This window comes from Mytilus trossulus, chromosome 10 (genome assembly GCF_036588685.1).
Source record: "Mytilus trossulus isolate FHL-02 chromosome 10, PNRI_Mtr1.1.1.hap1, whole genome shotgun sequence".
Taxonomy (NCBI): domain Eukaryota; kingdom Metazoa; phylum Mollusca; class Bivalvia; order Mytilida; family Mytilidae; genus Mytilus; species Mytilus trossulus.
The window spans coordinates 73,836,682-73,908,770 of record NC_086382.1 but is presented as its reverse complement, the minus strand read 5'-3'; the positions used below and the strand labels follow the sequence as shown (position 1 = coordinate 73,908,770).

The 72,089-nt window shown below is 31.4% G+C and overlaps 3 protein-coding genes across 10 annotated transcripts; all 3 read left to right on the top strand.

The window, feature by feature from the left end:
• Nucleotides 1-9,890: 9,890 nt before the first annotated feature.
• On the top strand, nucleotides 9,891-25,048 carry LOC134688543 (uncharacterized). 2 transcript variants are annotated; one of them, XM_063549337.1, is made up of 9 exons: nucleotides 9,891-11,778; nucleotides 13,541-13,707; nucleotides 15,704-15,827; nucleotides 17,119-17,282; nucleotides 18,817-18,862; nucleotides 20,183-20,287; nucleotides 21,302-21,391; nucleotides 23,300-23,338; nucleotides 24,787-25,048. In XM_063549337.1, exons 1-9 carry the CDS (start codon nucleotides 9,918-9,920, stop codon nucleotides 24,981-24,983), a joined length of 2,793 nt encoding a protein of 930 aa, XP_063405407.1. In that variant the 5' UTR covers nucleotides 9,891-9,917; the 3' UTR covers nucleotides 24,984-25,048. The 2 variants fall into 2 exon arrangements, with proteins under 2 accessions (XP_063405407.1, XP_063405406.1); XM_063549336.1 differs by having other exon boundaries at nucleotides 20,180-20,287.
• Nucleotides 25,049-29,185: 4,137 nt separating this feature from the next.
• On the top strand, nucleotides 29,186-41,894 carry LOC134688541 (uncharacterized). Of its 7 annotated transcripts, none has more exons than XM_063549332.1 (4): nucleotides 29,186-29,412; nucleotides 31,332-31,363; nucleotides 40,348-40,632; nucleotides 41,485-41,894. In XM_063549332.1, exons 3-4 carry the CDS (start codon nucleotides 40,371-40,373, stop codon nucleotides 41,835-41,837), a joined length of 615 nt encoding a protein of 204 aa, XP_063405402.1. In that variant the 5' UTR covers nucleotides 29,186-29,412; nucleotides 31,332-31,363; nucleotides 40,348-40,370; the 3' UTR covers nucleotides 41,838-41,894. The 7 variants fall into 7 exon arrangements, with proteins under 7 accessions (XP_063405402.1, XP_063405400.1, XP_063405403.1 ...); XM_063549333.1 differs by lacking the exon at nucleotides 29,186-29,412 and adding an exon at nucleotides 29,644-29,914; XM_063549330.1 differs by lacking the exon at nucleotides 31,332-31,363.
• Nucleotides 41,895-47,467: 5,573 nt separating this feature from the next.
• Nucleotides 47,468-66,138, top strand: LOC134688540 (uncharacterized). The gene is made up of 11 exons (XM_063549328.1): nucleotides 47,468-47,604; nucleotides 49,655-49,696; nucleotides 52,144-52,236; nucleotides 53,109-53,234; nucleotides 53,912-54,108; nucleotides 54,848-54,896; nucleotides 55,677-55,785; nucleotides 56,052-56,232; nucleotides 56,978-57,172; nucleotides 63,057-63,161; nucleotides 64,115-66,138. Exons 1-11 carry the CDS (start codon nucleotides 47,562-47,564, stop codon nucleotides 64,388-64,390), a joined length of 1,416 nt encoding a protein of 471 aa, XP_063405398.1. The 5' UTR covers nucleotides 47,468-47,561; the 3' UTR covers nucleotides 64,391-66,138.
• The last annotated feature ends 5,951 nt before the right edge of the window (nucleotides 66,139-72,089 follow it).

The following is a 72,089-nucleotide window of genomic DNA, read 5'->3' as shown; positions in this document are numbered from 1 at the left end:
GGGCAGAAATTAACAAAAATTGTTTTAACTTTCTTTTTTACTTTAAAACACTGATATAGATTTACGTTGTACACAAAATATAATAAAATAGTTTATGTCCCAGCTTTAATAGATAAAAAAAAATGAAGGAATGAGAAACCTTTCTTTTTCCTATTTTGAAACTACGATGTTTGTACGAAGTTTATCTTTGTCGTAATTTCAAGGCAGATGGCAGATTCGGGGGTGGGGGGCGAACAGGTCGTTAACCCTTGGATTTGACAAAGTATCGTGTTTTAGCTTCAAAACGTCAATATTGTCTCTAGTCTCGCTACACTCGTGGATTTTTTTTTAATTTGATAGAATAACGCCCCTTTCAAAATCAAAGAACCGCCCCTAAAGGTAAAAATAGATTTGAACTGTGCAGTTATCTGAGGTAGTTAATGCACACCTTAGCTGTGCATTATCCAGATTATACCACAGTAAGAACAAAGAGATTTTACTCTTGCCATGTGTTAATTTACTGATTTTGTGTTGTGGGTTTTTTTTCAGTCTTTTACTTGGTGTTCATTGCAATTTATTAGTATTTTTAAAACTTGATAGCCTCATTGACTTTATTGGTATTAAGAAGATATGTGCCACATTGCCAATATAAATGTTATTTTAAAAAATGCCACGGCCCATTTTAAAGAAGTAAAACCTGGAAATTATTTTGAAGAAATAAATTCAACGTTTATGTTGTATGAAAAAAAAACGTAATTAGTTATGTAGACAACACTAGTATTAAGTTTTAAATATTTCACGGTTTTACTTCGATTGCCATCAGTAGTGTTTTGCGTCACTTTTAAATTCACGACAGACTCCCGTTTTAGAACAAACACTATGTGTAATATGCTTTATTTAACTCAAATGTTCGGATTTGTGTACCAAATTCCATTGTCAAACTTTAGAAGAAAAAATTAAAAGCAATAAAAAAAACTTCGGCCTTTGGAAAGTTTATTGTTTTTTTTATTTTGTTCTACATGCCTATAGTTTGTATAAAATCAAGCATCGTCACAGCAAATAGGTATTTCGTTTATTTCGGTGAATGATAGAGCTGAGAATATAAATTTATTTGTGAAAATTGCCACTGCGTGAAATTGAGTGCCTACAATTACAGACAGGCACTGTTTCATTGTTCTTTAACTTTTTAGTTGATGATAAAATTAAGAATGGAAAATATGTCAAAGAGACAAGAACCCGACTAAATATGTTAAAGGATGGCTGCTTAACGTCAAGTGGCCAATACATATGCATATATAAAGGATGAAAGGGAAAACATGTCGCAGGAAAAATGGGACACCATATAATATCGACTTGGGATGAGGGATAAATCACTATAAACCCATAAACTTGTCGTTCTAATGCGTGTGGGCCATTTCTGCATTTAATGAGTCGTCCAATATATAAATACTTTATTATATATAAATCTGCAAGTATACAAATTGTAAACCAAGTTTACAATTATGTTCCAATAAATATGAACAATATATATACTGAAATATTTGCATGCAACGGAGTTTTATTCTGACCTTAACTTATATACCAAAATGCGGCTTTCAAGCCATACTGAATTCTATATATGAAATACTAAAATAACTTTACTTTAATTGAAACATTTAAAACATTGCTAAAACAATAAATAAATTTACAAGTACCTGCAGCGTAGACATTAGTCTGACGCCTCCCTGATTGTAATAATGACCAGTGACTAACTTTAAAAGTGTAATTGTATTAATATATATATGGTTAGTATTGCCGCGCTTAGAGCTCATGCATAACTCATGCTATTTAAATATAAATATATATCATTTAAATAATAATAGGAATCGCTTTAACTTTCTATTGAACTAATTTAAATATTGAGTACGTAAAGCAAAGCATAGCGTATAAAGCTATAGTCTATTTCAAAATATGCAGCGCAAAACTATTGTCGTCAATCGTCAAGAAACATGATGATATGAAATATGAATATGATATGAATGGAAAACATATAACACGGAAAACACAATTAATATGAAATGCATAATCATGAACCAAAATGGATAAATATATCCGGTGACAAACAGAACAAGTCTCTCGGCAATTATAGAAGTGTGTTATGCATTTCTTGTTTCTGCGCCTCTCCTTTTTCCATCCCCCACACACACTAACACATACACATTGCAGTCCTTTTCTACGCCACTGCTCATACCTCCTTTAATTTTTATGCGTATAACAAAGATATGAAATATTAGGAATGAAGGTTTTAAAATAACGGGAGAAGATGCTCCACTTTTAGCAATTTTAAATCAGAAAAATCGATGTAAGTTTCTTAAGGTAATAAAATTCAATAAGTATCCGTATATATTTCTTTACATACATTAGGTTTAAAAATACCGTTGAATGATCATATTTGTAAGATCAGTTCATTTTGTACCCTATGTAAATGTACTTTGTGATAATGATGCTAAACTATGACTGTCGCAAAATGTCTGTCTATGAATATGGACAACAACATTTTGTATTCTCGTGTGCTCTTTACAGGTCATGAACTTTACTTGAAATAATCAAGTCGGTGGTACAAAATGTATGTCCTTTAAAAAGTAAAACGCTTTTTGCAGAGAAAAATAGATTTCAAAACGTCGGTTTTTTATATTAAAGATACTAAGTATATGCAAAAACTAGTCATAGATTTTGATTAACTCAATACGTATACTACAAAACTATTCTAAAATAAGAATTTTAGTAATAAAAAATTTTAAAAGTGCATTCGATTAGGAAAATAAGTAGAAACTGTATTATTTTTTCACACATAAATAGACAATTATATCATGTTTGAGGACACGGTGCATTTTCAAAAATCGGTATTATAGTGAACCTATATAACTAAAGGAAGAGACTGGTTTCATTGAACAGCAACTCCTCTACAAAAACAAAGAACGTTAGAAACACTAGTTATATGACGTAAAAAATGAAGTGTTTTATACTCCTTAAATTTGTCTTTTAAATACTCTTTTTTTTCGCCAATTTTTGAGAAAATATTCAAATTTGGAGACTGTTATCGATCCGTGTCTTCTACGCTTTAATTCGTGCTCATGATCAGGGCCTGTGAAATATAAGACACAATTCGTGTTAAATATGATTAATCTAAATTAATCAGCATATCAATGTAAAATTTGATGAATCGTCCCTTATCGTTTATTTTTGTCGAGGTTGGGGTGCGAATGCACGGACGCCAAAGGTTTTTTTTTCATTTTTATTGGACAAAAACTTTATTCTGTTTCAGTTGAAAACAATTACGTCTCAGTCACATACAGGAAAAAAGTATTTTTCATTGAAAACTGAGAGTTGTTAAATTGTTTCCCTAATTTTCAATGAAAACAGAATTCTCTTTTCAATTGAACTTCTAAAATATTTTTTCGAGACATTTGAAATGATTCATTACTACAATACGCATAAGAAATCCAAAAGATATGTTCGTAAAAGCGGTAACACAGGAGAGAAGGAGGGACTGTCAATTGAAAAAAGATATTTTGACTTACAACAGGCCACTTACGGACAACTCAAAGAGGTTTTGAAGTTGCAATCTACTTCTTAAGAGCATGAATCTCCCTTTGGGAGTTGTCGGTTTTGTGTCCATATTTATACATTCGGTCAACACCGTGGACTGAAAGGACAGATTGGTATAGGACCTGCTTATATTTTATAATATGGCACTTATGTATAGTAGAAAAGTCCATGAGCCCGGTAGCAGAACTCTGAACAACGTCTGATTTTCCTTTCAAGTCTGCTTCCTTTGCAGGGCACTGCGAGTCCTCTATGACGTCAAGGAACAACGTCACAGCGGAAAACAACATCGGCTTTGGGCCGATCCTTGGCAGTCAAAGGTACTGTTTCTGCATCGGCCAAATCGGCCCTATGGCAGAAAGAAGGTTAACGTACTGAGATTTTACTATTCAAGCTGTCGCTTTGAATATATAAAAATGATAGAATCTGAAGCGAGATGATATAACAAATACTCTTGCTTTGTACGTTTTAAAGACAAAATATACACATCAAATTCGCCTTAACATACAAAAGTGCACTCGATTTTCTCTTTTCGATACAATTGTTACGCACTTTTTAGAATTTTTTGGAATATTTTCATGAGTCACATAATGGTAGGGCAGACAAGAAAATTACTGAACTAATAGATTGATATGTTCTCCGTCCGTGGTAAAAAACAAATTAAAAATCTGAGGTTATCCATTCTCTACATCCAATTTGACAGATATCCATGTCGTCGACCTGATATATAATTGCTCTGCATTACTTTGTTATGGGTAAATTGAAAACTTATGCAAACTTATGCAAATGGTGTTTTTAAAATAAAACATTTCGTAATTGAGAAGAAAATTGTCGTTTTATTTTTTTCTATAAACTTTAAAAATGTTTGTTGATTGATTAATTTATTCACAGTAAGCTCTTACAACCTTCTCTTACAACGAGTGTCGATTCTTTATTCTAAATCAACTGGGTTTCCGCCTGTTACATGTGTTATCAGACGCATTGTGTATCCTAACATATCAAACATGCTAAAGTTGATTGATTAATCAAACGGTAATATTATACAAGTAATACATACAGCTTTAAGCCCCTGGCGATGAACATTGCATATATTATGTGTTATGCACATAAATACATGTATGCAAAATGCTTGCCGTATGATCGAAATTCAGAAAAAAATATTTGGTTTCCAGAGTTCGAATATACAAGTAGTGTGTAAGTTGATGATTTGTGAGATCACCTGCTCTGTCCGACATGTTTATTATATAAATTTTAGATGATACCCTCCACTTGTTTATTCATTTTCCCTTGAATATTATCATATATTTTCTTTAATTTATTTGGTTGTTTTCACAAAATATTTTAAGAGCTTGTTTTATACTAGATCATGTAGATGTGATTGTCTTTCTGCATGTTCTACACATGTTTTGGTTAACTTGTCACCGCTCATACAGATTTTAAATGTTATAGTGCTGAACATTTAAATGTGTCAACTAATGTGTTCCCAAGCAGGAAATTTATAAACAAGATAGATTGAAATTGATTTACACACGACGTATCTTAACTAAAGTTTATATATATATGTTTACTTGAACATGAATCTATATTTAAACACGTTAAATAAGTGTAGCTCATATCAATGGAAATGATCAATGAAATAGGTCTATAATATACTTGATGCTACAGGAAATATATAACTTACAAACTACTTTCGTTATCGACGACATTTGCTTTTAATGAAAAGGTATGTTTATTTTGTATATCTTAATTGCTCGAATGCACGCACAATTAATATTATACAGTATATATGTCAGTTTGTTTTTTAATATATGCAAGAAACTTCCTTCTAGTATGTAAAGCATATGTAAATATGAAATTCCCCGCTTTTTCCTTGACTATAGCACGTTTTTATCTTGTTCCGGAAGCATACTATGCTACACTTACACTCAATAACACGTTTAACAAGTTGAACATTATTTTGTTTCGTTGTCCCATACCAATGATCGCCTTATGTTTTTTTTTCTCTTGATTTGCTATATATATCCTGGATAATAAAAATAAAAATTGTAGTATTTATACCTTGAGACTTTTTTTATTAAAAATTACGGGTCCGTATATCACTATGTTTCACAGATGACGACGGATGTGTTTATTTGTTTGAACCACGGTCCCGGCCTCTCTTTGTCGAGTGCGACCTTCAAAACTAAAATTTTAATCTTAGTGTTTATACTTTCATGAGTAAAAGGACGATTGCTAGCTTTGGATCATGATTTGCTACCCATCCGAAGCACAGGAGATCACCCCGGTTTTTGGTGCGCTCATGTTGCTTAAGTCTCAAGTTTTCTCTGCTGTGTTTTGCATAGTTTTGTTTGTCTTGTTATAAAAAAATGTACCATGCCAATGTCAGTTTAATTTTGTGATGTCATTTGTTAATTTTTGTCATGTCGTTTGTTTTCGACTTAAAGGTATTCCTTTGGTATCTGAAGCATCTCTTTTGAGTATTTATCATGACTTTATATACTCAGTTTTAATACATGGAGATGTAAACGAGATCACAAATAACTCATCATAACGAACAGAAGGTTGCTTATTATAAGAGGTTGAGGGATATATTTTAATCCCAACATACAGACAAAAAAATGCATATATTCAGTCTGTCGAAACTTATTTTAAGTGTACATATATATACGTAAACTTTAAACATTTTATCTGTTTCTACAGGTAGACGGTTTGACATATATACTCATAATACTGTTGCCAATGCTAGTGACCTGAGCCTTTTTTATTTAAAGGTATAAACATAGTCTATTTATATAACAAAGTCAATAAAACGTCATAGTCATATTCAGTTAGGTAATTATATAATATATAGAGATTAATACATGGCCTTTTCCATATCAGCCTGGGTCTCGGGATGATACCCAGGCTGATATGGAAAAGGCCATGTATTAATCGCTTTATCATATACTTCCGACAATAGTTTTATGTATGGCAAATAAACATATGAAACAATTAAAACAGTCAAAAACTTTATAAAGAAGTTAAGTTATTTATCAAATATATTTGTTAGCAAGTACTTTATCCCCACAAAAGTTCACGTAAATTTTGACGTCGTCATGAAAAAATATCTGACGTCACAATGGAAAAATAAACAACCGATACCGGAAACACAGGAAGTAACTTGCACGAGAAGCACTGTTATGGGTTTTTGCACGAGACGCCCCTGATATGGGTTATCAGACCGGGCTGATATGGGTTATCAGCCTGGGTGGGAAATTATGGCTTGTGTACTTCCGCTCGTTACACATATGCAAAAGCTATCATATCAATGCTAAGTATATGATAAATGAAGATATTAAATAATGTGTGCGTTAAGATATATTATAGATGTCAAAGTAACTACAAAAAAGCATTTCACAAAACTATGGCTGTGAATGCTACAAATGTATGCATCAAAACGTAGAAGATGACAAATTACCGAACTCCAAGGAAAATGCAAAATGGAAAGTCCCTTATCAAATGGAAAAATCCAAATCTCAAAAACATTAACCTAAGGAAAAACAACTATAATATTTCTGACTTGGTACAGACATTTCCTTTTATATATGTAGAAATTAATTCATTATACCTGGTTTAATAGCCATAATCAGTTAGCAAGAAGGATTACATCTGAAAAATCATTCCTCACTGATTACAGTACCGAACATTTCCTTTCGTTTCCTTTATATAGACTGGTGAACACTAGTATACAAAATGTTCTTATTTCAAAATATGAAATTAGTAAATGGTATAAACCTGGTCTTTGTGTATAATGTAAAACTCGTATATGACGGACAATGATGCATAATATTAGGGTTTCTTCTCATTTATCCAACTTTTTAAAATAAGACATTCTCATTTAGCCAACTTTTTATTTTTGTTAATTATTGGGTTGTTTTTTTAGTAATAATAAGGTGTCTTTCTAAAATTTGACAGTAAATTTGTTCCTATATGTTTTTATATTATCTAAAAAATATTATATAAAAATAGGCGATAGTAAACTTTTTATAAACAAATTTTAGTATATATTAAAAAATAAATAAATGCTTCATCAATCATACATAAGAAAACCACAAATCAGTAATATTTTTTTTTATATTTACATTTAAAAAACTGATGATGAATCTACTGAAAATTCATTTAGTCAAGGTGTGCTATTGATATTTCTGTAATAAAAATTTTAAACTTGTTGCCTTTTGTTGGCTGTTGTTCATGTGATTCTTTGTCAATTGTGTTCTCCAATTTATTTATATTTCTTGTGGTGTTGTGTTGTCATTTTGATGTTATATTTCACATGGCCATAAAAGTGCAAGGTTTGGCATGCTACAAACCAGATTCAACCCACCATTTTTTCCTTTAAAAATGCCCTGTACCAAGTCAGGAATATGGCCATTGTCATATTATAATAGTTCGTTTCTGCGTATTACATTTTAACGTTGTGTCGTTTGTTTCTCTTATTTTTGAGTGTAAATTCACATTGCGATAAGACGTGTCACGGTACTTGTCTATCCCAAATTCATGTATTTGGTTTTGATGTTATATTTGTTATTCTCGTGGGATTTTCTCTGATGCTCGGTCCGTTTCTGTGTGTGTTACATTTTAGTGTTATGTCGTTGTTCTCCTCTTATATTTAATGCGTGTCCCTCGGTTTTAATTTGCTACCCCGTTTTTGTTTTTGTCCATGGATTTATGAGTTTTGAACAGCGGTATACTACTGTTGCCTTTCTTTATAACCAATGTGCTTGAATTGCTTTTGATTTTGTTTATATATTTACATATATGTACTAGAACACACCTGCGAAATCGTTTAAATCTGCGAAAATAAAGTGTATTTGCTCTTTACTATCAATTCTTAGTTCACTAATCAATCCACGGCCGTCATTGATATATTATATAGATCCTTTCTATTTAATATACTTAGTGAGGGTCACCCGATAAATTTTTGTAAAAGATTTTATGACTGGAGAATTCAGGAAAGGTATCGAAAGTTATAGGTGCTTTTGGACAGGACCATTGTTTTTCAAGCCCAGCTCCTGGTTTGTGTCCCATTAATTTTTTTTATCTATTAATTTCAATAATGTAAGCGTTTATCTGTATATTGCATTTTGAACATTCATTACTAGAAATAAACCTATAATGTTGAGAGTCTTATAACAACAACACTTTTGGTACTGCTGATGAAATTTTATTGAGCAAGTGAAGCTAGCAAAATGGTACGGAACTGTTTGTGATTTTTTAATGAACTTGTAATTTTATATCCAGACGCCTTTATTTTCGTTTTTCTCCACAAATAACACAAACGGAATAATCAAAAGAGATGATGTTAATGCGACTATACGTTTAATAGTATAGATATACATTGTATATTGTTTGAATTTTGTTCTGTTCAGTCTTTGTGTAGTAAAACGTATTCAACTTATATTTTATCCCATTTGGATCATTTGGTCAGAACAGAAAAAAAAACGAATGAAGAGGATCTATTACACAAAAAAAGCTCCATATCATTGACAAATCTCTTCATGAATAAAAGTGCAACTGATATTTTTCTATCCAGTTCACATTTTAATTAACGGATAAAAAACTTAAAAATACTTTCAAATGATTAAAATTACATTCACTTAATGTCAGTTGCACATTTTAACATGGTATGCTAAATAATACTACAGAAATTTTAATCCGGGAATATTTTTCAGTCTTATTATTCACCTGTCATTCAACCAAGACTCTAATTGAAAAACACTTTGTTCTCATCTACTAGTATCCAACTTTTTTTTTTACCTTTACAACCTAAAATTTAAAAAAAGTTGTATAAATGAGAATGAACCAATATTAGCTATCAAACAAACTAGAATTAATTCACCATTTTCGTCTTTGGAAAATGCATGTACCGAGTCATGCTGAATATGACATTTGTTTTCCATTCGTTTGATGTACTTGAGCTTGTGATTTTTCAATTTTATAAAATACTTGCCCTTTTGAACTACCCTTGGAGTTCAGTGTTTTTATCATTTTAAGTTTAAAAAAAATGTTGTTATAGTATAATATTCACATTGAATGCATTTTATATGAATCTCATTGCATAAATATCCCTTTGCATGTATATGTGAAACTGTTGATAATATTAACTATAATTTTTATGTTCACGTGTAATTTTTATTTTTTTAGTGTGGATTTACGATTGTACGTGGTTGATGTCTTCAATGAAATTCAAAATTCTTATGTAATTTTTATATTTCGATCTGCATAAAACCATTATGACAGATAAAAAGACTTTATGTCGTTCGATAAGCCATGGATATGGAGAAGAATATGGTGTTGATGATACTGATCAAGTAATGTCAGAATTTTGTGAAAATTTCTCTAAACTAAATTGTTCGGACTTTTCTAAAAGTAATCTAAAATCAATAGTAAAATCAATTCAAAAGTGCTTGCAGAATGGTAATATCAGCTTTAACTTTGGGTCTACTGAGGAATACCACACTGAAATATACCAGGAAGTGTCAACCCGGCTAAGAAATTTTAAAAACTTTGAAACATTCGGGGAGCTTTGTAATGACATAAATCGTAAAAGGTTACCGGGAACAATTGAAAACAATTGTAAAAATCTTTTGTCTATTATTATGAACGAGATAGAAACTCCATGTAGACAACAACATGTATTACCAAAAATTAGGGTATGGAATACACTTATCAAAATCCAAAGTAACCAGAAAGCCTGCGCTGCTGCTGTCTATCAGCGTTATGATGAACAGGTAGAGAAAGGTTATACAAAACTTCTCAGGCAGAAACAAAGAACAAAACAAAAACAACATAACTTAATGCGCAATTGTGAAACTTCGTTCGTTAGAGTTTCTCAAAAACCTGATCATGCACAACATCCGGATGACATGCACATAATAAAAAGTTTAATGAGTTTAACGGGGTATTCTCTAAAGAAAGTTGTGATAACAAGTATGCCCGTACAAAACAATATATCATTAGACAACCCATCAAGTCGTCTACTAACATTTTCAGATTGGCCAATTAGAACACACGTTTGGCCTCAACAGCTTTCAAATGCTGGATTTTATTATACAAGGGAAGGAACTACAGTCAGATGCGCAACCTGTGGTGTAAATACAGTTGTGGACAACTGGAAGAGATTCGAAAAACCTGAGGTCGTTCATTTTAAACTTAACAGTAACTGTGAATTTGTAAAAGGCAATTTCTCTTACTTACAGAGTGATCAACTATTAAAAGACGTTCCAAAATCCCCACATAGTTCATTAAAAGGGGGTGATGCTTTAGAAGAACATGGGGCAATTTTATCCCCGTATCATGAAACAAATGAAAGGAAAGAAAATATTTCTAAACCAGAGAGACGTTGTAATAACGTAGCCTCTTCTTCAGCAGGTAATTCCAATTTTTGTGCAAGTAACACAACTGTTAAAGGGTTGAAAGTAAACGATAGTTTGATAGGCGACAAAAACTCCTCCGAATGTAATCATCTGAATGAAAATTCGCAATTAATGAACAATGGTACCACACATACTGATATTTGTTCTAGTTCATTGGCCAGCAACCATATAAGCAATACTTCGCTGAACAATGGTGCATCTGGTTTAAGTACCACAAATGTAGACACAAAAACAGGCTCTAATACATCTATGATTATGCTGAACAAAGATCAGTTATATGTGTCGGGAAGTTCACAGGATAACTATACACAGAACTTGCAAAATAACACAGGTTTAGTATCTAACAGCATGTCAATGATGGAGGCTGCCACATCCAATCCACAGACGATATGGAACACACCATTTGAGTCGACCGTAAGACGAAACATCAATAGCCAATCAATAAATATAAACTCTCCTGCGTCCACTAATCAGCTGGAACGACTGACCCCTAATGGACAAGCAATTTTAAGTCCGGTGAATGGCACCGAAGCACCATTTAATCATGTCGCCAATCGACCGACTTCATTAAATTCAAAGTTGCAATTACAATTTAAAAGAAGTGCTTATAATAATTCAATAGACATAGATGTTACCGTTTCCGCAAATCAATCGGAACGCGAACAAACTATATATGAACCAGAATTCGCGCATCCAAACTTCAGACGTTTTCAAGACAGAATGGAATCGTACTATGAGTGGCCGATTACGGCAAAACAGCCACCCAAGGTATTGGCAGAAAGTGGCTGTTTCTACACAGGTATGTAAACATTTTATTGTTTAACGTACATTGTATCTATAGGTAACTGATATTTATTTAGTTTGTCGCAGCACAAACACACACACTATTCATAATGAAATATGTATTTACAAGCCTTTATGCATTTGCAATGCTTTCATGGTTTTTTTAAGAATAAGGAACCTTTCCTTTTGAATATGTCGTAGTTTTCAACGTATATAAACATCAAATTTATTTTTTGTTCAAAATACCATATTAATTGACCGAAGACCAATAGTAATATGATTTAATCCATTTTGAATAGTAAACATATTTTTTTATATGTATTTTTACTTCCTGATTTGAAATTATCAGATTATTACATGGCATTTTTCATATCACATGTATTATCAGCCCTAGGTTTAATATCAGCCCAAGAGCCGCATGGCTCGAGAGCTGATATTGACCGAGGGCTGATAATACATGCGATAAGAAAAATGACATGTTATGATCTTTTTATCATATGCTTCAACCGTAAAGAAAAATAAGAGATTAATGTATTGATCCTTTTACGTGGTTCCCGAACTTTAAAGAGTAAAAACGTTCACGCACGTCGGACCCAAAAATTTGATACATTCAATATGAGCTTTTTCTATCATATGCCTCAACAGAGAGAGAAAAAAAACAACAGTTTAATATAAACGAATCGACAAAAAAATAATTCAACAATATACATAATTATGAAAATTGTTTGGAAAGTAAATTTTCTACTATTATGTTTCAGAAAGAAAAAAAAATGCATTTATTTTATAATTTGTTTGTTTTTTAATTATTTTTATTATTTTACACGATATACTTTCCATTATTATTGTTTTGTACACTACTTTGTAATGTTTTTTCCACTGAAAACGTAGCATTGAAGTGTATTTTCCGGAATTGGCCGAGTATCACCGGAATGCCATGTGATAACGTTACGGAAAGGCATGTGATAACAATCGAAGCATGTGATTAACTTTTCATATCAGCCCGCTAAGCACCAATTCGAAAAATATAAAATTTACATCAATTTGATGCTATTATCATACGGTAAAATTTATATGTTATTTAGTCTAAGTATATGATAAACGCTCATATTGTATACCTAGACAAAATCTGTTACAAGGTCGATATATATCCGATAAACTTCACATACTTGATCAAACAAGACAACGTTTCGGGCAAGTTGAAACAGTGGCATAAGATGGACTTACTATTATACTGATTGGAGATTTTGGACTAGTGGAAAGCTGTCAAAGTTAAATGATTTTAAATGCTGTACATCCGTTTTCTATTCTGACCTTTTGACCGAGAGGTTGAATTCGTTGAATCTCTATATCATAAGACTATCAAAACTGGGGTTGTGAGTTAAAATTAAGCACATGGCATGTGAGATGGACGCCAATCTTAACTGTCTGGGATTGTCAGTTTTCCTACCGAAGATTGGGTTTTTTACGTTCACTCCGGCTTACTAAAAAATAAAAGCTGACCGTCACGAGTACTAAATAGTGCTGAAAGGGGCGTTAAATATAAAGTCATCAATTAATGTATTTGCTAATTACTTTAAAAACTATTATTGTTTAGCTCATATTACAGACGAAAAAGATTTTTTAGTGTAATATGTAACAGCAACTGTCAAATTGTTTATGAAAGTAGTACATTCTAACACATTGATGATGATCATTTACAAAGGTACTGTCTAATATTGCTCTTGTTGCATATCACAACTGTATAACATTTTGTATTCAGTTATATGATTAATTTGCAGGTAAAACTGACATAGTGCGATGCTTTAGTTGTAATCTTGGATTAGCCGAGTGGGCTGAAACAGACGACCCTTGGATAGAACATGCACGGCACAACCCAAAATGCTGGTTCCTCAGGCGTGAAAAGGGGCAGCCATTCATTGATAAGATCCAAGGAGAATGGCAAAAGGTAAATTCATTATATACAAAGAACAACTTTTAAGAGGAAACAATAACCTTACCATGTGTATAAACAAAGCATTCAGTGTATTTACAAAAAATAAATTTAACATATTGTCTGAACAAAACTGTAGGAAGATTACAATGAGGGAGAATTTGCAATTAAGAAAAGTTTCTTCACGAATAAATATATTTCATAACTCCGCCATCTAAATAATAATGTTGGCTCTTTTTTACAGCTTTATTCGACACACTGCTTTGTGTTGTTTAGACATTCCCTCTATATAGGTAATGAGGAAGTGCATTGAGATGTGCACGAAATCTAACCATCTGACGCACAAATGCTGAGAAAATAAGTTATCAAAGGTACAAGGCTTATAATTGATTACGCCAGATGCGTGTTTCTTCTACATAAGACTCATCAATGACGCTCGGGTCAAAATAGTTAAAGAGCGAACAGGTATAAAGTTGAAGAGCATTGAGAACCCAAAATTCCAAAAGGATGTGCCAGATTCTGCTAAGTTAATCTATGCCTAATATAAGAAAATCGTTAGCATTTTGAATAATTCAAACTTTTGCAAACATTAAAATAGTAGATCCGGTAAGGACCGATTTTGGCCTCAAATTTCAGGTTCATCTAACGAAAGATTTTGACCACTTTTTTAAACACTCAAGTGTCTATTTCATGTATATCAATTAGTTCATGTGAAAGATTTTAACTGATTTTGTCACTAAAAACGACCCGATTCAAGCTCAAATATGAAAAATCTACCAAATATGCCAAAAATGTCACTTTTCAAATAGTTTTCGTCAAAAATGAAAGTGGCCGCATCCGTGTTCATCCTCAATATTTATATATGTTATGCATTATCATAAAACACAACGTACATTTTAATATTAAGGATGAACACGAATACGGCCACTTTCATTTCACCCGAAAACCGTCTAAAATCTAGCTAAAATGCTAGAACTATGAAGATTTTAGTATTTAGCATGACTTAATGGTGCTAGTACTTGATATATGTGCATTATATTGTCAAAACAGCCCATATATATGTAGCAGAAGCATTCTACTATACAATAAATAACTTAAAATTTACATTTTAACAATTTTGTAAAACTGCTATATTTTGGGGCCAAAAAGGGGTCTTACTGGACCTACTCCTTTATAAATAGGACCAAAGTATAACTGATATTCATGTCAAAAGTAAAATCACAAAAATACTGAACTCAGAGGAAAATTCAATCGGAAAGTCCCTAATCAAATGGCAAAATCAAATGACAAAACAAATCAAACAAATGGACAACAACTGTCATATTCCTGACTTAGTACAGGCATTTTTAAATGTAGAAAATGGTGGCTGAACCTGGCTTTATAGCGCTAAATCTCTCACTTGTATGACAGCCGCATCAAATTTCGTTATGTTTACAACGATGCGTAAACGAAACAGACATAATAAATAAAATAGTCAAAATATGGGTACAGCAGTCACACTGTGTTACAATCCCAACAGCACGCACGATTTTAGTCCAAACCATGTGAAGGTGAGGTGTGTCTACTCGCTGACTATATAACCTTTGACAATGTGGGTGCCTGTTTAAATGAATATGCGTCTTTTTTGTTGCATCAATTTGTTCTATTTTATTTCCCTTCTTCGGTCGTATGTTTTAAAACATGCGCATTTGAATGTTTGTCATTCTATATCATTTTACAAGGCCAGGTAGTCCCTAAGTTTACCATCTTGATATTGATGACAATTATGTTTATGTAACCTGCATATGACAACTAAACACATGCAAACAGATCTTGGAAATTATAGTAAGAGAAAAATCTCAGAAAACAATAAGCATTAATAAAGTTATTGAAACCATTTAACACTGTCAAATACTGAAGTCATACATGTCAAAATGATTCATTCATCACCACATTCTCCAATTTAAAAACATGAATTTGAATAGCCTTATTTTTTTACTGCATAAGAATAATTATATGGTTTTTTTTTAAGCGGTACAAACCAAAGAATCCAGCTTTTGATGACGTGCTATCACGGTTAGCGACCTTTGATGGATGGCGAGATGACATAGAACAGACACCTGAAGATCTAGCAGATGCTGGTTTCTTCTCCACAGGTACATACTGTCAGGTTTATTCTTAAGCCGTTTTCGAATTTGAGTGATATCTAGAATTGCTATCAGACTTACTTAAACAAAATTGAGAATAGAAAGAGGAAATGTGTCGCACAGACACCAACCCGACCAAAAGCAAAAGTTTTTTTTTCATTTAATGTTCAATAAGAAATAGATTACTGCAATTGGCTATAGTAACCGGTAGTTTACATCTTCTTGTGATTTGCACTTCCTAACAAAGAAAAAGTAAAATCACAAAAATACTGAACTACAAGGACTATTCAATCGGAAGGTCCCCAATCAAATGACAAAACACATCAAACCAATGGACAAAATCTGTCATATTCCTGACTTGGTACTAATAGGATGACTTTTTCTTAAAATGTCCTGTACCAAGTCAGGAAAATAGCAGTTGTTATTTTATAGTATCTTTCCGTGTGTGTTACATTATCGTTATGTTTGTTGTCGCACTTTAGTATTTATGTTGTTTTGTTGTTTCCCTCTTATATTTAGTTTTAGTTAGTAGCCCGGATTTTGTTTTCTCTCAATCGATTTATGACTTTAGAACAGCGGGATATGTTCATAATAATAAACTTACTGTTAACAAACCTTTGAATTTTCGAAAAACTAAGGGTTTTCTACCTCAGGAATAGGAATACCTGAGCTGTATTTGGCAAAATGTTTAGTAGTTTTTGTTCTTTAAAGCTCTTCAACTTCGTGTTTTTTGGCCTTTTAAACATTTTTGATTCGAGCGATGAGTTTTTTGTTGACGAAACTCGCGTCTGGCGTAAATATGTGTTTTCTTCTGGTATCTATGATGAGTTGATTTACTGTTGCCTTTATTTATGAATTTATTTTACACAAGGGCTATGTGTGATAATGAACCTATATATCCCCCGTTGCATTTGTTATTAGTAGTATGATACTTCTGCAGTGTATGATACTTCTGCATTGTATGGTTCATTTCAATATTTTGCTGAATTGGACTTATCACTAGATTTGTACAAAAATGAACAACATAACTTGTGTCACGTGTGGAGCAGGATCTGCAAGCTCCACCGAGATCACTCCCGAATTTCGGCGGGGTGGGTGTTGATCAGTCTGTAGTGTTCTATATTATATTTTTAAAACTGTAATTTTGTCTTTTGTTTTTTTTTCTCTCTTGCAACGACTTTGTCCGATTATCATCCATTTATGGGTTGTTATGTCCCTTTTGGTGCCATTTGCTTCTCTCTTAAACCTATTGCGATGATAAAAAAATTAATACTACACTTTAACACTATCTTTTCGACAGGGGAAGATGATATAGTTCGTTGCCACTACTGCGATGGAGGACTACGAAACTGGGAATCAGGAGATGTTCCTTGGGAAGAACATGCCCGGTGGTTTCCACACTGTAAATATCTTATCAAAATGAAAGGAATGCAGTACATTGAAAGTATAAAAGAAAAATATCAGGTGAATATTAAAAACAGAAACAAAAGCAGTATAAATCATCCATATAAAAACTTAGATAAATAACAACTGTTACATTTATTCATTAATACAATGTTTACTATATGGGTTGCTAAGAGGCGGAAACGGAATAAGGAACAGAAACAGAAACGGAAACAAAACGAATTAATATCTATTCATTTTTGTCGTTTGTTTTCATAGGCATGTTCTGTATAGTATTTTACGTGTCAGCAAGAAAGAAAAAAACAATTGCAAATGAGTACAAAGGTGTTTATACTCACACATACTAAACATCAATCGAATACTTTATAAACATAACAAGTGATTATATGAAAAATTAGTCATTATAAAGTATTCGTTCGATTACGTTATTTATGTTCTTTATATCATTTGGCTGAGAAACATGTGATAAGTAAACGTGTATTAACCACTCCATAATCGTTTTGAGAGTCTAATTCATAGCAGATCTGTACTTAAATGAAAATAAAAAACAATAAAGGTTGACCTCCGAAGACTGTCGATGGTCACATAATCCGATATAAACATAAATTAGATAGGTTGCGACCTCATGCAATTTCATTTTTGAGGTCTGTTTGATTTAATGTCTTACATTGAAAAAATAAGTTATGAAGTGTAATCATCGTTTTCATTTGTATAAAATACAAAATCCGCAAAATGGTCAACCGTTGCTTCACTTTTAATATTGATGTTCTTTACTTTTTAATGGTTAAACACGACGTGTACATGCACAACCAATATCTAGATAAAGGGTTGAATTGAAGGTCACACGAAGCAACAGTAGTATACCGCTTTTTCGAAGGTGATTAATCGATTGAGAGAAACAACTCCGGGTTATAAACTAAAATTGAGGGAAACACATCAAATATAAGAGGAAAACAACAAAACAACAGAAACACTAAAGTGCAACGAAAAAGCAAACGACAATGCAACACACACAGAAACGAACTACTAGTATTAGATAACAATTTCCATTTTCCTGACTTGGTACAGGACATTTTAAGAAAAAAATTGTGGGTTGAACCTGGTGTTGTGGCTAGCCAAACCTCCCGCTTTTATGGCAATGTTAAAAATAACAACTTTATATGACAGGACTACAATACAAATAAATGGAAGAAAAGTCAGGACCGAGAAATACACAAATAACAATAACATAGAAAATTCCTACATGCTAAAATTATTTAAGGTACATGGCTTATAATACATATTCAATGACTTCGAATTATTTACTTACAAGTGAATAATTGATCAGCAATGTTTCTTGTCTTTGTTAAACAAAATTGAACTAAAGTGGCTGCTAAAAGCGAATTATTGTTTCATTATTTCACTTTAGAATACATGTTTGGATAAGATACAAACATTTTAATTTTGTTTATATCTTGTAGCTAATGCTCCATTAAAAACAACCAACTATACGATATCTACATGTTTCTTTTTATTAAAATATAACTTATTCTTAATTATTATAACTCATTCGAAATTCTATCTACATTTTTTTTTAATTTTTAAATAATTTCAGCGTCATGAGGCTTCTGTCAATACCACAAACACAACAGAAGAGCAAGGTAATACTGTTATACAAAGCTACTTTTGCATAGGTACTGTTTCTGTACCAAAAATCTGTAGTACTGGAAATCTACTTTTAACATTCGGTACTATTTTGTTACCTTAAAATTATTGTGATATTTAGTTACCTGTATTTTATAGTACTTGATTTGCACTTGAAATTTAAGTACTGTAGATTTTTTGCTACATGGTTACATTTGCAGCATTTTGAAAGTTTGTCTTTTTCAAATAACATAAAGTTATGATGTTCAGACATGAAATACTGTGATCATTATTGGTATTATTTCTGTACCAATATTTTAGGTACAAATCAAGTACTAGAAAACACAAGTACCTAAATAGTGCATTAATTTTAAAGTAAAGTAATAGTACCAAATATTAAAAGTAAATTTTCAGTACTACAGATTTAATTCACAAATAGTACCTATGCAAACGTAGCTGTGTACGACGATCTGATTAACGCTTTTTTGTAGAGGAATGTTGTAAGCCTTTAGTTTAATTTCAAAGTTGCACATGCATTTCGTGCAATATCATGGGGATAAAATAGTTTACAAATCACACACGTTTATTTGTTACCCTTGTCTGCCCATACGTGCATACGCCCCAAAATTTTAGTTATCTTTGAGTTTGCCTCAACCAATTGTTGTGAAATTTATACAGAACACTTATTACAACACAACACAGGTTACGTTTGAATTTTGGTGGAGTCACTTTTACAATTCTATGTTGCTTTCTAACGTATTTGCAAACGGGTGTATCATATGTGTCTCATGGATAAATAAGCAACATAGTTTTACTTAATAAAAGTTGTAAATTAACTTAAGTACGTAAGATGGCTCATTTTGTCTGAAATACAAATTGATTGAGAAATAGACATTTTTATGGTTTTTGCATACTTAAATGTCTTTCAACCAGAAAATGCCACACTGAGATCGTTCAGAATGTGTTCCTTTCTGTTATCTTAATTCAGCATTACTCTCTGCATATATCAATGACATGTTGGTAACATTCTCAGTTTATTTTTCTTTCTCATTCTTATTTGAATATTCTGCATTGCATATTACATATATTTTGAATACTTTCCACACGTTCATTTTAATTGCACAACGTCTATATAGCTCAAATTCTTAACGATATGCATGTTACTCATTTGTTTAGGAAGTATCTTAAGCATTAGTTTTTGTTGACATCATTGTGCTATTATATTTGACGTAATTTTGTAAAATTGCATTCACCGCGTTCACACCTTATGAAAGGTAAATTATATCCTCAACAATTATTATGAAAAAGCATAATAAAATCACGTCTTATTTTAGAAGATAACAACCAACTGTTAGCTACTGAAAATGCGAGAACAGTACTGCGAATGGGATTTACCGTTAACACTGTCAAGTCTGCTATTAACAGTTTAATCAGAACTCGAGGTAAGTCAGCAGATTCAGAAAAAAATAGTAATCAAAATACCACACTCCATCTTTGGTGAATTCAAAAAGGTAACACTTTATAAACCTGACAAAGTCGAACCAACTGATCAACCAAGATAGGTTGAATGGAAAAATGGAAAATTGCCAAAAAAGATGAAAACGACTGTTATATTCCTCACTTGATTCATATTGTTGAAGTTATCGCATAACTAAATTAGTGAAATCTGGTAGAAAATTAAGTGGCAAATTCACAAATAAAACCAATTTGTATATGTCATGATATTGATATATAATTGTAATTAAACCAAATCCATTATTCTTTTCAGAATGCCGAAGTTTCTGTAAAGTCGAAAAGTATTGCTCTATTTATTTAACATAGTGAGTCGAGGTTTGATTTGCCAATGACTTAACTTTTGATTAGAGTACAAATGACATGGGTTCAAGCAGCTATATGTCTCAGTTCGTGAATAAATAATGAGCATCACCCATACTGTATTCCTCTACAAAAGACAACAACAGAACATATATAATAACGGTACCAATTTGTTCTAAATACGAAACAATTCAAACAGATAAAAACACCAACGGCTTCATTTGTGACAAACCAATAAAAGAAAACTGATTATCGAGACTTAAGACGGGCATTTACAAAAGGTAGCAGTTAAACATAGGTTTATATGACAGTTTTTATCCATTCGTTTGCTGTGTTTGAGCTTTTGATTTTGCCTTTTGATTTGGGACTTTCCGTTTTGAGTTTTCCTCGGAGTTCAGTATTTTCATGATTTCACTTTTTAAAACGCAACGTTTGGCGGTAAACAAGAATTTTTGATACTCAAATGTATTGTTAATTTAACCTTTAGCTGTATAAAGGTATCCAACGTCTGTCAGTTATAATTGATGAGAGAGTTAATATTGATGAAAGTGGTGTAACAAACCAACAATAAATCAATATATAAATGAGGGATGTATACCAGAAACTTTCTACTTTTTAAATCTATCTTCATCAATTTTCAGGGCATAGTAATTTCAGTACTGAAGATTTATTAGAGTTTATATTAAACCCAGTAGAATCTTCCCAAACATCAAAGAGGACATCAAATGAAGGTAATTTATTGTCACTGTAACCTGCCTACATACAGGGTATATATCTCCCAATTGATACGATATTCCCGTGCTTGCATTTCCTATCATTATTTTCGTGATAGAGGGTTGCTGCTCACAAGCTATTAAACCAAGAGTTCCAAATGGTGAAGTTGAAATCATCCCTTCGTAAATTTTACGGACGCCATCACGAGTTGGTTGACCGTTATGGAATAACCGTTTCACAAATGATGTCGGATTTGTTCCTTACGTCGTAACTACAATCCCCTTTCCTTTCATAAATGCGACCTACCGAGTTAGATTTTTTACCGGATGTGTAATCTCAAATGCTTCCCCTCCGGAGCACCTGAGATCACCATAAGTGTTTGGTGGGGTTCGTGTTGTTTATTCTTTAGTTTTCTATGTTGTCTCATGTGTACTATTGTTTTTCTGTTTGTCTTTTTCATTTTTAGCCATGACGTTGTCCGTTTGTTTTAGATTTATGAGTTTGACTGTCCCTTTGGTATCTTTCGTCCCTCTTTTAAAAGTCTATATACATTTACACAATACAACCGATGTAGGAATACTTTAAACATATTAGTATAAAACACATATCCAAAAAAAAATCCTTGAGGTGGGTTTTAGGCAACTATAGCATATATAGGTCAAGGCTTGTTTTTGAAACACTTGTTACGGCAGATAATCAGTGATATATGAACAGACTAATATGTATTCTCTGATAACAACTAAGAGATTAAAAACAGTTCAAGTACTGCACACTTTATAAAATGAATTATTATATTAAACTCGAGGATTAACCAAAAAGCTATATCTTGACAAATTTGTGCATTTGTTAATTCTACTCATTATTGGGTTTTAAAGTCATGATTTTAAGATACCCAACAGATGAAATGTTATAAAAGTACATGTATATGCTATATCACAATGATTAAGGTTATCAATAAAAAAAAACAGTGAAGATCATATTGATTTAGCATGCATCAGCTGTCAAACATTCAGATCCTCGCCAATTGTTGTTGTTTGCGTAATTTTTGTTTTATTCTATTAGCTCATTGTATTTTTTTAACAGTCTCTGTCTAATTTAAATACACTTTTCGGGTCGATTAAGAGTAGTATTAGTATGGTGAAGATAGGTGTTTTCTGTTGAATAAAATTAATAATAAAATGGGGGAATTTATCAAAGAGACTACAACCCGAAAAGAGAGCAGATACCAGCCCAAACTGCCAATAATTGGTCTTCAACACAGCTAGATAATCCCATCCTCTTTATGCGGGCTTCAACTGGCACCAAAACAAATAGGAGTACTTGTGCAGAGAAAATGGACGAAAAACTGAACTCCGAAACATATAAATGAACCTAAAAACAAACAAAAAACACATATAAGACAAACATAGGCCAGATGCTCCTGGTTTGAGGATATATAAGAATTAGCCGAGGGTTTGACACAATCAAATAACCCAAACTACTCAACCTACTGATATAATACTCATGCTGAACGACAGTATTCTTTTTTATGGTTACATTATACAGTTTGAAGGATACTACTCTTGATGAATATTCCAACTAGATATATAGTAACGTACTAGTATTCATATAGACCCATTGGTTGCCTTCGGCTGTTGTTTGCTCTATGGTCGGGTGGTTGTCGCTTTGACATATTCACCATTTCCTTTCTCAATTTTATATATGAGATGGAATCAAAAAAGTTCCTAGCTTTACTATAACGATCTATACAGGGTGTTTTAAGCCTACATGACATACAATGTAGAGATGCTATTTTGTTTACAGGAAATTATACTGTATACTAAATATTTCCTAAATTAATCTACGGCAACTCTTAAAATATTACTCCATATTAATGTTAATGCACAGTTCTTATTCAACTAATTTAATGTATACTAATTTTACAGCATCTGGTCAAGCGACAAGACCATTTCCAGGAGAGAGAGGTAATAATATGTGTTTTATTTTACAATAAAACCGTAACAACAATTTTAAAATGATATTTTTTTTCAACTTACACATGTTTTATTTTCTTATGAGATCAGTAGTGGCATAGTTACACATTTTAGTCAAGAATGTTATTTTGGTTTGAATACTGATTATTATTTTATAAAAATTGATGTACTTCATGTGAATATAAATGAGAGGAATGCCCTTAAGGTCCAGGAACAGTAAATGGGCTATGTCGCAGATTTTGCTAAAAATTTGCATACAACCTTGGCTCGTTGAACTACAACTGAAAATCGAAAAAAATAATACATTTACCTCTTTTATTATCTGAAAAATTGCAGATTGATTTCTTTTAATATGGGTGAATATTTGTATAGAAAGCACATAAAATCGGCAAAAAACCTTCTAAAATTTTTCTTAAAATCGCCAAATCTGTAATTCTACTCCGTAGAATTTTTTTTAAAAACTATATATTTATTGTTGACACATAAATTTCTGTTTTGATGATATCAACTAATCATAGGGTCACCGACTTCGTTTTTTGTCTAATAGTCAATTTGTTACCTTGTTGGTAGTGAAAAACGTCAAAAATCTACGTTTTACGGCCTGCAACGCGATAACGTTACGATTATTTCGACGTTTTGTTGGATTTTTCACAAAGAACGCAACTTTGAATGACGTATACCGTAAAAACGAAGTCGGTGACCCTATCTTTATTTTGCATCATTATAACGGAAATTTATGTATCAACAACATATAGTTTTTTAAGAAAAATCTATTGAGTAGAATTAGAGATTTGGCGATTTTAAGACAAATTTTAGAAAGTTTTTCGCCGATTTCATGTGCTTTTTATACAAATGTTCACCCAATTGGTAAGAATTCAATCGATAATATTTCAAATGATAATTGAGATAAAAGCACTATTTTTTCGATTTTCAGTTGAAGTTCATCGAGCCAGAGTTTTATGCCAAATTTTACTGAAATCTGTGACATAGCCCATTTACTGTAACTTGACCTTAATGTGAATTAAGATGAATAAAATGACGCAGCCAACTATGATATATTGAAAAGACGTAGCGCCTGCAAAGCAGTATTATTCACTCTTGTTAAACGTCAAAATTGAAACTGTTTTTGTTTGTTTTCACTTTTTGTTTTAACTAAGACTGATTAACCAATTAATCTGCACAATTGATATTTACGGAACCTTTAACATTTATCGTATTTATGCTTTTGCAAAACACTTTCATTGTGTCAGGTATATCAAAATGTAAACATGGTATAAGAACCAATGAGAAAACTCTCCTTCCAAGTCACAATGTACAAAATGAAACAAAATACAGGTCAAATTACGTGTACCTGATTAATTTTGTACCTGGATTACATGAACAATATATTGTTGTTGAAGTTTAGCTGACATGTTTGATAAATACGATTTTTGTTTCAGATCCAGCGAAGCTGAAAGTTATTAACACAGAACTAAAAAACAACCTGTTATGCGTCATTTGTAGAAAAAATGAACGTTGCATGCTATTCGCAAATTGTGGACATAGAGTCACATGTGAACAGTGCTGTAGATCAATAGACTTTTGTCCACATTGTGACAAACGAATCAAGAAAACTGTCAAAACGTATATGTCATAAGTGTGGAAATTGATTTGTTCTGTGTTATGTTGTAATTTATACAGGGGAATTAAAAATATTATATTGTATTGTCATATTTTAAGTGTTAAATAATAGTAGTATACCGCTGTACAAAACTCATAAATCCATGGACAAAAACAAAATCGGGGTAACAAACTAAAACTGAGGGAAACGCATTAAATATAAGAGGAGAACAACGACAGAACACTAAAATGTAACACACACAGAAACGGACCGAGCATCAGACAAAATCCCACGAGAATAACAAATATAACATGAAAATCAAATACATGAATTTGGGATAGACAAGTACCGTGACACGTCTTATCGAAATGTGAATATACACTCAAAAATAAGAGAAAACAAACGACGCAACGTTAAAATGTAACACACACACACAGAAATGAACTATAATATAACAATTGCCATATTTCTGACTAAGTACAGGTCATTTTTAAAGGAAAATATGGTGGGTTGACCCTGGTTTTGTGGCATTACATTATTTTGCAGTTTTACAATTTTCTAATGTTTTCGATGAATGTGTATGAATTTCTTCTGAGTATATAATTAGATACACTTTTAGCCCCTTAAATGAAAAAATCTTAAAGTATAATAAATCTACAATAAGCAAATTACATTCTATCAAGTTATCAAATCAGATATATATAATAGTATCAGGTTTTGAATTAAATAATTTGCATTTATTTAATCCATTTAACTTCAGATTAATACTGTGTTGCCTTTGTCAATAAAAAATTGAATAACAACACTTGATTAATTACCTGCGTTCACAGCAATTTTCTAGATTTTTCTTGATTTTTATTTGAAACACCCAACGCCAATATTTGGAAAAATCAAATTATTATCAAACAAAAACTTAAATTTTGTCTTAGTAAATTATCAACCTTTACTGTTAGGACCATTTTTTGGTAATATCCTTTTAACGTGGCTCGATATTTTTGCATCCCATCAATGTTTTGTTCTGTTGTGTTCAAATTTTGTATTCTCGTATTTTATATTTGCTTATGTGCTTTTACTGTAAGCCGTTTTGATTTTCTTTGTTGAAATATTTATTTGTTTTATAGTTATTGAAATAATCATACAATATTACTTATTAACACATTGTTGTCAATATAATGGAATTTTATGCGACTGGCATACAAGTGAGCAGTTTTGCTAGCTATAAAACCAGGTCTAAACCACTATTTTCTACATAAAAAATGTCCGTACTAAGTCAGGAATGTGACTGTTGATTTTTATTCGTGATGCATGTGTTTGAGCTTTTGATTTGGGCATTTGATAAGGGAGTTTATCATTTGATCTTTTCTTGGAGTACGGTATGTTTGTTTTATTATTAGATTCTTGCAGCAAGTGTGCTTTAAAAAATATAATATATCTGCCAGTTGATAAATATTCAAGGTCATTCATTCCCTTTTATGAATTCCTTTAAAAACATAACTATGGCATTTCATGGAAAATTGAGATAACCTTTCAAAAGTTTTATTGACGCCTTTGTACTATGAAAGATCTATGTCACTGATAACAACGATCAATTTTCCTTATTTGTGACAACCCAGAGTTTCACTTGTCATCGGATTTATACTTCCCATGAACTATATTTACGACGGATATCATTATATAGATTGAAATATTTACTTTTCCGGAGCATCTTGGTTAAATTACAGCCAACTGCTTGACAAAATTATCGAAACTTTAATACAGGCTGTTCGGCCTCAGGCATAGATTACATAGCTGTATTTGGCAAAACTTTTAGGAATTTTGGTCCTCAATGCGCTTCAACTTTGTACTTTATTTGGCCTTTAAACTTTTTATGATTCTAGCGTCACTGATGAGTCTTTTGTAGATGAAACGCACGTCTGGCGTATATACTAAATTTAGTCCTGGTATCTATGATGAGTTTATTTACAACCACTGGGTCGATGTCACTGCTGGTGGAGAATTATTTTCCTGAGGGTATCACAAGCCCAGTAGTCAGCACTTTTTGTGCTGGCATAAATTGTCATTTATATGGTTATATTTATAAATTTACTGTTTACAAATTTTTTGATTTTTTGAAAAACTAAGGCTTTTCTACCTCAGACATAGATAACCTTAGCTGTATTTGGCAAAACTTTTAAGACTTTTGGTCCTCAATGCTCTTCAACTTCGTACTTTATCTGGCCTTTTTAACTTTTTTGGATTCTAGCGTCACTGATGAGTCTTTTGTAGACGAAACGCACGTCTGGCGTATACACTAAATTTAGTCCAGGTATGTATGATGAGTTTAATACTTGTCCTATATGTTCTCCCATTTATTTTTTTATTGTAGTCCTGTTATGTAATGTTGTCCTTTTAATGTTATTTTAATGTTAACATTGTTATAACGGCGGGAGGTAATCTTAGCCACAAAACCATTTTTTTTTTCTTCAAATGTCCTGTACCAAGTCAGGAAAATGACCACTGTTATAGTAAAGTTCGTTTCTGTGTGTGTTACATTTAAATGTTGTGTTTCTGTTGTGTCGTAGTTCTCTTATATTTGATGTGTTTCCCAAGTTTCAGTTTGTAGCCCGGATTTGGGTTTTGTCTCAATCGATTTATGAATTTCAAACAGCGGTATACAACTGTTGCCTTAATTAATCAAATATCGTACTTTTGCACATTCTGTTTTATTTTTTTATCTAGGTGATTTTTGTGTTAAATTCTTGGATGACATCGACTTCGCTATATCTGCAATACTAAACATTTGGTAGCATTCATATATATTGTACCGGAAACTCTTCCCTAACACCTTATTTGAAATTATTGAAACTTTCTAACAGAACTCTCTCAATAGAACAATGAGATGATTTTGTACACCTTTTTTTATCCGAATCATTTTTGTTGTTTCCCTGTCCATTGAATTTGCAAAGGGCGGATTTGTGATTATGTAAGTTTTCTCACATGACCTCTAGTTCCTTGTAAGGTTATGATTACATCATCTTTTTTCGGTGTAGTGCTTCCAGAGCTATTGGTTTTTTTTATCTACGTGTTCCATGATGTTTCTATTTTTGTTCCACTTATTTTTTTCATTATCCACATGGTATCATATACCGTTTATTATTTTCTCCTATAGTGATAGGAATATTTCGTTCCATTTTTTTTAACACAGGTTATAAGTACATATATATAGGATGATAGTGAATTGAACCCTGTGTGAGATTGACGGTTTCCAAAACAAGCATTATCAAAACAATATGGAAACATCATATCTAGAAAATATCACACATCTATCCAATTGCACTTGAAGTGTTCTTTAAAACAAAACTAAATACCAATGCTTAAAATTAAAAGGATTGGTTCAAAAGCAATAAAATTGAGAATGGAAATGGGGAATGTGTCAAAGAGACAACAACCCGACCAAATAAAAAACAACAACAGAAGGTCACCAACAGGTCTTCAATGTTCGAGTTGCATTATAAAAAGAATTACTAAGGGCCAGTCTAAACTAATAAGGGGTATTTTGTAATACATCTTACACCAGAAAGGAAAGGTGTCCTTAAGTTCAACAAACACTCTGAATACCATACATTTATAAATGTTGGTGTGTGTTTTTGATTGTTGTAGTTCAATGTTTCTGTTGTACTTGTTTTCCATTTTATAGTTGATGTGTTTCCCTTGGTTTTAGTTTGTCAATCGGATATGATTCTGCTCAATCGTATAATTATCATTAAACAGTGATATACCAATGTTGCCTTTCTCTATACAATATTTCAATTGTCCCAAATCGTGATTTGTTAATTGATTGATTGGTGATCTCTTGACGCAGAACCAGTACCCAAAATGTAGACGAGTAGTGAATAAATTGAAGATAGACTTCCGAGATTTGCCATTAACACATCTAATGACTCGAATAATCTTAACCGTAAGGGCATACTTAAGGACGAGCACTACTATTGTCTATGTATCTAAAAACAGATTTTCAGCTGTGAACAAAATAGTTTTAAAACTACATACAAATACATGTTTTTCAAATGTCATTTCAACATTAATATAAAATAGTACGCATCAACACATATCAAAGTAGTTTTATGTTTGTTTTTCCATAGCAACTATAAAAAAAGATCATTTTAAACTCATATTGAAGCCTGAAATAAAACGTGCTTCTTATCGCCACAAAACAGCTATAACATTTAAATGCACAAAATTCCCTTTCAATTAAATTGGATTGTACATTTAACATAGCGATATCCTTTACAAGAGAAGTCGGATCGATTTAAATATACGTTCTATTCATTATACGACAATAAAAAAGATTGTATTGTGTTTTAAATAAAGACGTGAATAAAACGATAAGTGAACTCCAACATTGATTGTCAGGCTATTGATTGATTTACTCTCTCAATATTTATTTATTTTTGGATAATTTCAGCAAAAATGATGAAAAGATCAGGTAAATATTGTTATTTAATTAAAAACGGTGTTATCAATTCATGAAACAACATGTAATGGTTGTATCTTCTGTTTAATGTGTTATTTCTAATAACTTTAATTTCCTTTGGTAATTTTGTCTCTGAATATTTATGGTTAGTTCCTCTTTGGTTATTCTAATGAAGTGTAGGACGTTTATTGGTTAGAGTCATAAAGTCAACATTTTTATCATCTCCTTTAAACCTATAGTAAAATACTATCACATCAAGTTAAGAATTTCTTACACCTATGTTAAATTATATTTCCTGACCCGTAAGTAATAAAAAGAATTCTAAAAGTATATTGGATAGTATTCAATGCACCGGATTATACATGCACCAAATGTGATACTTTCGTTCCCAATCAACAAAGCGAGAGGAGAGAAATTTCAATTTTAGATGGAATAAAATCTTCTCCCTTTTCTGAAGTATGATTCATGAGATATAAGGATTAACATTTTTGGCAAACATACGCTGTCATTGAAGGTAAACACTTGTATTTACTTATCTACGGGCATTTATAAGACTTAGGTTTCGTACGTTTTGTTGACAATAATCATAGTACTAAGTAAGAGCTAATTACAATAGTGTTTAAATAATTCCCACATAATAGATTATAGATTGAAACAATTGACGTTTCTATTTCATGTCGATTTAAAGGTATAAACAAGGGTTAAAGTGGATAAGATCAAGTTTATCAATAAGTCTTATCACCTAACCTACCAAGGGGGTTAGAAAATAACAACTGCCACACTCAGGAGTGTGCGACACCCCCTAATAATTATTTTTTATTTGTTTGATATTATCTTTATTTTATCCATCATGACTTTCAACTTATGTTTTCTTTCTTCATGTGTGCTTACTTTTATCCATTCATTTGTAAGCACCTTCGGTTATAGATACTGTCCCCCTACTTTATTTTGTCTGTAGTGGGACAGTATGAATTCCTCAGCACTTTAGAACAATGATAAGGGACCAAATTTAACTCCATTCAGTACATTGTCGGTGTCTTGTGTTTTGCTATTAGACGAATGTTACAAATTCTGCAAAACAATTCTTTGTAAGAAAAACCACATAAACTGTGTTTAAAAAAGAAAAATCACAAAAAAACTGAAATCCGAGGAAAATTCAAAAAAAGAAAGAACCTTTAATCAAATGGTAAAATCATAAGCTCAAACACATCAAACGAATGGGTAACAACTGTCATATTCCTGACGTGGTACAGACATTTTATTATAGTCCTCATTGTTTGAGTTACTGTGGAATACTAAGCACGCACGTGTCTCCCTCAAATAAATTTTTGTTCATCTGTGTTCTTCTTTGAAACTCATATATTTGAATTTTCTATCTTTTGGTGAAAGCTACTTATATATATAAAAGTATCAATAAGAAGTGCTATATTTTTCTTAATCTTGCGTATATTGCATGTAGACATAACATTTCGCTGCCCTTTTCTTTTGCGATAAAATTGAGAATGGAAATGGGGAATGTGTCAAAGAGACAACAACCCGACCAAATAAAAAACAACAACAACAGAAGGTCACCAACAAGTCTTTCAATGTAGCAAGAAATTCCCGCACCCGGAGGCGTCCTTCAGCTGGCCCCTAAACAAATATATACTAGTTCAGTGATAATGAACGCCATACTTATTTCCAAATTGTACACAAGAAACTAAAATTAAAATAATACAAGACTAATGTCTTATGTATGTATTTTTATTAAATTGTATAATACGCAAAAAAGTTACACAATACCATTGAGAAAATAATATGTGTAATGATCTGTGATAAATGCATTAGATTTTTTACGCAAACTATTAAAAAGTCATAAATTAAGTGTAAATCGATGTAAATATTTCATTAAATATGGAAATATTTTAATAAGATATATAATACATTTTAAGGAGTTGGTACGTTTTGACACAACTTTTATATTGTAAGTATTAAAAATTAGTGTTGTAAAGTATATACTTGTAAATGTAGATGGTTATAGGAATATGTAATCTTTATATATTCATGTATATAGTATTGTAGTTTTACATATTCACATATTTTAATTGGGTTTTGGAATGTATAATCTTTATATATATATAGTGTTGTAGTTTTACATATTCACATATTTTAATTGGGTTTTGGAATGTATAATCTTTATATATATATAGTGTTGTAGTTTTACATATTCACATTTTTTAATTGGGTTTTGGAATGACTTTTCTATGTAGATGTAGTATTGTAGTTTTTGATAATCGCATATTTAATACTTAATGATGGTGATTATAATAGTTAAGCACCACCCAAACGTTTTGTTTCAGTGTAGAATTCAGTCTTTAACACAATAAGAAAGTTTTACTATGTCATATTAACATAATTTATGATATTTCTCCAAAGAAATAACGTGAGGCTCATATTTTAAAATCGTAAAAAAATTATACCGTGCTGCACCTTTTTGTACGCAAAATAACATACATATAGATTCTATCACTGCATCGAGTGTAATACGATATTTATCCACTCTAGACAGTTAAATTTGACAATAATTCAACTGTTGAGAGTGGATAAATATCGTATTCACAAGATTTGGTGGTGGAATCTGTTTCTCGAATGATTTTCTAACATATGCAGGCAAACTTATTCTTTCTTTTCGAATGATCTGCAAAAAGATGTGTTCTTTCTATGTGACGTCGTCAGGCATGGTCGCCTTTTTTCATGCCGTCACAATAGGAAATTCAGAGGAAAGCAAGAAAATTCGACGTCACAATCGGATTTTAACCAATGAAGTACTGAGATCAACCAACCACACGTTGATTAAATTTTTTTTTGTACAATGGATGCAGAAAGGGATAAATTGACGAAGAATTAGAGAAAGTTATTTATAAATCAAATACAAAAAATATCATTTATTGAGCCCTGTCAAACTTTTAACTTTTCAAACGTGTAAATTTTAATCATCAAAGATAGTTCTAAATCAAAACGATTTCAGTAGTTCCCCGACGTTCATGTAATCAGTGATAAGAACCGACTACTGGTGATATACCCAACCCACCCCATCCCTTAAAAACACAAAACTAAGACCAAGACTAACACACAAAAACAACCAAAATATTAATTAATAAAAAGCTGATCAGAATATTTCTGGGGGGATTCAGAATTAAAATAAAATTGTGATTGAGCTTGCATTATAAAGTTTATAAGTTTGTATCTATGCTTAGTACATTAGTCTTCAAGAATGGTGAATGATTTACCGGATTAAAAGGTTAATCTAAGACATCGTAACAGATATTTTAAACCGGCTATTATAAGACCTGGGTGAAAGTTTAACTTTTAATACCATCTGTGTTACTGATCCTATTATCATGAAGCGATGTTCTACAAAAATCAAACACGAGGCTACAGACAAATAACGCTGACAATAAGAAGAGTTAAAAAATACCATGCTTTAGTTTTAGAAGTTCTTTCCATTTGACACTAACATAATTAAAGTAGTTACCTCTATAACAACTGTTGTAGACTACTAGTCGTAGCATACCCATAAACAGTATGATAGATTATTTGGTGTTTGGTGTTGAAAGCAAACTATTTTAAACCCTCGGCACTCGGCCACCGCGGGCTTCACAAACAGAATAAACTGTGTATTTATGTATAGTATGTATATAATAGTATAATAAAGACTAATAGAACAATTTACTTCAACTTTGGCAGATACACTCGAAATACAGCATTTTTAAAAGTGATTAAATATCTTCCTACAAATGTTTTAGAAAACTTGTTCAAAACTTGTTACTCAAGGAAAAATTACTTTCATTTGTGTCTGATATAAAAACATACAAATGAGAGACAAACAACACCCGAATAAGATAAACTCATAACAATGAGAAACAAACAACACCCGAATAATATAAACTCATAAACAATGAGAGACAAACAACACCCGAATAAGATAAACTCATAAACAATGAGAGACAAACAACACCCGAATAATATAAACTCATAAACAATGAGAGACAAACAACACCCGAATAAGATAAACTCATAAACAATGAGAGACAAACAACACCCGAATAAGATAAACTCATAAACAATGAGAGACAAACAACACCCGAATAAGATAAACTCATAAACAATGAGAGACAAACAACACCCGAATAAGATAAACTCATAAACAATGAGAGACAAACAACACCCGAATAAGATAAACTCATAAACAATGAGAGACAAACAACACCCGAATAAGATAAACTCATAAACAATGAGAGACAAACAACACCCGAATAAGATAAACTCATAAACAATGAGAGACAAACAACACCCGAATAAGATAAACTCATAAACAATGAGAGACAAACAACACCCGAATAAGATAAACTCATAAACAATGAGAGACAAACAACACCCGAATAAGATAAACTCATAAACAATGAGAGACAAACAACACCCGAATAAGATAAACTCATAAACAATGAGAGACAAACAACACCCGAATAAGATAAACTCATAAACAATGAGAGACAAACAACACCCGAATAAGATAAACTCATAAACAATGAGAGACAAACAACACCCGAATAAGATAAATTCATAATAATAGCTGTCTGTATGATCAAAAAGTATCATTATATGAAATGATGGTACCTATATGAAATGAAATGAGAAAAAAAACGATGCTTAAAATTAATATTGTAAGCGAACAAACTTAAGGGTACCAATTTTGCATTAAGATTAATAGATATTTAATTGAATTAAAAAATATCGATTTGAGATAAATATGTACCGATATGAGACGAGAATGAGATCGAAATCGATAAATCAGACAATCATATTGATATCAGTTAGAAAAGGATAGCTATATAAGAGATACATCTGTAGGAATTTATACTGCACTCGTTCTATTTGAGCAGTCAAAATGCGTTGACTGTATATTTCTATATGTCATATACAGTCACTGACACGATATCACTTTTCCTCATGAATATTTAAATAGAAAATGCCGAAATGATATTTAATTATTCATACGACCTCTTCAACCTGTTCTTGTTTCCAATGCAAACAACGATGTATGGATCGACTCAACCTTGTTTCTTTTGCAATTATTGGAAAAACATATTTCATTTGTTTATATTTTTTGTTTGCAACCTATAAATTATTATGTTTCATGCTCGTGGTTGATATTTAAGTCCAGAATCAAACGATTTCGTTCACCATCGAGTGTGAGTTTCAACAGGTAAATTTGTACATTTCATTGTGTTGTATATTTCTCCGCGAGCATGATATGAGGCCTTTTTAAAGGGGATTTTCCCCAATATTTAAATCAAATAAATAACATAAACGCATTAAGCAACCATTGAAAATGTTGTTTTAATTAGATTGCAGTATAAAGACAATAATAGTGCATTGACTTGACATATCAACGATATAAGGATTCGGCCCGAAACGGGGAAATAGCTCGGCACAGCCTCGCATTTCCCCGTTTCTAAGCCTCATCCTTATTTCGTTGATATTTCAAGTCAATGCACTATTATTGTCTATATATCAGATAAACGATACTGACTAATGAGATGAGTGGATACCAATGCATTAGATAGATAGAAACCGATATTTACATGAACAGACACCGATATTATACGATTAATTAAGACTGATTTATTAAATGAAGAGAAACCGATATACGAGATGAATAGATTTTCTATGAAAAAATAAGTACCGATATTTGAGATAAAAGATACTAACCATTTTACCAATGTATGATACTACTGGATTCAATAGATACCATTCTGAGACAAATTATTCCGATGTGAGATGAAAAAATATCGATACCATTTATACATAATATGGATACAATATAAATATATTAGACAATGCTATGATATATAGGTGATGAATAAATGAGTAAAATACATTTTAATTTAGAAAAACGATTCGGCGATACGAGATAAATTAATACCGATTTAAAATAAGTACATGTATGTACCGATGAGTGGTGAAAAGATATCAATCTTGGGGATAAAATCGAACTGCAATACATTTTTAGCTATGATGCGAGTTACATGCTACCAATATAAGATAAATATACAGTTATTTGGGAGAAATTATAATTACCGATTTAAAGGACACACAGGTTGCATTAAATTTCATTTCTGGTGAACAATACATTTGTACGTCGAATACATTTTTTTTTCAATTTATGAGATTATATTTCAATCGATATTAATTTGAAAATTTATATAGATGCATGTCTAATAAAACCCTGTCACAGTCACCGTACTTCTAACCCATGTTTAAATAACTAATTTGTAGATTAAATCTGACACTAAAAAGGACATGAAATGAATTTTAAAAATAAAGTACGACTTGATGTTTTTAATAAACATTGTATACCTGAATAAATTAAATATGATAAAAACTGTCTTGATAGACTGTTTAATCGATTTTGCTCTGTAGTTGTATGTATAGGCTGGCATGTGATCAGGTCGTCTTATTTACTTTACTATATTGAATTTTATGAAGTAATTGAAAAGCTAAGGCTTTAGTTGTATGCATCTCTTGTGTCAGTCAGATAAAAAAAAAGGGTGACTAAGTAAACTTATCTTTTAACTAATAAAACCAACAAAAAAAACTAACCGCGGGCAAATATTTATTTATATGGCAATAGATTTTTGTGAACGTGAGACTGTCGTATACAGTACAGCGGAATTATACTCCCCAACTAGGCAAGTATTTGACATAGGTTTACCTAAAATTACAATTCTTATATTGCTCGATGTTCACTTTGAGGTAAGCCTATTGAAATGTATATATATTTATCGTTACTCGCTTACTCGTCGCATAACATTATCAAAGATCTATATTGTAATGTAATTGACTTCGTTTCCATAACATTTTTAATATTTAAAGAAACATAGCATTTTGGGTTTTATTTGAATAGTTGACATAAAACCATCATAACCTAAAATTAAGATAGTTTCTAAATTATAATGAAAAGACAGTATTCAAATATTTAGTTTCTTTTCTTTGCAACCACAGCAGAGCATATATAATATAGACGTACGTGTTTGACATGGATTAATTATCATAATTTTTGCCAAAACACTGGATTTCGATAATTCATTTTTTTAATTGATTATCCCCTTGACTTTCTATACAATAATTATGAATATGTGTCATAACCTGCATCGAACTTTTATTACTCTTTTGATCTACAATTTGTATTATTAGTCTCTATTGTATTCTATTAAATTGTCTTAATCCTTAAATTGCTTAAAATCCAAATATTTGTAATTTTGTACATGTTACTCTACATTTCACTGTTTTGAGTTAGTTGTTCGGTCTTGTCGGACTTCTAAAATAGTTTGAGGAGCGAACAAATATTCCTTCTTTGTGTCATGAAGTCGGACCTTTACCTAATCGAAATGTTGTGTTACACCTAACGAACGGTTACAAACCACTATGTTTTGTGAACCTGTTGCAATATCGGTTAAGAGGGAAATAAATATATTTTCCCATTATATTACCATGACAGATAAACACTATCCAGTCCTTGCCTGGCTTTGGCTTTACTTGTTATCCAGTTTGGTTTATTATCACCTCTTCATCTTTAGAATAAGCTTTGTATTTTGATATATCTCTGCTTCGAGCATAATTAAAGAGAAATTGCTTATCGAAATGCACATCGAATCCGGTGCACACAATTGGTACCGTTTATGTCATCACAATATATTATATAGGATACCTTGATATATCCCTCATATCGTAAGTTTATAGTTCACTCTTTATATAAAAAGTATAATTTCTCCTGTAACTGAGCATATGAAATACTATCCTCCCTGTGCAAATTGTCACCCATGTTTTGTTTCTTTGCTCTATAGTATACTCTAGTACTCTCGGACAAGCAAAATAGCTATTTATTTATTGTGGGAAAAACATACATGATCAAACTTTGGCGTCAGATATCATAATTTTATTTCCAAGTGCGTAGCACCTATTCGTCTTATTTTTATACGATTCTTAAATTGAATAGTATTTTATTCATAATAGACGAAATAAAAGGGGCAATCAAAACAACACGTCAATATAACATTATGAGATTGAAAAATGAATGTATTGTATACACACCGTTTTATCAATTCAAAATTGCTTATGTATGTTTTTTAATCGTGTGAAATGGATTAGGTTTACACTGGTTTTTCTTTTATACAAGATAAATTGGCGAATGAACCAGTAAGTAAACAGATAGAATAGACTATTGTTGTTGTGTTATTAATGTCATTTGGCAGTCATAAATCCTATTTAAATGAAAGGTTCAATTATTGTCTAGGGATAATAACTTTAACAAATATTTCCTCATAATCAATTGTCATTTGTATTGAATACAAACATAGATACATATGTAATATAAAAGTTATAAATCGGAAAAGCTGATCAGTTCAAGTCATGATTTTGAAGAACCTGGTATAGTCAGTAAAATATCTGGAAAATGGCGGACAAACGTCCAAGTATGTGGCAATCTATAACAATGATTAACAATTGTATGTCTTCTGCAGGACAATATATCCGTTTTGCATTTTTTTGTATCGCTTTATTTTATTATTTTATTAATATTGTATGCTTTTTCTCCGTATCCATTTCCAGCAGGTACAGATGTTTTATTTCAAATAATTTCGACTGTTCTGTAGATAATGTCTATAAATGAAAGGGATATTTTTTGTATGAGAATTATAAAACGCATTAACAAAAAGTATCAAGCACCAAGGTAATTCAACCAGGGCAGCACAGTCAAACGTTAGACTCACTATACCCACCAACGGAAACATAACTGTAATATTCCTGACTGGGTACAGGCAATATTTCTGAAGAAAATTGAAGTTTCAACCTTCAAGTTTATTTTTTTTCGCTTAACAGTATACCTCCCCTTTTCATATAATCAGTTGCAAAAATTTCTGTCAATGCAAGGATAATGTTAAGTTTTACGCCACAGCTGCAATTCTATGTGACTGTACTGTTTTCAGTTTTAATAGTTCTTTCAAGGTGAATGTAATGTTCCACTGTAGTTCATTCAATGAGTCTACATCCTCACGCTTTCAGCTATGGTTCTCTCACGGTGAATGTAACTTCACATTTTCATCTGTAATTCTTTTTTGGATATATTGTACATTCACGATTTCAGCTTTAAAATTAAGATGACTGTACTTCTTTACTATTTTTGTGTTGATGAGTTGCTGTCTACTTGATGTTTACCCCATAATTATGTTCTGTAATAAATATCTGATTTTTTTTATTCAATGTTTCAATATTGCATTGAACTTTTCAGAATTGTCCTGATACAATCATTTTACTAGCATGTATTGATTTTCTTAAAGTAAAAAGACATCAAGCACCCTTTACTTCCTTTTACAAGATTATATAATTACCAGCGGTATACATTTGTTGTACTTGTTACATGTATTGCTTGCTTTGATTTCCTTTCAAACCTTAATCCTTTCAATAACAATTGAATGATAAATTATTCATACACATATCAATATTCCTTCTAAAGATTATAATTACATGGAATACTTATCCATAGATAGGCTTGAGTAATTGTTTTCATTCCCCCCAATCAATACAACTTTGAAATTGACATTTTCAGTAAAAATTCAATATCTTTTAATCCTATAAAAGAAATAAATCATTTTTGACGTTTTTGTCAAGTGGCTGGTATAGTCATTGGTAATTTTAATAAGTTAACGGAATTGATCAACACCCATACTACAAACAGGTATGACAAAAATTTTATATATTATATTTTCATTTTAAGTTTATTTCAAATATGATATGTATAAGATATCATGACTTATTATATCACTTTAAGTTTGTGTAAACGTAACATACAAGATAAAACAAGCATGACAAATCGTCTCGAAAAGTACAAACAGAGACAAATGAGAAACTGTGGTCTAAATTAATATTAACAAACATTCTCATAGAATGTAGATTTTGTGATTATTTATTCATAATGTTTAGAATTATTATATCCATGGATATGTAAAAATAAATAATTGGATTATATATGTATTAACACCTTGCATTTCCTGGTAAGTGGGCTATTACAAATTAAAATTATACTCGCATTCTTTGAGTTTTTTTGAGTTTTTTTTTAGCTATATATATATATAGTCAGTGAAAAAAACAATTATAGTGTTAATTAAAAAAGTATGTACAAAGTTTGTGCGTTTAAAACGGTTATAACGGTTAATGTTAACATCATGATCTAGATGCATTTCAGTGTTCTTGTCGAAGGTCTGCTTGTCTTATTGTCAGATCATGATGTTAACATACATACAAAATATACTAACTCGAGATTAAATCATAAATTTAGAACCTCAATGTGCTCAATTATTAAAATCTATAAACAATACAAACATAAAATGTCTACAAGTCTGAATCCTGTTTGTGTGTGTGTGAAGAAGGAAGTTTAGCAACCGTTTTAAACGCACAAACTTTGTACATACTTTTTTAATTAACACTATAATTGTTTTTTTCACTGACTATATATATATAGCTAAAAAAAAACTAAAAAAACCTCAAAGAATGCGAGTATAATTTTAATTTGTAATAGCCCACTTACCAGGAAATGCAAGGTGTTAATACATATATAATCCAATTATTTATTTTTACATATCCATGGATATAATAATTCTAAACATTATGAATAAATAATCACAAAATCTACATTCTATGAGAATGTTTGTTAATATTAATTTAGACCACAGTTTCTCATTTGTCTCTGTTTGTACTTTTCACTATGTACTCTTTACTTCATATTCAATGTTTTATATGTATATTGGAATGTATAATGTAATACAAGTGGTGGGACCTTATAAAATATTGAATCTGAATCTGAATTTGTGACAGAGTTTAACATTCATTTTGGTATATTGTATTTTTCAGCTTGGGCAAAAATTACAAACTCAATGTCAAAACATGACATAACTGAGACATGGATGAAAAGGCAAGCTGCGCGTGCAGAAATTCCGGAAGTATGCTTGGTAGTGGAGGGTAATTCATTGCTTGTTGATAAAAAGGAACTCTTTGCACAATCTCCTGTATTCGAACGGCTAAGTAAAACAGTATTTGGAAAACGAGAACAGCAGATAGTTATAAAGGGGAAAAGACGGAAAGATGTTGTCAATTTTCTACGATGTACTATGCCTGGTGTACTGGAACCTATGAATAGTAAGTAATTTAAAAATAGCACACGGTAGAATATAATGGTAGTTTATGTATTATAAAGTAAATGTGGTATAATTTTCTACGAGACACCTCTTCACAACAACTGATATCAAAATTAAAAAAATATCTGTCACATTATGGCCGTCAACAATGAGCAAAGCCCATACATGCATATTTAAATGATTAACTTGCTTTAAAACTGTTGTCTTTTTTATTTTTATCCAAGTAAGACGAAGCTTTTAGAAACGTTTGCATCCAAACAATGATGTGGAAAAAAATGCCATGCAAACTCATTGATCGAATCAAGATCAGTACGGAAAAAGACCCAACACTTAAAGCATGGGTTCCTCACAGCAAGATCGTTAATACTTTAAAACAAACATGATCGTACCAAGACATTAGACTATCGTTTTGAGAGACTTCTTTCTCCATACATGCCATAGGAGATTACGAATCTGTCGTGTCATGCATTATTTCTCCATTTATTTTCGTTCATGATTAGTAACTGTTAGTGTTTAATTAGTTAAAGATTTAGCCTGAAAACCGTATCCAAGAATAGTCTATTCTGTTTTCTGAAATTCTTCTTAATTCCCAGCTGTTCAAATAAACGTGAAGTTAACAATTACAAATTGAAGAGTACAAGTATTATAAATCTACTGCACTTTAAAAATATGCATACTAATAAAATATACTGTAATTAAAGCACGTTGAACGTGCAAATACTTAAAATATTGCAGTTTATTTATTTTTTATTTCCCCGATGTTCTATAAAATACACCAGACATTTGTAAAAAAGTAGATTTTGCTTATCATGTTTATCAATAATGATTAAAGAGTACAAAATATATATTTCAGGTGAAAACGTTCACAGGATTCTTCCAATGGCGTTCGAATATCAGGCAAAAAATACATTGAAACGCGCTGACGACTTTCTAGCAGAGGAAATTCAACAAATTGGTGATAATTTGTCATCGTCAGAAATTGTCAAAAAAATTCTTGAAGCAGAAAAATATAATTTAATGGAATATTTGAAAACATGTGTTATGCTAGCAGCAAAACGGAGATTCAAAAGTCTGTTAGCGTGTAAGGATTTTTATAGAATAACAGAGAAAACCAAGTTAGAAATGCGATTTAAACGCTGGAAGGATGTAGAAATAGTGTCTGATGTAGAAGCAGATTTAACACAAAACTTTCCTCATACACGTTAAATGCAATGCTCGTATTATCATATTAAATTTTCATTCATTAAATAGCAATATAGATGTTGTTTCTTTCACCCTTTCTGTTCAAAATACCGTATAGCGGGTTATTTTCAACCTGAGTGTTGACAGGCAATTGGTGAAAAGTTTGCAATGGTGACTACGTAAAATCTGGTTTTCGTCGATTCCAACAGAACCTGCATAATTTCTCTTTTTTGTTCTGTTTTACTCAGATTTACAAAAACACCCAAAAAAAAAAAAAAATACGAATTGACTTTCAAACGTGTGACAAATGAAAAGAACACCTTAATGTATATCAAATAAGGAATTATTTATTTACCAAAGGTAGGAGTTACGAATTTAGCATACATGTATATTTGGTTGCGTAGATATATATCTGGGATACGTGATCTTCAATTGAGTGCTTCGCGTGAATTCAATATGCAAAATTTAGCCAGGAACCTGATGTTTAGTTGTTGTCGTTTGTTGGTGTTGTACAAAAGTGTTTCACGTTTTTTTTATATATATAAATTACACCAGTGGGTTTCCCGTTTGAATGGTTTTACAATAGTCACTTTGGTACCCTTGATTGTTCGATATGAGTCAAGGATTTGTGTTGAAGACCGTACTTTGACCAATACTGGTTTACTTTTACAAATCATAAATGGATGGAGAGTTGTTTCATTGACACTCATACCACATCTTCTGATACCTTTGTCGGTCACTCCCGGCATCATTGAGTTGTTCGAGTTATTTTCTATCACAGACATATCTTATAGTTAAAAAAATAAATAACAGTGCATGTTTTATTAATAAAAAAAAGAATTCTATAAATTTAGAATATGTTTGTCTTCATGATACTGAAGCAGATCAGAGGTTGATGCTTGCAAGAAAGTACAAAAGAGTAAAGTAGGCGCCAAATTGTGAACTAATATACGGATAATTGTACGAGTTGTTCATTAAAAATAATATTTGTTTTATCTCTTGAACTTGTACTTATGAGTCTTCAAAATGCCATATTTATCCCAAATCAAAGTTGTTTTGTTCATTAAAAATAATCTTTGTTTTATCTCTTGAACTTGTACTTATGAGTCTTCAAAATGCCATATTTATCCCAAATCAAATTCTTTTTAAGAAATGCATCATCAAAAGTGAAACAAAGTATGTAGTTTCAAATTATTGTTGATGCATAAAATGTTGCTTAGATTTCATATGTGTATGTGACAGAAAATTATAAGAACGTAGATTTAAGTGTCTATGTTTTACGTCCCCTAAGTATGTCCCATTGTTTATAACACCGAAATAGCATAAATTATATCAATGTTAATGTCGTTGAAGATTATGTTTAGTTTCTTGTTTAACCAAATCAAGATCCTGCTGAAAAGAATAGAAGACAATCCTCCTCTGACAATGTTACAAAGTTGAAACACAATTGTGGAATATGCGGAACAAAAATCCTTGTCAAAATTTTAAGTTGGTTATGTACAGTTGTGTGAATGTCTTGTCCGTGACTTGAATTTAGACATCAACTTTTCTTAGGGATGACATCAGATATGCTGCAACGGATTTTTTTGTCGTTTCAATGACTTCAGTTCCAATGTTTTCTATTTGTTATTTGGGCTAACATAAGTTACAGTTTGATTTAATCAAAGGCATGTATTGCTGAAAAAAAGAAATTAAAAAAAAGTGAACCCTAATATTTTATTACTTGTAATTATTTAAATGTGTTAATAAAACGACTAGACTTCAATTCAATTCAATTCTTTATTACTTTGAGCAAATGATGCTCATCAGTACAAATATAATATATATGCAAATACAATATAACATAAATAAATACATAAATACATAAAACATATATAACTGATAAATGAATACATCCGAGAAGAATAATAATCTGTAGTAAGTATTGGTAACTTATAACATGTCTGTTCTACGTTTAAATGCATGGAAAAGAAATTTACAAAGGCTACATATGTCTTTTACATTTTCTGTGCTCAACAACTGTATAAGCTTAAATGACGATGGACGCTTATAATAATATGGCTTAATATACTGTCTCCAAATTGCATTATAACAATCACATGGTAAAATGAAATGAAACTCGTCTTCTATTGTATTTAAAGTACAGAGAGTGCATTTTCGTTCTGATCTATTAACACCGTGATATCGTCCTGTTTCAACAAATAAGTTATGTGAATGTTTGTGATATATTTGTTTAGGGGCCAACTGAAGGACTCCTCCGGTGCGGGAATTTCTCGCTACATGGAAGACCTGTTGGTGACCTTCTGTTGTTGTCTTTTCCATGGTCGGTTTGTGGTCTCTTTGACACATTCCTCTTTCCATTCTCAATTTTATTAGGAATATGCTTCAATTTATAACCACCAACAAAGATTTATGTGTGTGTTACTGTGTTATGATAAGAAGTTTAGTCTAAGATACATAATTCACTTTGAACTAGCTTTCATGCAGTAACTGCGAGTACTTTCAGATCTGTTTTTGTTTTAGCCTTAATGTATTTTGTCGACTTTGAGCTCTGTATGGATCTGATGAGTTAAGTCTTTTCAACTGATTTATATATGTTGGATGTTACATCACTGGCCCACGCCTCAGTCTGTTATTGATGATGATGTGCATGTCCCAAGACGTTAGCCTGCAATTCAATGGTAGTGGTTTTTTTTAGCTGTATATCGATGTATTTATTTTTCTGTGACTGTATTTTACATTAATTTGTAGGATCTTTTACTATAGATGATTTAGCTGATCTGTAAAAATAACATCTTTATGCCTAATATGTTATGTTCTGTAGTTCGACGCTAGATTAAAACTGACATGGAAAGGTAACACCCGGCCACCGAATGCTTCATTTTCATGAATCCCAGGTGGTCGTGTTGTCTAGAGCACCGGTTACAGTACAGGCGATTTGGTGTCACGATATCTCAGTAGCATAGGTTCGAATCCCGGCGAGGGAAGAACCAAAAATTTGCGAAAGCTTATTAACAGATCTAACATTGTTTGGTTGATGTTTATAGACGAGTTGCATATACAATATATATATTCGGATTATGACCCAGTATTTCACTTCGTGATGTTTTTAAAGTTTTGTTTTTTTATTTTTATAGTGATTTCAATGCTACAATTTTGAAAACAACTAATTATAGTCAAATGATAACATATATTTGCGATATTATTTTTATATACATTATTTACTTTATTTTGAATTAAAGACAGCAAGTGTCATAAATTTAATCCAGACAGCCTTTTCATATTGAGTGTCAGATCTTCGAAGGGATAACTTAAACAAATTAGCTGAATCTTTAACAGTCGTGAAGATTTACTAAAATGGGATATTTGTCAAAGGAAAATATCATAAAGAAGATCCCAATTAAAAGTTATTTGCAAATATTCAACCATTTCTCAAAGATTTTTGTTATCTTTTCCACTTTAATCTTGCTATTAATTACTTTGAAAGAACAATTTATGCACTTAATCTTCTTTCCAAATTTCATTGCACTGGCAATAATAGATTATGATTTTTGGCTGTTTAACGTTCATTTTTTAAAATAATTGCATACTCAGTACGAAACATACTAATATGGTTTATGATTATAAACATTGATTTGTGCTACACCGAGACACACGCAGCTATTTATGTTTACTTGAGGAAGACATGTCACCTTATACAATTGAGTTGTCAGGTTTTTTTTTTTCGATTTATGAGTTTGACTGTCCCTCTAGTGTCTTTCGTCCGTCTTCTATACACGGTTACGTTATTCTGACAAATTCTTTCTATAACTACTCAGTTACGCCGCATGATTAGGCTAGCAGAAAGGCATCACACACTAATGTTCTACTCTTTAGTTATAACTGGCCGGTTTGAATCCATGATATGAATTACAACATGCAGTCGAGTCTAGTGCGCTGTCACAAGGCAACCGATGTAGGCTCCGAGGAAGTCCAAAATGAAAAATACAAACACATGTTATAGGCGTAAGATTTGAAGTTGCCGACTTTTATTCATCATCAGGAATACTGTTCGATTTGTGAAAAGCAAGAATACGAGATAAGCAAGACTTAAAGCTGTATCGGTTAACCAATTCGATGCTAATGATATATCCAATTTATATATATATAAAATAAGGGCCTTAAATGCCGACTGGCATGAAGAGGATAGGTGAGGTGAGGTGAGGTGAGGTGAGGTGAGGTTATATACAATGTATATGCATGGCAACTCATAGTACTAGTACTACAATTTCAAAGATACTGAATATATGCAAGAACATACTTTATGCTTTATGGTGCAACTTACAAACTTATGAAATATTGTCGATAATCATAAAGGAATTGCTTGTGGTCCTGTTTTTATGACCCATTTATGGGCATTATGTTGTCTTGTATGTGCGTCCGTCCGTTCGTCCGTTCGTCCCATTTTCACGGTCCACTGAACATAGAAAATGATAGTGCAAAGACGAAGAAAAACGGGAATGTCCATGACTAAATTATATATAAACGTTGCCTAGATACAAAAAAAATGTTTATGTACACGTAGGCTATTCCAAATCAGTGTGATTTTCCCACGGTAAACCGGGTAAATTATTAATTTTAGTTTATAAAAGAAGATTCCATACCTTGTTTACCTCATGAGCCTTGAAAACGGAATTTTTATAGTCCTATAAGAATATAATATATTTGCCAGTGTTTAGAGGGTTATGAAATACTATTTAGACAAATATAAACAAGCATTTTTTTTAAAAACACGTAAAGAAAAATACAAACTTTAATTAAATTAATCTTTCGATACATTTATATTAAAGGCCCCCATATATTGATATATGTCAATTCAAAACTGACCGATCAGTTTTCAGTAAATTTAAACTAAGTGCACATTCCCTAGCAATTGAAAGAGGGCGTTATACCAACATTGAAAGAAGTAAACGCATTTGCTTATCCTGTAACAGACAAGAAATTGAGGATGAATACCATTTCTTCTCAATCTGTCCATGCTATAAATCATTAAGGGATACCTATATACAAAATATTAATAAAAATCTTAACTTCAATTTTATTAAATCGCAGTCCACTATAACACTTAAGCATTTGACTGTACTTTTAAATAGCAGTCTACCAGTCATTATAAAAATCACCATAAAGTATATTAATGATTGTAATTTATTAAGAACATCTGTATAACTTGTATTTCTTTTAATATGCATTGCCAACCTAATTTTTGTTTGTGTACTTTTTTCAATTGTTCATGAACATTAATAATGTGTTAACTGTTGATATTTATAGCCTTTTTTCTTCTTTGCTGTGAATACCATTGTCACTCTAATATAATTGAAATCAATTTAACTATTGTAAGTTTATTGTCTTAATTTTGTATGCCATAACCATTTAATGTAAATGTGTTTGTGCGAATAAAATATTGTCTATTGTCTATTGTCTATTATAATATTGAGATTTGGTCGATAGTCGATCGGTGTATTCAAGGATTTGTATAGTTATATATATAACTATACAAATCCTTGGTGTATTGTATTGAATTGTTTTTTCATAGTCGGAAAGAGTGTAAAATAAAAATTTATTTGTAATTTAAAAAATTCCGGAAAAGACCATTCCGGTGTAGATTTGTACGTTAACACACTGACAACTTGTAAACAATATGGCGGCGAAAATGGTCCTAATCTATCACAATATATTTAATTTATAGTTTTATTCATTTTTCATACCGTGATGGGTGCCAGTTGTAGTTCAGACCAGACATCAGGGTCTTCAGGTACACATGGTTTACTTACATATATGGGCTTCTTCATTGAATTAACTTTCTCTCTGTACGGTGTACCTAATTTGGACGAAAATAATTAATATGTTTGTTTCCCATTACGTCTTTGAAAAGAAAAGGTAGGTAGGTAGGGAACTTTTTTATTTTACCATATATTTTTTTTACATTCAGTGTTTTGGAGAGACATTCTGACTTAACATAGTCTATTGAAAAGTAGGGGGGTCAGACCTTTATCTGGACACTGCCACTGGGATCAAGTGTTTTTAAGCTCAGCATGACAGGATTGATCCTTTCAGGATCTGGGAATTCTCTTTTTCGAATTTTAGGATGTTGGGCTTTAAATTTCTTTTCATTCAGGACCTCAGAGTTTCATGTTTTAAGCCCCAGATTTCGGGATCAAGACACTCCCCTCAAAATTGAAAAAAAAATACTTCAGGGCAGGCTATTTTTAGCATAAAAAATAGGGAGGGTAGGGTTAAAGATTACATGGATATTTTTTTATTGGCAGTGTCTGCAGGTACCCTTGCATAGCCAAATTTGTCTTTGTAGGCTACCCATACCAATGTCCGGTTAATAATTAATTTAATATCATTAGATCGTGAATAAAATGTGAAATAAACCCGGAAATAATTGCAGTTTGTGAAAACAATTGATTACTCATTTATTATTTGCCATTCTCTTCACTGAATTCTCAAAATCAGGAAATAACTGATAATAATTGTGTATCTTTCACGTTTCATTCCTGATCAGTTTATTATAAAAATTAGGTGCATGTACCCGTAGCAATACAAAGACCAAATTCATTTAAATGCACACCGTTGGTCCGAGACCACAATTGTTGTCCCTTTATTTTCGTTGTTCACGAATATAGTCCCTAGTGTTAACAGTCATGACAGTGGGACAGGGTTACTTGCCAATAATTTTTATACCCCTTCAAAATTTATTTCTCCATGTTTAATGCCTCAAATTGTAAGTAGGGGGGTGAAATCACACTGTAAAAAAATTTGGGTCCAGAATTTTACAGGAAAGTAGTGATTTGGTCCAGTTGAAAAAGGTTAAAAATTAGCACTTCGGAAGCTGTCAAAAGATTTCATGACACCCTAAACACAAAATTGTCCATATTTTGAGTTAGAGACGATGAAGTTTTCTATAATTTTGATATAATTTGTCCCAAAAGTAATACAACACACTGTAAAAGTTTCATTGAGAAAGCGCAGGTGGGAATTTTTTAATTTTCATTTATTTTCTAAAAGAAATGCACTACGAACTGACGAATTAATTGTGGTCTCGGACCAGTTGATATACAAAGTAATTTAAACTTAACCATGATAACCATACTCTCTTAACAGACTTGGGAGACCATAAGTGTCAATTATGTGTTAATCCCTTTATGTTATCATTAAACATGAATTTTTACAGAAGAAAGTTTGACTGTAAGATAAAAATAATAACTATATATAAGTAGTTTGAAAGTATTAATTCTTGCCTCAAAAATAACACCACATGCAGGCAAATGACAGGATGTGTACAAACAAATTAGTGTTTCCCCCAAGCATGTTACGCATGGACAGATGCTATGCCATTTCTAAATGACGTAATTAATGACACCATGCCCTTTTTTCACTTCTTTAGATGACACCATTGTCTCGAAAGTGCCCTTTTCGATCGTAATTGGAAATTTCTGGGACCTCTTGTTTTTTGTGTAAACTGGATTATCTCTCAAATATTGATTATTGAACTGGTTACCTGTTACGGATTACACCTTACTTTACAAACAGATACAATGTATATGTCCTGGTAAATTGTAATGGTATTCACTGCCAATATTTTATCAACAATTTCACTGTCAATTTGAATTTTTTTAAATTGATAAAGTAGCTCTTTGGCAAGATATTTCAATACTTAATATCTTTCAATATATATGTAAATGTATAATAATATTTATATACAATGTATACTTGATCATACATTTGTTTAAAAAGGTATTACAACAGCATGCTACTGTAATTTGATCCTTAATCAATTGTACTTTTATTTCATTTAGGAGGAATTGGTGATGTTCCAAAGTTGAAAATTGCTGTAGTTGGTAAGTTAGATGGTCAATCAGGATTTCAGAAGATCAGATCACTTTTTAAACACATTCAAATTATAGTGTCACAAACTTACCAAGTAACATTGTTATATATTATATGCAGGGTTTCCGCTGGCGGTCGCCATTTTCGCAAGTTGCGAAAAAATAATAATTGTGGCGATTAAAATTCGTCATTGGCGAAAGAATTTGGCGAAAGAAATATATATAACGATTTATTTTCAGCCATCTTGTTTATTTACTTTTTTCGGGTTTCTCTGACTTTACCTATCAGACAATACTCGGAATTCACCTTGAACTCGTTAAGATTTTGACAGAAAATCAATAAGCAGCTGATTGCATTCATAGCTATCGACATCAAAGGATTAATTCATAAAGGTGTTGATTGTATGATACATGTATGACAAAATGATATAGTTAAATGGCTTCTGTTACATGTCACAAATGGATTCATTAACAACTTCACGACGCACGTGTTTGAAGCAAAGTTTTTACGCTTCCTCTTCTTCTTTTAATGGTAGTCCAAAAAACAAAATTGTTATTATGACGAAAAATGTTCAAAAGCGAGCAAAGTCTCTGATTTAAAACTATATCATTTGACCTTCATATAGATCATTTATTTGATTGGTTACTTCAAAGTCGTTTCAGTGAGACACGTGTTTCAAGCAAATAGTTTTACTTATTTACGATGGTCTAGAAAAGAAAACTTTCGTTAACTTATGAAGAGATATATGCAAAAGGTTGGCATGAGAGTAACCCTTCAATGTAATGATTACACCTTACGCGAGGGATCAATTCCATGTAATAAGATGCTTCGTTTTGTTGTAAAAACCACTTCTTATTTAGGGGGGGGGGGGGGGGGTCTGGAAAAAAGGAAAATTTTAAAAGAAAAATACATTTGTGTGACTTGGCGAAAAAAATAATAAAGTGGCGAAAAATATATTGTTTTGGCGAAAGAGGTGGCGAAAAAAATAATTGACCCAGGGGAAACCCTGATTATATGTACGTGGTATTGTCACATGATTGTCACTATTGAACAGTTAACCTTTTTAAAGACCTCAGAATTTTAAAATGTTTAACTTTTCAGGAAAAAACTAAATAAACTGCCAAATTGTTTTATCTTGGGGTCTTGGCATTGCTACAGAGACAGATACTTGACTGTATACATTTACATGTATTTATGTCTGATTGCTCTTAACATACAGATTCATTCTTTAATTTTTTAATTTATTGCAATTCTAGTTAAGTAAATGTTTGTGCATGTATCATGAACATTAGGACAAGGCATTTGGTATCAAATCTGTTGCATGCAGTTATCAATGAGCTTTGTAATAGTAAGTGATCAAGTCTAAAAGAGATGCAAAAAGAAAGGATATTTGTAAGACTAGCACATATAACAAAAGAATAGAGGCCTTTTTCTTCTTTTTTGTTTTTTATAAATAGTTAGGAATGAATTCCAATTAACTTAAGAAGTGGTAAGCACATCAACAATGTACTTTAACCCTAGCTGGCCTGTCACATTCTGTGTGTGTCTGGTACATTCTGTGTGTGCCTGGTACATTCTGTGTGTGCCTGTCACATTCTGTGTGTGCCTGTCACATTCTGTGTGTGTCTGGTACATTCTGTGTGTGCCTGGTACATTCTGTGTGTGCCTGTCACATTCTGTGTGTGCCTGTCACATTCTGTGTGTGTCTGGTACATTCTGTGTGTGCCTGGTACATTCTGTGTGTGCCTGTCACATTCTGTGTGTGCCTGTCACATTCTGTGTGTGTCTGGTACATTCTGTGTGTGCCTGGTACATTCTGTGTGTGCCTGTCACATTCTGTGTGTGCCTGGTACATTCTGTGTGTGCCTGTCACATTCTGTGTGTGCCTGTCACATTCTGTGTGTGCCTGGTACATTCTGTGTGTGCCTGTCACATTCTGTGTGTGCCTGGTACATTCTGTGTGTGCCTGGTACATTCTGTGTGTGCCTGTCACATTCTGTGTGTGCCTGTCACATTCTGTGTGTGTCTGGTACATTCTGTGTGTGCCTGTCACATTCTGTGTGTGCCTGTCACATTCTGTGTGTGTCTGGTACATTCTGTGTGTGCCTGGTACATTCTGTGTGTGCCTGGTACATTCTGTGTGTGCCTGTCACATTCTGTGTGTGCCTGTCACATTCTGTGTGTGTCTGGTACATTCTGTGTGTGCCTGGTACATTCTGTGTGTGCCTGGTACATTCTGTGTGTGCCTGTCACATTCTGTGTGTGCCTGGTACATTCTGTGTGTGCCTGGTACATTCTGTGTGTGCCTGTCACATTCTGTGTGTGCCTGTCACATTCTGTGTGTGTCTGGTACATTCTGTGTGTGCCTGTCCAAAGCTTTTTAATTGACTCACATCGGTTTATATAAACAGGTACAAAATGTATCACCAAAATTAATAACAGAACATTATCTTTTTAGGAGATAGACAGGTGGGGAAGTCCTGTGTTGTTTCAAGATACATGAAGAACCAGTTTAGTCCAATGTACATACCTACAAAGAAACCTGTTATTGGTAAGTTTCATATTGTTTTATTCAATATAAAAAGTGACATTGTGCTTGGTGTCTGTGGCACTCATGCATGCCTTATACACAAACAAAATCACTGTTATTGTAATCAATGAAAGAAAACTTCAATCTGTTTTGTTCATAAATGTCAACAGTAAATGTATTGACCAAATGTAGAAAATGTAAATATTTGAAGATTTATTGATTAGGGGTCATTTCAATGAGACAGCAATACAACACTTACACAATTGTTTAATAATACATAAAGAGGATAACAGGATTCACCAAAATACTAGACCATACTTTAACCTATAATGGTTTACTTTTTAAATTGTTACTTGGATGGAGAGTTGTCTCATTGGCACTCACACCACATCTTCCTAATACCATAGACCACAGCATCAACTGACTCCTCCTATCATGTCTATACACATGTACAAACACCATGGAAAATGTTCTAGATAGCCTGTATTAGTACAAAGTGTTGTTGGTTTAATTTATATGTTATACACCTTAAGATATTGTTTCTTTGTGTCTTTTAGTTCAAATTAGTTGCTGTCTCTATGGATATATACTAACATATGTTTCTATCAATATCAATGTCTAATACTTATTGAAACAACATATGATATCTCATAAAACTTACATTTCTTAACATTTGTCTCCCATGGAACATATACATTGATTGCTTAAGGTTTAATTATCCTGCAATAATACATTTTACAACATTTTACATAATGCATTTGAACATATCTTTATTTTATTTTAATTTGATTCATGTGAAAATGTATATTTCAAATTGGCACACACGATGCAGGGTGACACCTTGGATCTGTGTTAAAACATGAACTTATATTAATTGAGAATTATTTTTTCAGAGAGTTCTGTTCGTAAGATAAACATCCCCGGCCATGCAGTGGTAGCATTAACAGTATGGGACATCCCAGGACAGGAAGACATAGACCTGTATAGTACATACTTCAAAAACTTAGATGCTGCTGTGGGTATGTAATTAACTATGTAGAATAAGATCATTTTTGAAGGTGGAACAATATGTGTGAGTGTTCAATGTAAGGGTACTTTTTAATATTAAACAGTAGAAATAGAAAATCTTGTAAGAAATTCACAACACTATAAGTTACCTGATGAGATGAGCATTGTTTGGATCCTTTCACCTGAGGAATTGTTTGTAACTTCAAACTTATCTAAATAAATTGCTCGAATTTTTAAGGAAAAAAAGAAACTTTTAGAACAATAAATATAGTTTGAAAAATATATAATCAAAGTTGTCTCCCATTGGCCAAGTTTGATCAATTGCTAAAGAAAACACATCTAGGTAACAAAAGCTGACAAAAAAGACTTTGTTTATATATTACCAATATTTGAGCACCATGAATGGTTAATAACAAATATCTTCTCTTTTATAATATACCAGGAAGTCATCTAATGCATTTTGTTAAATTATAACCAGTTAAAATTCTATTTTGACATTTAAATTGTGAAGTTTCAAAAAAATTGTTACCTGAGCTTTGTCACAGAAAATAATAGACTAGTCAATGTTGGGATCAGTTGACTATCAGTTGAGATTAGTTTTTGTAGGTTAGACTACATGTATCACAAATACACTTATTTTCCTTTTTAAATGTCATATATCATGGGTAGTAATTTTTATTTATTTTAGTGATTGTTGATATCAATGATCCTGAAAGTATTGAGATGGCCCCTGTATGGAAGAGGATTGTTGTCAACAATACTTTTGAAACATCCCCTGTTGTTGAAAGCTCAGAAGGAGGCAAAATTGAAACCACTACTATGGAGAAAAAACCAGTTGATCCAGAAACATTTCCTGTGCTGTTGCTTGGCAACAAATTTGATCTGGTAATTATTCTGAATTCTAATATGACTTTCTTCTTTTCGTTTTGGAAACAAAACCATGTTCTTACTGCAATATTTGTTCTAAAGATAATTTTACAAACATGCATTTGTTCTTATTTTCTCATGAAAAGTTTGATATTTCATATCATTTTGGCTTCTTTAAATATAAAGTGTCTGCCTTTTGAAGTTCTAAATTTCCTATTAAAATCAAAATAATTTTATCATGCCATGCTCTATGCTCATTTTAACATTTCAACAGGCATTATATTTGTTATCATTTTATGATCCGATTAAATTTATTGACAATACTAATGCCTACACTTGTTAAAATGAGCATAGAGCATGGCTTAAAAGAATTATTTCTTAATTGAATTAAGTCATGAATTATATTTAACATGATAGAAATTAAACTGGTAGTAAGGAGTCAATGATAATGTGTTATAATCCACTGATGAATACAATATAACTTTAAAAAGATTAATGCTTTGTTAACTGATATGACAAAGAACAACTTAAAAAAAGTAACCAGATTTTTGACTTCAGATGGAAAAAATTAGTTCAAGTAGTTTTTGGTTCTTTTCCCTTTTAACACTTCTTCAGGTCAATAACAGTCATTAAAAGGATTTATAAACATGATAAAGTTAAGAAAACATTCTTATAAATTCACAAATTATTATACCAAACTAGTACACAAAACTAGTACAATAATTGATATTGATTTATACTTTTCATTTTTTTTCAGGTTGAGGAAGATGGTTATAAGGAGAAACTAAGACAAATGAAAGCTAGTGGTAATTTTATTTTTATGCCCCAGCTACGATAGTAGAGGGGCATTATGTTTTCTGGTCTGTGCCTCCATTTGTTCGTTCGTTTGTTGGTTTGTTCATCCGTTCGTTTGTCCATTCATTCCTCCCACTTCAGGTTAAAGTTTTTGGTCAAGTTAGTTTTTGATGAAGTTGAAGTCCAGTCCACTTGAAACTTAGTACACATGTCCCTTATGAAATGATCTTTCTAATTTTAATGCCAAATTATAGTTTTGACCCCAATTTCATGGTCCACTGAACATAGAAAATGAAAGTGCGAAGTTCAGGTTAAAGTTTTTGGTCAAGATAGTTTTTGATGAAGTTAAAGTCACATTTACTTGAAACTTAGTACACATGTTCCCTATGATATGATCTTTCTGATTTTAATTCTAAATTAAAGTTTTGACCCCAACTTCCCGGTCCACTGAACATGGAAAATTATAGTGCCAGTGGGGCATCCGTGTACTATGGACACATTCTTGTTTCTGATTATATCACATATCATATTATGATGCACTCAAAAGTTTTTGTAAGCAGTGGGAACAAGAGAACAACATTGTGTGATGTGTTGGATGGCATATAACCCATATAGTTTTCATTTTTTATTAGCTAAAAATTGAAGTTTTGGTCTACATAGGTTTTTTTTTAAAAAAATTTACCTACAAGTAGATGTTAAGCAGCATGGAAAATATCATTAAATAACTGTTGTATTGAAATCGTAATGAAGTTCAGAGACCCATCCTGTTTCATACAAAACTTGTTTTTCAGAAAAAGACGAGTCAGGAGCCAAAACAATCTGGAATATAACCGAGGAAGACAAGCCTGAATGTGTTAGACTTATGGACAAAATAAAACTAAAGGCTAACTTTTATGGAAGGTATAGTATTTTACATGGAAGAATTGAAATAAAGATTACCAAGGAAAAAAATTAAAAGTAATTGAAAACACATATTTATCAAAGTAAAGAGATGTGTATGAACCAATGAAAAGTATACATCATAGTAAAAAAAAAAGAACAAAGATGAATCTTTAAACGTAACAGACCCCCTTTCAATCTTCAATTATAAGCAAAGCTGATTTAATGTTATTACCCATAGCTTCAAGTTTAACGCTAGCTGACCTTCATTATATTCTGTTTTTCAGTGTAACTGCCTCAGCCAGGGATTCTGATGGGACTGTAGCAGAAGGAATTCAGTTCTTACTCAGACATGTATTACAGACAAAGTATGGCCTTAATAAATGGAAACCTAAAGAAACAAAGAAGGTCAAGGCTAAAAATAAGATTGAGGAGTATGATGGACTTGACATGACAGAAATAGAAATCGTAAGTACTGTGCTGTGATAAGTTCAAATTGTAATTTTGTTGATATTGATTTTGTGGTTTAAGCTAATTTCTTCATACAAATTGTAGAAATAATGTTTTGCAGATCATATGAGTCTAAAGCAAAACTATACCTTTAAAATTCATGAAAAGTAGTATCCAATTAACATAATGAAGGATAATAAATTCACAATATACACAGTAAATAAATCTTACAGGTTAACACAGATAATAAGATTGATAAATTCATGGTCCACAGAAAACTCAGGAAAAGTTTGCCAAAAGTAATAATGAACACTTTTCATAACCTGAGTGTTGAACTCACACACAATTTTTCAGGTAGTGGTTATTTTATATTGAAGAAAGGAGAATTTCAAGTCTTCCTAATATTTTTACTATTGGCCAAAAAAAATATAAATTTGTGCTATTTGAAGAGTGTTATGGTAACCAACTTGTACATTATAACTTTAATATTCTTAACCTCATCTTGTCACAGCTATTTGCACTCGACCTTTTAATTCAAATTACACCTTTAAATGCATTTTTCTTCTCATCACACCTTCCAAGCTCTTTGGTTAAAATTTTGGTAAATTCAATGCAATAGAAATTGGACTGAGATTTTTATTACACAAATTAAAAACTGCTTACTGATGTTAAACTTTTATTTTTACTGATTAAGAAATAGAAAAAGAACGTACTGACACTAGTATTTTATATGTATAAATAATGATTGTATGTTGTTTTTTAGTTTGATAGCATATTTAAAGTAGCTGAAATCTCAGTAAAGAAAGTGAAAATGTTAACAGACTATCACAACAAATGTTTGGGGAAATTGAGGGAATCTTGTACCAATGCTGGAATACTAGGAGAAGATGATGCTGCCAGTTTGGAGGATTGTATGATAGCACTGAGGAGGAACATTGGGGAACAGGCCAAATTAAAGGTAACTCATATTTAAATATTTTTTGCAATACATATTTTTAAAATATTACAATAGAAATAGAAAAAACACAAAAAATATTAAAAAGAAGATGTGGTATGATTGCCAATATGACAAAAAAGAATAAACAGCTCTCTCTCAAGCAGAAACCCTATTTAATGGATGTTTTGATAATTAGGCTCATTTAAGAAAATACACAGAAATATGCAAAGACGTTAAGTAAACCTAATTGTATATGCAAGGAGTAGGGAGTATTAAGTGTTATCCTTGACTCTCTGTCCATCTCATTGTCCATCTCATTTTTTTCTCATTCTTACATTAACTTTTCTTAATCCTGAATCTCATACATAATAATAAAAACCTAAACTCGCAAACAAAGTTTTGAAAGTTATTATATGATGGTGTTATTTAATTTTCTTTCCAGACAGACATAAATCCCCCCTGTTTGATTGTTAAATATATGAGAAGGTTTCCCTACCTGTAGTTTGTAAACAAGTTTTTGTAACATGTTTCTTTTTTAAAGAATCATATAAAACTATGTGATTGCATGATTGTTTTTATTTATTAATAACACTATGTGATTTTGCAATTTATACATGTTCAATTTACTATTTAATATGAGGAAGGCGCTACCTTAAATGCCAGCTTTGTACTAAGACAATGTCCTATATATTTGTTGGTTGTTTAACATCCAGTGGCAAATATTTCATGCATGTTTAGAACGAATGTCCTAGGCTTCATTAACGTATTGTTTATATCTAAAATAAAATTATAAGTTCAGATGGATCATGTTTAGGGAACGAACATTGAACTTGAAAAGCCATGAAGGGTTATGGTATTTTTCCTGCAAAAATATTCTGATTCCCAAATTGATGAATAAAAAATCTGTTCAAGCATAGGACAAACAAAATATTTTGAACCAGATCTTCACCAAAAATAATTTTGATTTTCAGATATGCAAAATAAATTTAACGTTTTTTATATGTAAAAACATAAAATCTTCCCAAACCGCACATGTCAGTCTGTACACAGTAGTTTTTTAGGTGATAATAAGGCTGTATTTGCCAATTTGTTATGATAAACCTAATACTAGTGTTAAATTTTGACTAAATAATTTTAATTGATAGCACTGAAGGGCTTCGGTAAAAAAAATCTGACTTGAATAAAAAAACATTTGTATTTCTGATCATCTTCCGTTTGTGAGTTCTACATCAATTTCATGTACTAATTCAGAGTCGGTTTTATGTCATTTCTTGCATATATTTGTGTTTGTTACATGTACATGATGTAGCTTACTTTTCAAGTTTTTATATGACAGCAAAATAAAATGGAAAATGGAAAAGGGAAATACAAGCATGTCAAAAATTTGCTTTCGAGTGAAATAAATGCTTAATCATGTCAACGTTGTTTTCAAGAAGACACATTTGGTTTCCAGACAATAACTTGAGTACATGTATAAGTGAATTGATCTCTATGAAATTTTACTAGGAGGTTCAATACACAAAAGGATGATTAGAATTGATTTTGGTGTTATGGTACATCATTATTTGGGGTGGTTTTTTTCAAAACTTTTGTTCTTTCTTCAAAAAATTACCTTATGTACATTGATTATACATGCATGTACTCATCTAGTATATATAGATGCAACAAATACTGATTTGGCAGGAGATGCACTTGAAATGGGGTGTTTTAAATATTTTATTTGTAATTTGTGTATTTTTCCTATGATATGTACTTGATAATGTGGATGTGAGTATCAGGATAAAGAAAATATATTTGGTAAGTATATATTCACTATTGACATGCGCAAATGGGCTGCAAAATTCCAAAAATTGGACATGATTTTTTTCGCACAGAAACACATGAGTTATTTCGTAAATAAAACACTTGTCATTGTTTGAAACTTTCAGTTATAAAAATTTAGTTCAGTCTGTTATAATGTTTCACTGATTGTGTGAAACTTTAAACAGAAAATGTACAAAACACTTAATAAAATTGCATTATCTGCAGAATTATTGATAACTTTTCTCACAATATATTCACAAGCACATAGAACTTACATATTGTCCAGGCTATTCTGATCTGAGTTTTTATTCATACATACATGAATACTGGCATGGCTGGTGCTGTTTCAAGTTGTCTTCTTTTTCGGTATCTTGAGAAGTATTTGTTTAACCTGTTCAGTCACTATAAAGTGTTACAATTCTTATTTAGACGCAACACATAAATAGTGACCAAAAAGGTACTGCTTCCACATGAGAGATTCTAGAAAAAAAATTAAATGTACACATTTTCAATATTGTTGTAGGACTGACTTTCAATATGAAATTAAGGATATATGTAGTAAGTTAGAGACTTCTGATGAATAGAAATAAGTGGATTCGCCTCAATACCTGTTTTCAAATTAGTCCATATTGAAGTTTAAAGGATCCAAAATTAAAATATGACTTTTGTTTGATTTCAACTGACATAAAAAAATTGTTTTTTTTATACATGTATATGCTAAATATACATCTTTGGTCGTATCAAGCTGTGCGTGGTGAAGCATTTTATTGCCTTTAGGTTTGGACTTTTTGTTTTGATTTTGGTCATGAAAATAAATTTGTAGTTCTGTTGTAAAGTTGCTAACATGAGAAGACCCAAATTGCACCTAAATTGTCAATTTTTACCAATTTTTTTTATTTAACCAGGCAAAAGTTTATTCTGTACTTATTTTGTAGACTATCCTGGTTTGCAATATAGTTACACCAATATAATTTTGAGTCCATGTAGAGTCATTGAAAAATGGGTTTTAAATTAAATCCAAACAATCCATGATACTGCAATGATACAAAAAAGAAGATATGGTATAATTGCCAATGAGACAACTATCCACAAAAGACCAAAATGACACAAACATTAACAATTATAGGTCACTGTACAGCCTTCAACAATGAGCAAAGCCCATACCCCATAGTCAGCAACACAGGTCAGTACCCAAATTCCATACATCATTGCATGTATGGTTAATTTCAAATCCTTTAAACTGGGATATAAACAGAGAATTTGATTTATTTCTTCAAATATTTTGAACAATTTGACATTATTCCATGCTTTAATATATTTTTTTGAAGAAAAGGATCCTGGTAACAAATTTAATTTGCTCATTTAAAAAAGATGATAAGATAACTTCACATGGTGAAAGTAAGATTTTTGCAGTATTTTGGCTGAAAAGGTGCAATTTGGTTACTGAGTATAATTTTGGTACTGTGATGTTATATAACCATAATTGTGTAATAGGTTGAAATGTGAACCTGATAGTGATATAGTGCTTGTTCATTGTTGTTACAATGAAAATGTTTTGATCTGACAGTTTTAAACTGATGCATTCAATATGTGGGTGACTGCTGCAGCTTGAATTTAGGATGTAGCCCACACACTTCCAAGAAGCATGCCCTATATACCTATCAAAGTCATGGTATTACAATAATAACTCCATCTTCCCATAAAATCCAATTTTGGACAATATGGGAACATACAATATATATGAAGTAGTCAGTTCTAAATGTACTATTCAGACTCAAGTCTCCTTTTATGATTGAAGTTGAACTTAGAGAGAATAAAATAAAACAGTTTCCATTTCCTGGGACTGTATAACATGTATAAGGTGTAACATAATCAATGAAAAGATTTGTTGATTGTTTGCCAAAGGAAGTACAGAATTAAAAAAATGTGAATTATTTGAATATTTTTTTATGCTTTAAACTTTTGTTAATTAAGTTAACCCTCTTGCTGCCGGAGGGACACATATGTCCATGGTTAAATGTATGCAAGCTTCTCATCAATGCTGTATCTCTTTCAATAAAAATATCGAAGATAAAACAGTGTTATGTTTTTGTCCAATGGGTCCCAAATGTAACGGTCATTATGTTGTGACGTCATATCTCGAATGACGTCGTTGTTTGACATGTTTCGTCACAGACGTTGAGCTGTCGTATTTTCCGGCATATGAAATGCAACCTTGAAAAATGGTCGGCAGCAAGAGGGTTAAGTTTTGAATTAGTCTGTGGGCTACCATAAGACCCAGAAAGGTAGGGCAGTAGGAAAAAATTGTCAGCTGGCCCTCCTTATAAGAAATGATGGATTCGTCATTGACTATACATGATGTTGAATAACCACATTCAGTGTTCCTTGGTGTGGGGAATAATGCGGCAGATGAACATAAGTAGTCATGGTCAACCAGTGCACCGGAGTAACCCAGCATGCCGGGATACATGTCAACTCGTACTTTCGGCAACTCGTACTCAGCCAACTCGTACTTTCGGCAACTCGTACTTCTACCAACTCGTACTTCTAATAAGTCGTACCCAATATTTTTTTGGCAATATATTATAAGTTTTCTACGTTTATATCCGTAGATATGGATATTTTAACTCCCTGAAGTATCCCAGTGCACCCTGAGGTAGATCCATAGAATATGAAAATGATATTTTTTACTGAACATTGCGTTGAACATGTCTTAGTTTTTTCGTGTTAGTAGAAAATATTTTTAACATTATAATGCTTCATATTTTATTATTTACATTTTTGTACCTACTAATTTATCTAATGATAGGATTTATATCTGAACAAAAAAATCCTCAAGTGTCAAGGTGTGATCGATCCTTAGAATATTTGAAGAGATGTTTTACTGAATATTGCGATAAACACTTTGTTTGTTGATGTGTTAACACTTTGTTTCTTGTTACAACGTGGACGAACCATGATTGCAATTGAAGATGATCATACATTTCACGATAGTTTATATATTTTTTCTCTAAGCTTGGTTTTTACAACGTTTAAGCCATGCATTTTCGTTTCGGTGAGGATGGTGATTGTTTAAGTATAACTCAATGGCCTTTGATGTTCATCGTGCCGCAATTATACCGATTTCTTGTTTTTATTTACTTCTCTCTGTTTATTCTACTTTTAACAAATCCATTCTATTTTTGTAAGTATGTTATCCACTAATGACCACTGATTAGCATATTGTGTACTAATAATTATTTTAATGTGCATATCAAATAAATTGCCGTCCAAACAATTTCAAACAATCAATTCTAAGGAATACTAATGATTATAACGATTAGCATTTTATAAGCTTATTTAAAACAATTATTATTGAATTTTATTAACAATGAAGGTTGTTTTTTTATTTTTATTTTGCTAAATAATGATATACGAAAGAAAGTTACAATAACTATGCATATAAACTTGATAAATAATATCAAATAAAACAAGGTTACGAGTTGGTAAAAATAGGGTACGAGTTGGTTGAGTACGACTTGCCGAAAGTACGAGTTGTCGTGTACCCGCATGCCGCATGGCCATTTAAAAAAAATCGAAATGTATTGCCTGCAAAGGTTTTTTCTGTGTTCCTATGGCTTGACGGAACTTTTACGCTAAATATGTTATCGTTAACTTTGATTTTGTGACTTTTAAATGAAGTACCTGTAATTATTTAGGTAATTTGTTTTGAACTCACTGATAATGGAATGTTGAAGCAGACGAAACATGGCGTCAGATGTTGTTGTCCTAACTTCGGTAATTTCCGTGGTACAATAAAATTTAAATAAGCTACACAAGTCACCAAAATTTCTTAATTCTTGTTTTATAAAACAAATAAAAATTCACATCGTATTTAACATCGAATTTGTTCCGTTCTGCCTGTTTTTACAAGATCACGATTGAACGAGAATTTTGGCAGCCATTAAAAAAAATTAATCGTACGAGATTTAACGAGAGTGACGAAACTTTTCAGATGGGTCGTCTAGCAAGAGTTATCGTTCTTTGTCTCAAAACGATGCTTCTACCATAAGTGCCAGCATAGCTGGCATAATAACAATGATTTTTGCAAATGATATTTCAGGTTAAAAAAGATGATGATTTTTGTAAGTTGGATGTTACTTCCAAGGATCCAGACTTTAAACCAGAGAGATACATCAGAATACTATTGAAAATTTACCAGAATGAGGTAATTACTTATAAATGAAAGTAAAATGCTAGAGACATTACCATAGTATTTCTTAAAACAATAATAACAAATCATATACATATCAGTTAATATATGATAAAAAAAAACTATGGTTTCACACTAGCTTACTGTTATAACGTACCAAGAGATTTTAATTTGATCAGTTATTGAAAACTAAATTTAAATAACATTTTCCTATCAAATCCATCAAAACATTATGGCTTTAATGTCATATGAAACCTCAATATTCTGGTTTTATGGTCATATGAAACTTCAAATTTGAATTAAAAAAGTTGAGTATATTTTATATACTTGAATGGATAAGGTTTGCTATAAAACAAGTGTACCTGAACTTGCTTGTAAAAGAAAATTCTTTATTTTATCCAAATCTTAATAATTGAATTATTGTGTTCTGTACACTCACTGATAATTTCCAGTATACAGTGACCTTTACATTAAAACTTCGGCCAAGGCACAGTTTTTGAGGGAAGGTTTAATTAACAAATAGGAATGCATTAAAAATAAATTAAAAATATTATGGCTGTATCAATTCCCTTTATTTGGTATCTGTGTTCATTGTTTATCAATGTCACAATCAGTATGTTTCTTAAAATTGAATAGTTTTAGTGTGAAAAATAGACTCTGCAATGTCTCTTTTTCTCATAAAAACTATGACAGTTTGCAAAAGATGAAAATCTTTATTTTTCTGTTTATGAAAAAAATATATAGTTAATGTTGATGAGTCAGAAATTGAAATATGCTTTTTTGATATAATGTAACCAACCTGGAACAAACTGGGACCAATACATAAAGTATGATAATGTTACCTGAAATATTAAAAAAATTATCCAGTTAATTTACCCTTTGAAGGCTACATATTTTGATAAAACAATTTGTTAGTTATTATGTAGATAAGAGCCATGTCTTCTATTTCATTCTTCTATCTGTTTCAGTTTGCAGTTGTATGTAAAGCTATTCTGAAAGAATGTCCTGCAATGATTTCCAAATTGAAGGATCAAGATGCAGAGTTGTCTACCCTTTGTGAATCGTCCTGGGAAGAGGTAGAGTTGTCCAATGGTATACCCAGGCCAAAGGATGAAGTCAATAAGATATCAGATATAATTGTACAGAACAGGGCAAGAATGCAACATACCAAATTAGAATCAGCAAAACTAATTGATAAGGTTGAAGATTACAAGAAGAAGATTAAAGCAGCATTTCTTTGGTGAAGCAATTATTAACTGAAAGCAGTTCTGTGATCAAAAAGTTTTTTGTTTACCTGCAATATTAAGACTTTTTAATGTATTTACATGTTATTTATAACAGGTATGTTATAAGACTGCATTTTCTTGTATTTTTTAATATCATATTTTTTACCCTTAATTTCTACCTTTAAAACTCCAAATAGGAAATTTAAACTTTGGAGAAGAAAATTTAGAAGATTTCTTTTTTATGACTTTCTTTAAAGATACAAAAATAATATAACACTACACAAAAAAATAATGATCTCCAAGAAAAATTATTAAACAGAAAATATCTTATCAAATGATAAAAGTCCAAAGTGCTTTTCTGCATGTTAAATGTTTAGAAAAAGGTAATATTTTTATATCTTATTCTAGTAATGCTTATCAAAACAGAAAGGTTGTAGATATTTTTCATTTTGTTTTTGTTTAGATTGACAGAATAATAAAAGTATTTTTGTATTATTTACATGTAAAGGTATAATTCTGGCTCCATCGTAAAGAACATACAAGAAAGTAGTGCATATTTTGAACAAAATAGTTCCTATGCGCATAGCTTTATCTTTGTCAATAGCAGGTATTTTTTAGTAGTTTTGGTATGAAATGAAAGCTTGAGGACTTGGGATCACTGTAGAACCCTTGTTGAAAGATATAATTGAATAATTAAGAAGTATATGAAATTTTGATAGGAGGGCACACTCTGCCTGTTGTTCAGATCAGCAGTTCCTGGTTTTGTATTATGATCAAACTTCAGGGAACCAGTGCGCTCTAATATGTAATTAAAGATATGTTGATTTTTTCAGCACAAGTGAGGATAAAGTACAGTTTTGACATGAAAAAATGTCACTTTATTTGAACTTTAGACAAATTAGCCATTAATGCTTGAAATTGCAGAATTTAACATGGAAAGCAATGGGGCTATGCATTAGTGGTTTTATACCTAAAGCTTTGTCTACACTCACCTCTATGAAACATTGATTTAAAATGCAATTTAGCAAATGAAGTATTTTTTTTTGTATTTATAATTTGTTTTCTCAATTACTTATAAAATGAATGTCAGAGAACCATTTTTGTACCTGTCATATATGTTATTTGTTAATTCTATTAAGTCATTATGATTTTATTGTATATCTGATTGATTATGACGATGAAAAATCAAACCAAAACTTTTCTCAGAACCAAAAAGATTGCAAGAATCAATTAAGTGCAGGAACACTTGTGATGTGAACTAGTAAAATGTGGCATTTGCATCTTAACATTTTTATTGTATAATTTAATGTTATCGTGTAAATATTTTCGAACCTTAAATGTATACAATTATAAACTTGCAAAGTTTTTTGTGAGGACAATTTTTCGTAATTTTTCATGTTTCATGTGGAATGCCATATGACTTGTAGTGATTAGTATTTTCATAATGCCAAAAGAAATTGTAATATGAACTTGGAATAAAAAGATTGATCACAAAACACAATTATTACTTAATAAAAAAAATAACATTCTCAAACCAATTTAATTCCATTTTCCTATTTAGATTACATGAGAAAACATTTTACATTAATCTTATAATGTCATGGCATTCATCTTTTGCAAATCAAAATAATTCAAAAAATTAATTTACTAATTTTAAATGACATTCCTTTTTATCTTTTTACTAGATGGTTATTTATATATATATTTTTATATTAACAACTTTATACAAGTTAGATTAATAAACTGAAGCTGGTCTTCACATTGAATTCAGTTTTATTGTCTTGCTTTTAGAGAATGTTGCTGTAGTTGTGACATATGTGTTACATAATAGTGTAATTAGACAATATACGTATAGTATCTTGAAATATGAAATTTATATGTATGAGGCTTAGAAACGGGAAAATGCGAGGTTCTACTGAGCATTTTCCCGTTTTGTGCCGAAGACAAATAAATTTCATATTTCAAGACACTATATGTATATTGTCTTTATACTGAAATCAAAAAAAAAAATTTAAAAATGAAAAAAAATATATAACAACAATTGTTAAAAAAGTGTTTTAAATTTCCCTCTTGGGGTACCATTTTGGGGTATTTCCCTATGAGCGTAGTCCAGGCGATAAGACATTGACATATTAAGGAATTAGAAAAGGAAAATGAACTTAATTAATAACATTTGATAATAATTGTATATAAATTACCAATTTGAAGACATAAAAGTTGAAATTTATAAAAGTTTGACTATTGTTACTTTACGTTGTCATGGTCGTGACGTGACGTTGTTGATGAAATACAATAAGGAGGCAGAGCTTATAGGTTAGTTGGGGTCATTGATGTATAAAGCTAACGTTTATACGTATAGCTTTATCTGTATAGTAAAATAGCTGATTGCAGTATAAACTTGATTAATAGAGCAATACAAAAGATGCTTATCAATATCTAACTTTTGTTTTAAGTATTCATTTGGTAGTGTCCTTTGCCCTTGACTGCACTTCCGTGTTCAAGGAAGAAAAACAATCTACATATATTCAAGAAAATTATGTATTATTAGCAATGAGACAACTCAACAAGAGACCAAATGACACATAATTTAAAACACAACAATAGTTCACACTAGGGCCTTCAAAAATGAGCAAAGGCCCTACACCAGAGTCAATTAAAAAAGGCAAAATATATAACAAATGTAAAACAATTCAATGAAAAAATTGAACAGCCTAAATTATGTACAAAATTATAAACACAAAAATGTACAACAGGTAACACATTAACAATGACCACCACAAGATTACAGGCTCCTGACTTCCTGTTTATGATAGTTTTGTATATAAAAGAAATGCCAGACCCTTATATAACAAAAATAAACGTAAGGATATTTATAAAAAATTTGGGACAATTAGATAGACAACATAGATCAGAAACAGCGGTAACTTTAAAATGCAACACACACAGAAACGAACAATAATATAACAATGGCCATCTTCCTGACTTGGCACAGGACATTTATAAAGGGGGAATAAAAATGGTGGGTTGAACCTGGTTTTGTGGCATGCCAAACCTCGCACTTAAATGGCAAAGTTAAATATAACATTGAAATGACAACACACCATTACAGGACTACAATACAAATAAATAGGAGAACATATTAGACAAAGAAACACATGTTTTTCTAAATGTAAAGGGTTTTTGATACTTTATAATAGCAAATAAATACAAAGAAACAAACAAACGTATGTATTTCTATATGAAGAAGTACTGTCTATTTGACTAGTTATACTCCGAAGACTAGAAGTTTACCTATCAAGGTACTGAATGTTTTGACATATCAAAATGTCAACTTGAAATCGAATAATGTATGAAGAATTTTCTATGAACCGAAGGTTGTTTTCATTTTCTGTAAACCAATAGTCAAGACTTTCGTGAACAATACCGGAAATTTTATATGCTATTTATATAGATCTATATACAGTTTTATTTGTCATATCCTTTGTAACTTGACGTAGAATGCTTCATCGTTATGACGATTTATAGTTTTTAATTTGTTCTACTTAAATTTCCCATGAGAACTTGTAGTGATATGATGTAAGCTGTAAATTGAAAACCCATTCTATAGTTAACAAATTTAACCAGGAAGTTCTTAATATTTGAAGAGTGTTATTTTATTTTAAGATTAAAAAAATCTGGAATACAAACAGATAAACGAAATGTAGCATGTCACATAATCAAATAAAAAATAATGCTTACAGCAGTTATTGTTTGAAGGTCATATCTTTCTTTGTTGATATTTACTGTAGAAAATGTTTTTAGAAAACAACTTGACAAGTACTTTAGTACATAAAAATATCGGTACTAAAAGTAAAATCACAAAAATACTAAACTCCGAGGATATTAAAAAAGGATCAAATGGCGAAATCAAAAACTCAAACACATCAAACGAATGGATAACAACTGTCATATTCCTGACTTGGTACATGCATTAAGGTCTTATTTGTATATACAAATATCCTAAGGACACACGTATTACATTTTCTGAATGTGTGTTGCATCTGTATTCATTCGCATTACGAAGATTGCAACACAAAAACGTAAATTTAAACAAAAGTGGAAAGTATCTACGGATTGAAATTGTTCTCTTTGTTATAATACAAAATGACTCAACTTTACATTCTTCAGAAAAGGTTAAAGCTTTACTGCAACTTTCATTGAAGACTGGAAGTTGCTCCTGGTTTCCTATATGCTGCTGTATCAAATGCCAAATTTCAAAATTCATGTATTATATTTGTATAAATTGTTATTTCTCTGACCAATAAGCACTAATAAAAAGTAACAACACAAAAATCCTGAACTCCGAGGAAAATTCAAAAAGGAAAGTCCAAAATCAAATGGCAAAATCAATATTTCAAACACATCAAACGAAGGATAACAACTGTCATATTCCTGACATGGAACAGGCATTTTCTTATGAAGAAAATGGTGGATTCAACCTAGTTTTATAGCTAGCTAAACCTCTCACTTGTATGACAGTTGCATCAAATTCCATTACATTGTCAACGATTTGTGAACAAAACAAACAGACACAATAAGTAAAAATGTCAAAAATAGGGGTAAAACAGTCAACATTGTAATATCATCTTAATCACTTTAAAAACAACAAATGTAACGAAGAAGCACAAAAAGGCATACATCAAATTTAAATGTATGTTTAATATATATAATATATAAGTGTGATCGGAAATAAGTGATCAATTCATAAGTATCTTGACTAAACAGAACTTCAATCAGATGTGTTGTTGTATATGTTGGTGAAGTTCAAAATGTCTACAGCTTGCAAAAACAAGTTAAAACGTCTACTCTTGAACGAGGAAACGTTTTTAGTGGAAAAATTCAGTTTACCAGGAAAATATTACTAGCAGTTCAAATTAAATAGTAGCGGATCCCAAATTTGACGATTGTTATGTTTTAGTGGTGTTCGGAGCCAAAAACAATCATTAATAATTCAAGTGAGTTCAAATCTTTCATGAACATGATGAAGTACTGGATCCTAGACTAATGATGACCTCGCAGACTTCTAAACAAACAATCATCAAACAAATGTAAGTATTATACAATAGCATTAACGGTACCTGATGTGCTGCATTATATGAGCAAACATGAAATTGTGATGCCGTCAACAAATATGAGCATCATAAACGGCTTGCTCAATAATATCTGTTTTTCCTCAGTTCATACAATGCATGAACGCAAGTTTTCTTTGCAAAATAGTGGCGAAGAAACCAACCATGTCTACAGGACATTCAAACTCGTAAGTCGAATATAAACTGACAACGCCATGAATCAAAAATAAACTCGAAAACAATGGGAAAATATCAGAAAAAGTAGTACCCGCGAATGGAAAAATCCCAACTAAAATTGATTACAATTCACTAACAGACGTATTGAGTGTTTAGGAATATAAAAAAATTTCATCATCAAATCGCATAATCTATAAATAGTTGGACACATTTTCTGTAAACCGATAGTTGTATGCATTACCTAAATACATGAATTAAGACCGTCGTAAAAATACAGGAAATTGTGAATGCTATTTATATACATCAATATCCACAGTATTATTTGTCACATCCCATATTACGTAATAAGTAACTTGACGTGGGATGTTGCATCTTTTTTACGAATACTTGAATCTTAAATTAATCATAACAAAGATTTTGTTTAAAATGTATCAATTGACTTTTTAAATTTTTTTTTTAACACTAAATGTAACAAGTAACACGACGTTGAAGCATGTTCCAAATTTGTATAGTACCAGACATTCACATCAATTATTGATTGACGATTCGAATGATAAAGTCATAATTTTTTGTTGACATTGACCATGAAAAATGCTGCATAAAACAACTTATTAATAATTTTCGTAGGCTTTACTCAGACTTTCAAAGGAGCGTGGACGTTGACAATGGTTTTTTTTTCTTTTTCTGTGCCCCTCTGCATCCAATGGCAAATTCTTAACCTCTTTTATTATGCATTTGTCTAAATTGTTCTTTGCAAAAGAATATACATACAAAAGTTTTTATATTATCTGTATACGGTTTTCTGTTTTTGATTTCTAGTTCTTTGATATATATTAACATGATTAGCACATCGCGTATTTGAATATGGGGCCATTTTCATTTTACATTTGAAACAATAAAATTTTGTATGGGCCTTGTATAATGGATATTATGAAAACAAATGGGCTCTTATTATCACACCACATCTTCCTATATCTATCTTATTTGAATAAGGATTACTATACTTAGGAAATACGTTTTTTTTTGTTTTGGTTTTCTAGACTCATGGGTTGCTTTATAGAATTAATGATAATCACCTATACAATTTCATCCAAAAGTTGTCTGAAAGTTAACAACATTTAAACAAAATAGTAGAACAATAGCAAAAAGGAGAACAACACGAACACTGAAATGCCAGAAATCCAACCGCCAACATACATAATGTACATTGACAATTATTATTTGATAACAACTGCCATATTCCTGAATTGGCACAGGAAACTTTAAGAATAAATGGTTGGTTGAACATTGTTTACGGCTAACCAAACTCCTCTGTATGTACCTACCTGCATGAAGTGAGACTGACACAATTTACTCGTATCGTTGTAAAAAGATAATTTACATGTAGGTGTGTTATCATATAGCAATAAATACACGTAGTCTTTATGAAATGTATATACCTTTCATTTTACCCCTTAGTTTATGATTTATAATATTTGGTACAATCACAAATTATTTCTATTGGAGGTATAGAGTCAGACCAAATTATCTGTATGAGATCATTTTAAAAAAAAATATGAATAAATTAATAGGTTAAATGATAAAATTACCGGTACCAATTTTCTTGAACCAAATGCGCAATCGACAATACATGTCTCTTCAGTGATGCTCGTGGCCAAAATATTTGAAATCCAAAGCTTATATAAAAGATGAAGAGCTATAATCCAAAAGGTCCAAAATATTATAGCCAAATCCGTGAAAGGAATCAGAGCTTTGCATGGGGGAGATACATTCCTTAATTTATAATAATTTCTAATATTTTGTAACAGCAAATTTTAATAACACAAAAAATCCGTATTTTCATGCCAGTACACCGAAGTACTGGCTACTGGGCTGGTGATACCCTCGGGGACTAATAGTCCATCAGCAGAGGTATCGACCCAGTGGTAGTAATAAAATAAACGGTACCAATTTTCTTGCTCCAGATGCGCATTGAAGTGTTGGTAACCACGTTTTATTTTGCTTCAATAAAGTTCGATAAGATAGAATCATTCATCAAAGTCATCATTGTTCAAATCATTTTTTTTTAGATGCCATCATTTATATAGCGGTACTCGTTGACAAAGGATAGTGCTACACTTTCATTCGTTCTTATGAATTTAGGTAGAGGGTATGCTTCATATTTGTAAAAGGAAAGAGTCAGATTTTGATAAAAGGCTACAAAAAACATCGAGTTTGAAAATAAAACAACAACATTAGTTCTACAGAGAATTTAAAGTAATGATTGCTTTAGATTTATGCAAAACAAAATTACCTAAAACAGTTATGGCAATCAGCATCCAGCAACAGCCATTTCCTGATCCCAGCTACGGATATATTTGACAAATGACACACGGTTTGATTCCTCGACTATATAGTTAATGTTCAATCGAATAGCTAACCTTGTCGCACCG

Coding starts and splice junctions, on each gene's coding strand:
- LOC134688543 (XM_063549336.1), top strand. CDS start 9,918: ATGTCAGAATTTTGTGAAAATTTCTCTAAACTAAATTGTTCGGACTTT. Junction 17,283..18,816: donor GTATAAAAGAAAAATATCAG/GTGAATATTAAA, acceptor AAATAATTTCAG/CGTCATGAGGCTTCTGTCAA. Junction 23,339..24,786: donor ACCATTTCCAGGAGAGAGAG/GTAATAATATGT, acceptor TTTTTGTTTCAG/ATCCAGCGAAGCTGAAAGTT.
- LOC134688541 (XM_063549329.1), top strand. Junction 40,633..41,484: donor TGTACTGGAACCTATGAATA/GTAAGTAATTTA, acceptor TATATATTTCAG/GTGAAAACGTTCACAGGATT.
- LOC134688540 (XM_063549328.1), top strand. CDS start 47,562: ATGGGTGCCAGTTGTAGTTCAGACCAGACATCAGGGTCTTCAG. Junction 56,233..56,977: donor ACATGACAGAAATAGAAATC/GTAAGTACTGTG, acceptor GTTGTTTTTTAG/TTTGATAGCATATTTAAAGT. Junction 63,162..64,114: donor TGAAAATTTACCAGAATGAG/GTAATTACTTAT, acceptor TATCTGTTTCAG/TTTGCAGTTGTATGTAAAGC.